This window comes from Triticum urartu, chromosome 6A, assembly GCF_056163025.1.
Source record: "Triticum urartu cultivar PI428250 chromosome 6A, HENAU_Tu73, whole genome shotgun sequence".
Taxonomy (NCBI): domain Eukaryota; kingdom Viridiplantae; phylum Streptophyta; class Magnoliopsida; order Poales; family Poaceae; genus Triticum; species Triticum urartu.
This window is the reverse complement of record NC_141878.1, coordinates 571,808,326-571,879,305: the sequence shown is the minus strand read 5'-3', so window position 1 is coordinate 571,879,305 and position 70,980 is coordinate 571,808,326. Positions and strand designations below refer to the sequence as shown.

General features: G+C 47.0%; 4 protein-coding genes across 7 annotated transcripts; 3 read left to right on the top strand and 1 right to left on the bottom strand.

The window, feature by feature from the left end:
- The first annotated feature begins 33,932 nt into the window (after positions 1-33,932).
- On the top strand, positions 33,933-36,801 carry LOC125512836 (histidine-containing phosphotransfer protein 2-like). The gene is made up of 6 exons (XM_048677911.2): positions 33,933-34,136; positions 34,215-34,330; positions 34,416-34,484; positions 35,581-35,652; positions 36,053-36,125; positions 36,489-36,801. The coding sequence occupies exons 1-6, from the start codon at positions 34,077-34,079 to the stop codon at positions 36,525-36,527; spliced, it is 429 nt and encodes a 142-aa protein (XP_048533868.1). The 5' UTR covers positions 33,933-34,076; the 3' UTR covers positions 36,528-36,801.
- Positions 36,802-36,949: 148 nt separating this feature from the next.
- LOC147966453 (histidine-containing phosphotransfer protein 2-like) lies at positions 36,950-37,825 on the top strand. The gene is made up of 3 exons (XM_087528910.1): positions 36,950-37,204; positions 37,299-37,414; positions 37,501-37,825. The coding sequence occupies exons 1-3, from the start codon at positions 37,139-37,141 to the stop codon at positions 37,571-37,573; spliced, it is 255 nt and encodes an 84-aa protein (XP_087385036.1). The 5' UTR covers positions 36,950-37,138; the 3' UTR covers positions 37,574-37,825.
- A 12,186-nt stretch (positions 37,826-50,011) lies between these two features.
- LOC125515184 (shugoshin-1) lies at positions 50,012-54,181 on the bottom strand. Of its 4 annotated transcripts, none has more exons than XM_087528909.1 (17): positions 53,945-54,181; positions 53,694-53,848; positions 53,537-53,574; positions 53,314-53,422; positions 52,961-52,984; positions 52,792-52,860; positions 52,658-52,708; positions 52,477-52,576; positions 52,241-52,277; positions 52,011-52,142; positions 51,778-51,931; positions 51,620-51,685; positions 51,476-51,520; positions 51,266-51,377; positions 50,884-50,941; positions 50,669-50,785; positions 50,012-50,574 (listed from the first exon to the last, which is right to left on the bottom strand). In XM_087528909.1, exons 1-17 carry the CDS (start codon positions 53,958-53,960, stop codon positions 50,268-50,270), a joined length of 1,590 nt encoding a protein of 529 aa, XP_087385035.1. In that variant the 5' UTR covers positions 53,961-54,181; the 3' UTR covers positions 50,012-50,267. The 4 variants fall into 4 exon arrangements, with proteins under 4 accessions (XP_087385035.1, XP_087385034.1, XP_087385033.1 ...); XM_087528908.1 differs by having other exon boundaries at positions 51,476-51,517; positions 52,241-52,298; positions 53,945-54,180; XM_087528907.1 differs by having other exon boundaries at positions 52,241-52,298; positions 53,945-54,179.
- A 3,532-nt stretch (positions 54,182-57,713) lies between these two features.
- Positions 57,714-58,331, top strand: LOC147966452 (uncharacterized). The gene has a single exon (XM_087530836.1). The coding sequence runs from the start codon at positions 57,714-57,716 to the stop codon at positions 58,329-58,331; it is 618 nt and encodes a 205-aa protein (XP_087386962.1).
- Positions 58,332-70,980: the final 12,649 nt, after the last annotated feature.

The window sequence follows — 70,980 nt, the reverse complement described above, 5'->3', positions numbered from 1 at the left end:
CTCCAAACCCTGCCGGACAAAGAAAACAATTACTTGATATATCAGGAAATGAACAAAGTTGCTGATATGGTGGATAATGATCGATTTAACTTACTTCTCGAGTATTTGAGTCATGTCTGCATAGTCCTGGGGATCTTTTCGTCTTGAGTCTAAGACGGTTATTAGTCCCTGCTCAAGCTTAATCTCTAGGAGAATATAGTGGAAACTGCACACGCATGCATAACTCATCAATTACATTACTATAACTGTTGGAAATATGCCCTAGAGGCAATAATAAAAGCATTATTATTATATTTCCTTGTTCATGATAATTGTCTTTATTCATGCTATAATTGTGTTATCCGGAAATCGTAATACATGTGTGAATAATAGACACCAACATGTCCCTAGTAAGCCTCTAGTTGACTAGCTCGTTGATCAACAGATAGTCATGGTTTCCTGACTATGGACATAGGATGTCATTGATAACGAGATCACATCATTAGGAGAATGATGTGATGGACAAGACCCAATCCTAAACATAGCATAAGATCGTATAGTTTGTTTGCTAGAGTTTTCCAATGTCAAGTATCTTTTCCTTAGACCATGAGATCGTGTAACTCCCGGATACCGTAGGAGTGCTTTGGGTGTGCCAAACGTCACAACGTAACTGGGTGACTATAAAGGTATACTACGGGTATCTCCAAAAGTGTCTGTTGGGTTGACACGGATCAAGACTGGAATTTGTCACTCCGTATGACGGAGAGGTATCACTGGGCCCACTCGGTAATGCATCATCATAATGAGCTCAAAGTGACCAAGTGTCTGGTCACGGGATCATGCATTACGGTACGAGTAAAGTGACTTGCCGGTAACGAGATTGAACGAGGTATTGGGATACCGACGATCGAATCTCGGGCAAGTAGCATACCGATTGACAAAGGGAATTGTGTACGGGATTGATTGAATCCTCGACATCGTGGTTCATCCGATGAGATCATCGAGGAGCATGTGGGAGCCAACATGGGTATCCAGATCCCGCTGTTGGTTATTGACCGGAGAGCGATCTCGGTCATGTCTACATGTCTCCCGAACCCGTAGGGTCTACACACTTAAGGTTCGGTGACGCTAGGGTTGTAGGGATATGTACATGCAGTAACCCGAATGTTGTTCGGAGTCCCGGATGAGATCCCGGACGTCACGAGGAGTTCCGGAATGGTCCGGAGGTAAAGAATTATATATAGGAAGTACTATTTTGGGCATCGGGACAAGTTTCAGGGTCACCCGTATTGTACCAGGACCACCGGAAGGGTCCCGGGGGTCCACCGGGTGGGGCCACCTGCCCCGGGGGACCACATGGGCTGTAGGGGGTGTGCCTTGGACTATATGGGCCAAGGGCACCAGCCCCAAGAGGCCCATGCGCCTAGGGTTCAAGAAGGGAAGAGTCCCAAAGGGGGAAGGCACCTCCTAGGTGCCTTGGGGAGGAGGGATTCCTCCCCTTGGCCGCACCCCCCTAGGAGATTGGATCTCCTAGGTCCGGGGCCCCCCCTTGGCCCTCCTATATATAGTGGGGAGATGGAGGACTTCTTATCCCACGCCTTTGGTGCCTCCCTCTCCCTCTCCAACACCTCCTCCTCCTCCATAGTTCTTGGCGAAGCCCTGCCGGAGTACTGCAGCTCCATCACCACCACGCCATCGTGCTGCTGCTGGAGCCATCTTCCTCAACCTCTCCTTCCCCCTTGCTGGATCAAGAAGGAGGAGACGTCACGCTGACCGTACGTGTGTTGAACGTGGAGGTGCCGTCCGTTCGGCGCTAGGATCTCCAGTGATTCGGATCATGTCGAGTACGACTCCCTCATCCCCGTTCTTTGAACGCTTCCGCTCGCGATATACAAGGTATGTAGATGCATCCAATCACTCATTGCTAGATGAACTCATAGATGGATCTTGGTGAAACCGTAGGAAAATTTTTTGTTTTCTGCAACGTTCCCCAACAGTGGCATCATGAGCTAGGTCTATGCGTAGTTCTCTTGCACGAGTAGAACACAATTTCTTGTGGGCGTTCATGTTGTCAACTTTCTTGCCGCTACTAGTCTTATCTTGCTTCAACGGTATTGTGGGATGAAGGGGCCCGGACCAACCTTACATGTACGCTTACGTGAGACCGGTTCCACCGACTAACATGCACAAGTTGCATAAGGTGGCTGGCGGGTGTCTGTCTCTCCCACTTTAGTTGGAGCGGATTCGATGAAAAGGGTCCTTATGAAGGGTAAATAGAAGTTGACAAATCACGTTGTGGCTTTCACGTAGGTAAGAAAACGTTCTTGCTAGAACCCTACTTCAGCCACGTAAAACTTGCAACAACAATTAGAGGACGTCTAACTTGTTTTTGCAGCAAGTGCTTTGTGATATGATATGGCCAAAGTTGTGATGAATGATGAATGATATATATGTGATGTATGAGATGTTCATGCTATTGTAATAGGAATCACGACTTGCATGTCGATGAGTATGACAACCGGCAGGAGCCATAGGAGTTGTCTTTATTTTTTTGTATGACCTGCGTGTCATTGAGAAACGCCATGTAAATTACTTTACTTTATTGCTAAACGCGTTAGCCATAGTAGTAGAAGTAATAGTTGGCGAGCAACTTCATGGAGACACGATGATGGAGATCATGATGATGGAGATCATGGTGTCATGCCGGTGACAAGATGATCATGGAGCCCCAAGATGGAGATCAAAGGAGCTATGTGATATTGGCCATATCATGTCACTTTTATTATTTGATTGCATGTGATGTTTATCATATTTATGCATCTTGTTTACTTAGAACGACGGTAGTAAATAAGATGATCCCTCATAATAATTTCAAGAAAGTGTTCCCCCTAACTGTGCACCGTTGCGACAGTTCGTTGTTTCGAAGCACCACGTGATGATCGGGTGTTAGATTCCAACGTTCACATACAACGGGTGTAAGACAGATTTACACATGCAAACACTTAGGTTGACTTGACGAGCCTAGCATGTACAGACATGGCCTCGGAACACAAAAGACCGAAAGGTCGAGCATGAGTCGTATAGAAGATACGATCAACATGAAGATGTTCACCGATGTTGACTAGTCCGTCTCACGTGATGATCGGACACGGCCTAGTTAACTTGGATCATGTTATACTTAGATTACAGGAGGGATGTCTATCTAAGTGGGAGTTCATTGAATAATTTGATTAGATGAACTTAATTATCATGTACTTAGTCTAAAATATTTACAATATGTCTTGTAGATCAAATGGCCAACGTAGTCCTCAACTTCAACACGTTCCTAGAGAAAACCAAGCTGAAAGACGATGGCAGCAACTACACGGACTAGGTCCGGAACCTGAGGATCATCCTCATAGCTGCCAAGAAAGATTATGTCCTACAAGCACCGCTAGGTGACGCACCTATTCTCCCTGCAGAACAAGACGTTATGAACGCTTGGCAGGCACGTACCGATGACTACTCCCTCGTTCAGTGCGGCATGCTTTACAGCTTAGAGCCGGGGCTCCAAAAGCGTTTTGAGAGACACGGAGCATATGAGATGTTCGAAGAGCTGAAAATGGTTTTCCAAGCTCATGCCTGGGTCGAGAGATATCAAGTCTCCGACAAGTTCTTCAGCTGTAAGATGGAGGAAAACAGTTCTGTCAGTGAGCACATACTCACTATGTCTGGGTTGCATAACCGCTTGACTCAACTGGGAGTTAATCTCCCGGATGACGCAGTCATTGACAGAATCCTTCAGTCGCTTCCACCAAGCTACAAGAGCTTTGTGATGAACTTCAATATGCAGGGGGATGGAAAAGACCATTCCTGAAGTATTTGCAATGCTGAAATCAGCAGAGGTAGAAGTCAAAAAGGAACATCAAGTGTTGATGGTGAATAAAACCACTAAGTTCAAGAAAGGCAAGGGTAAGAAAACCTTCAAGAAGGACGGCAAGGGAGTTGCCGCGCCCGGCAAGCAAGCTGCCGGGAAGAAGCCAAAGAATGGACCCAAGCCCGAGACTGAGTGCTTTTATTGCAAGGAGAGTGGTCACTGGAAGCGGAACTGCCCCAAATACTTAGCGGACAAGAAGGCCGGCAAAACGAAAGGTATATGTGATATACATGTAATTGATGTGTACCTTACCAGTACTCGTAGTAGCTCCTGGGTATTTGATACCGGTGCGGTTGCTCACATTTGTAACTCAAAACAGGAGCTGCGGAATAAGCGGAGACTGGCAAAGGACGAGGTGACGATGTGCGTCGGAAATGGTTCCAATGTCAATGTGATCGCCGTCGGCACGCTACCTCTACATTTACCTTCGGGATTAGTTTTAAACCTTAATAATTGTTATTTAGTGCCAGCTTTGAGCATGAACATTGTATCAAGATCTCGTTTAATTCAAGATGGCTACTCATTTAAATCTGAGAATAATGGTTGTTCTATTTATATGAGAGATATGTTTTACAGTCATGCTCCGATGGTGAATGGTTTATTCTTAATGAATCTCGAGCGTAATGCTACACATGTTCATAATGTGAGTACCAAAAGATGTAAGATTGATAATGATAGTCCCACATACTTGTGGCACTGCCGCCTTGGTCACATAGGTGTCAAACGCATGAAGAAGCTCCATGCCGATGGACTTTTAGAGTCTCTTGATTACGAATCATTTGACACGTGCGAACCATGCCTCATGGGTAAAATGACCAAGACTCCATTCTCAGGAACAATGGAGCGAGCAACCAACTTATTGGAAATCATACATACTGATGTGTGCGGTCCAATGAGTGTTGAGGCTCGCGGTGGCCATCGTTATGTTCTCACCCTCACTGATGACTTGAGTAGATATGGGTATATCTATTTAATGAAACACAAGTCTGAGACCTTTGAAAAGTTCAAGGAATTTCAGAGTGAGGTTGAGAATCAACGTGACAGGAAAATCAAGTTCCTGCGATCAGATCGTGGAGGAGAATACTTGAGTCACGAGTTTGGCACACACTTAAGAAAATGTGGAATAGTTTCACAACTCACGCCGCCTGGAACACCTCAGCGTAATGGTGTGTCTGAACGTCGTAATCGCACTCTATTAGATATGGTGCGATCTATGATGTCTCTTACCGATTTACCGCTTTCTCTTTGGGGCTATGCTTTAGAGACTACCGCATTCACTTTAAATAGGGCTCCGTCGAAATCCGTTGAGACGACACCGTATGAACTATGGTTTGGGAAGAAACCTAAGCTATCGTTTCTAAAAGTTTGGGGATGCGATGCTTATGTCAAGAAACTTCAACCTGAAAAGCTCGAACCCAAATCGGAAAAATGCGTCTTCATAGGATACCCTAAAGAAACTATTGGGTATACCTTCTACCTCAGATCCGAAGGCAAGATCTTTGTTGCCAAGAATGGGTCCTTTCTAGAGAAAGAGTTTCTCTCGAAAGAAGTAAGTGGGAGGAAAGTAGAACTTGATGAAGTATTACCTCTTGAACCGGAAAATGGCGCAACTCAAGGAAATGTTCCTGAGGTGCCAGCACCGACTAGAGAGGAAGTTAATGATGATGATTAAGATACTTCTGATCAAGCTCCTACTGAAATTCGAAGGTCCACAAGGACACGTTCCGCACCAGAGTGGTACGGCAACCCTGTCTTGGAAATCATGTTGTTAGACAACGGTGAACCTTCGAACTATGAAGAAGCAATGGCGGGCCCGGATTCTGACAAATGGCTAGAAGCCATGAAATCCGAGATAGGATCCATGTATGAAAACGAAGTATGGACTTCGACTGACTTGCCCGTTGAGCGGCGAGCCATAGAAAATAAATGGATCTTTAAGAAGAAGACAGACGCAGATGGTAATGTGACCATCTCTAAAGCTCGGCTTGTCGCTAAGGGTTATCGACAAGTTCAAGGGGTTGACTACGATGAGACTTTCTCACCGGTAGCGAAGCTGAAGTCCGTCCGAATCATGTTAGCAATTGCCGCATTTTATGATTATGAAATATGGCAAATGGACGTCAAAACGGCATTCCTTAATGGTTTCCTTACAGAAGAATTGTATATGATGCAGCCGGAAGGTTTTGTCGATCCTAAGAATGCTGACAAGGTGTGCAAGCTCCAATGCTCGATTTATGGGCTGGTGCAAGCGTCTCGGAGTTGGAACATTCGCTTTGATGAGATGATCAAAGCGTTTAGGTTTACGCAGACTTATGGAGAAGCCTGCGTTTACAAGAAAGTGAGTGGGAGCTCTGTAGCACTTCTCATATTATATGTAGATGACATACTTTTGATGGGAAATGATATAGAACTCTTGGACAGCATAAAGGCCTACTTGAATAAGAGTTTTTCAATGAAGGACCTTGGAGAAGCTGCTTATATATTAGGCATCAAGATCTATAGAGATAGATCAAAACGCCTCATAGGTCTTTCACAAAGCACATACCTTGATAAGATATTGAAGAAATTCAATATGGATCAGTCTAAGAAGGGGGTTCTTGCCTGTGTTGCAAGGTGTGAAATTGAGCTCAGCTCAATGTCCGACCACGGCAGAAGATATAGAAGAGATGAGTGTCATCCCCTATGCCTCAGCCATAGGTTCTATTATGTATGCCATGCTGTGTACCAGACCTGATGTAAACCTTGCCGTAAGTTTGGTAGGTAGGTACCAAAGTAATCCTGGCAAGGAACACTGGACAGCGGTCAAGAATATCCTGAAGTACCTGAAAAGGACTAAGGAAATGTTTCTCGTCTATGGAGGTGACGAAGAGCTCGTCGTCAAAGGTTACGTCGATGCTAGCTTCGACACAGATCTGGATGACTCTAAGTCACAAACCGGATACGTGTATATTTTGAATGGTGGGGCAGTAAGCTGGTGCAGTTGCAAGCAGAGCGTCGTGGCGGGATCTACATGTGAAGCGGAGTACATGGCAGCCTCGGAGGCATCACATGAAGCAATTTGGGTGAAGGAGTTCATCACCGACCTAGGAGTCATACCCAATGCGTCGGGGCCAATCAAACTCTTCTGTGACAACACTGGAGCTATTGCACTTGCCAAGGAGCCCAGGTTTCACAAGAAGACGAGGCACATCAAGCGTCGCTTCAACTCCATTCGTGAAAATGTTCAAGATGGAGACATAGATATTTGTAAAGTACATACGGACCTGAATATAGCAGATCCGTTGACTAAACCTCTCCCTAGAGCAAAACATGATCAACACCAGAATTCCATGGGTGTTCGATTCATCACATGTAACTAGATTATTGACTCTAGTGCAAGTGGGAGACTGTTGGAAATATGCCCTAGAGGCAATAATAAAAGCATTATTATTATATTTCCTTGTTCATGATAATTGTCTTTATTCATGCTATAATTGTGTTATCCAGAAATCGTAATACATGTGTGAATAATAGACACCAACATGTCCCTAGTAAGCCTCTAGTTGACTAGCTCGTTGATCAACAGATAGTCATGGTTTCCTGACTATGGACATAGGATGTCATTGATAACGAGATCACATCATTAGGAGAATGATGTGATGGACAAGACCCAATCCTAAACATAGCATAAGATCGTATAGTTCGTTTGCTAGAGTTTTCCAATGTCAAGTATCTTTTCCTTAGACCATGAGATCGTGTAACTCCCGGATACCGTAGGAGTGCTTTGGGTGTCCCAAATGTCACAACGTAACTGGGTGACTATAAAGGTATACTACGGGTATCTCTGAAAGTGTCTGTTGGGTTGACACGGATCAAGACTGGAATTTGTCACTCCGTATGACGGAGAAGTATCACTGGGCCCACTCGGTAATGCATCATCATAATGAGCTCAAAGTGACCAAGTGTCTGGTCACGGGATCATGCATTACGGTACGATTAAAGTGACTTGCCGGTAACGAGATTGAACGAGGTATTGGGATACCGACGATCGAATCTCGGGCAAGTAGCATACCGATTGACAAAGGGAATTGTATACGGGATTGATTGAATCCTCGACATCGTGGTTCATCCGATGAGATCATCGAGGAGCATGTGGGAGCCAACATGGGTATCCAGATCCCTCTGTTGGTTATTGACCGGAGAGCGATCTCGGTCATGTCTACATGTCTCCCGAACCCGTAGGGTCTACACACTTAAGGTTCGGTGACGCTAGGGTTGTAGGGATATGTACATGCAGTAACCCGAATGTTGTTCGGAGTCCCGGATGAGATCCCGGACGTCACGAGGAGTTCCGGAATGGTCCGGAGGTAAAGAATTATATATAGGAAGTACTATTTCGGGCATCGGGACAAGTTTCGGGGTCACCCGTATTGTACCGGGACCACCGGAAGGGTCCCGGGGGTCCACCGGGTGGGGCCACCTGCCCCGGGGGACCACATGGGCTGTAGGGGGTGTGCCTTGGCCTATATGGGCCAAGGGCACCAGCCCCAAGAGGCCCATGCGCCTAGGGTTCAAGAAGGTAAGAGTCCCAAAGGGGGAAGGCATCTCCTAGGTGCCTTGGGGAGGAGGGATTCCTCCCCTTGGCCGCACCCCCCTAGGAGATTGGATCTCCTAGGGCCGGCGCCCCCCCTTGGCCCTCCTATATATAGTGGGGAGATGGAGGACTTCTTACCCCACGCCTTTGGTGCCTCCCTCTCCCTCTCCAACACCTCCTCCTCCTCCATAGTGCTTGGCGAAGCCCTGCCGGAGTACTGCAGCTCCATCACCACCACGCCGTCGTGCTGATGCTGGAGCCATCTTCCTCAACCTCTCCTTCCCCCTTGCTGGATCAAGAAGGAGGAGACGTCACGCTGACCGTACGTGTGTTGAACGCAGAGGTGCCGTCCGTTCGGCGCTAGGATCTCCGGTGATTCGGATCACGTCGAGTACGACTCCCTCATCCCCGTTCTTTGAACGCTTCCGCTCGCAATCTACAAGGAACCTAGATGCATCCAATCACTCGTTGCTAGATGAATTCATAGATGGATCTTGGTGAAACCGTAGGAAAATTTTTTGTTTTCTGCAACGTTCCCCAACAATAACCTTGACTAATATATAAAGGAAACCGAATACGCACAAGACAGTAACACTCACTTGAAGTTGTAAGGAAAGAGTATTATATCTTTGTTTTCATTTATTACCAACGATCGTAGCAAGTTGGCCTCGGTAGCTGCGGCATGAAATTTAACCTGAGTTGCATCTATGAGATATGTGTTAATGAACCCAATATCACCGACTTGTCTTTTCTTCAATTCGGCGATCTTCAATCTGCATAATATAGTGAGGATGATTATAAATACATGCAATGAAAGAGCTGAGCTATATAGAGAGACTTAATAACAGAAGTAGTACTACTTACAGACAGTAGCAGGCGACCGTTGTTTTATCGAGGGCCAATTGATTGAAAAACTGAAAGAACTCCTCAAATGGAACAGGCAACAGTTCAATTCCAACTAAGTCATGCTCCTTTTTAACTTTCACATACAAAGTACTCCTCCCCCCAGAGTCTCTGCAGATTTTCAAGTACCAATCATGCAATCTTCGCATCATCGTTGATAGAGATCTTTCATCTTTGACGAGAGGCTTCCCGTACTCGTATCTTTGTATCTGCACCTCCATGAAATCATAATGTACATCATCGGACAGGTAATCGCCAAGATTGCTATAACCGGGCACCATCCTCGGATCATTAGCGACGTTGTCGCTAGGCACCTTGAGCGGGGGGCACGATTGATTCGCTTGTTCGCCGAGCTGGGCAATTTGTTTCCCAGCTCGTCGTTCTTTCAGCCTTTGATCACTGACAGTACTTCCCGACCGCTCCGCTTTGGCAAATTCCTTTCCAATAATGCGCTCATAGTTTCCTTTCGATGGATACTTGGGTGGTTTTGTCAGGGCAGCCAGAGTGTGCTTCGCTTTCACCGGATCTACCTTCTCCTCTGGAGGTGGATGTTTCTTTGCTTTCACCCCTTCAAAGTAGTTCCTCACTTCTTCTCGTGCGATCTCGGCGTTCTCCTCCGGGGTCCTCTCGTATGGTAACTTCTTTGGAGTCTTCAGAGAAGGACCAAATCTGTATTTCCTCCCGCCTCTAGCTGTACTGCTAGACGCCAGCCGAGCACGGAGCGGTTGTCTTCTTTACTTGCTTACGAGGCGGAGGAGAAGGACTACGACGCGCCGGAGCAGCCGGAGCGGTGGCAGGTCTCTTCCGCCCTTGCTGACGAGGCGGAGAAGGAGGAGGCTGGCTGCTCGGGCGCGTCGGCGCAGGCGGAGAAGGAGGCGGAGTGCCACCACGTGCTGGAGAAGGAGCCGGTCGAGTGCCCTGATCGTCACTCACCGGAGGAGGAGGCGGAGTGCCCTGACTCGCCGGAGGAGGAGGCGGTGGAGGAGGCGGAGTTCCCTGACTTGCCGGAGGAGGAGGAGGAGGCGGAGGCGTCCAGTTCGGAAGGTTGATGAGCTCCTTCCGCCATAGGCATGGAGTCTTCAAAGCAGACCCCAGCCTAGTCTCCCCTTCACCGGTAGGGTGGTCAAGCTGGAGGGGTCCTCAAATCCCTCCGTTATTTCATCCACCATCACCCTAGCATATCCTTCTGGAATCGGCCGGCAGTGAAAAGTTGCGCCGGGTTAAGTAGGATAAACAGAGCCAACAGCCGCCTTGACCTTCAAATTCATCCATTGCGTCATAAGGTGGCAATTTTGAGACTCCGTGATAGCATCCACGGGATAGCTGGCAGGAGCCGTCAAGGCATGCTTCGGCTGAAGCAGCTCGGTGGAAGCCACGTTGCTTCTCCGCTGAGATGGCGGGGTAGCTTTGGGGGAAGCTTCGGCACTACATTTGCTGCGATTTGCTTCTCGTTCCTCTATCGTTTGTACCCTTGCTTGCAGCGCCTGCATTTGGGTCTGCTGCACTTTTTTCCTCCTCTCATGGGATTTGTAACCGCCTGCGTCCGGAAAGCCAACCTTCCACGGAATGGAGCCTGGCATGCCTCGTGTCCGTCCAGGGTGCTCAGGATTCCCCAGGGCCATTGTGAGCTCATCGTTCTCTCTGTATGGAAAGAACGTCCCTTGCTGCGCTGCTTCGATATAGTGCTGAAGCTTCCTGACTGGTATGTCCATTTGATCGTTCGTCCAAATGCACTTCCCTGTTACAGGGTCCAAGGTTCCGCCAGCCCCGAAGAACCAAGTCCGGCAACGGTCTGGCCAGTTAATTGTCTCTGGTTCGATCCCTTTATCAACCAGATCATTCTCAGTCTTGGCCCACTTAGGCCGGGCTACGAGGTGGCCACCTGACCCCGTGCGATGGTGATGCTTCTTCTTCGCAGCATTTTTCTTGTTTGTCGCCGACATCTTCTTACTCTTTTCCGATGTCTTGTGGGCCAAAAATGCGGGCCAGTGATCTCTGATCTTCTCATATCTGCCCTTGAATTCTGGTGTCTCATTATTTTCGACAAACTTATTCAGCTCTTTCTTCTACCTCCTGAATAGTTCTGCCATCCTCTTAAGAGCAAAAGACTTGATTAATTGCTCTTTAACTGGCTTCTCTGGATTATCCTCTGGCGGTAGGGTGAAATTTGACTTCAGCTCAGTCCAAAGATCATTTTTGTGCATATCATTGACATAAGACACCTCAGGGTCTTCTGTAGCCGGCTTAAACCATTGCTGGATGCTGATCGGGATCTTGTCCCTAACCAAAACCCCGCACTGAGCAACAAATGTGCTCTTTGTCCGGAGGGGTTCAATCGGTTGGCCGTCGGGCGCGATTGCTATGATCTCAAACTTTTCATCCGAGCTCAACTTTTTCTTCGGGCCTCGTCTCTTTACCGAAGTTGTGCTCAATCCGGAGGGCTAGAAAAAAGAACAAAGACTTAATTAATATGTGTACATACCAAAACAATGAATGCATCAATTAGCTAGTCAGCAGAAGCTTAACTAATATATATACTTGGCCGGACTCGGTTCGGTCACCGGAGACGTCATCACGGTCTCCTTCTTGCACCGGCATTGGGTCACCGGAGCCGTCCTCACGGTCTCCTTCTTGCACCGGCATTAGGTCACCGGAGCCATCATAATCATAGCCAGCTGCTTCCAGACCATCGGTGTCGTTGAGAAACAACGAGCAGACGGCATCACTTCCTCATGCGATTATGTCCCCCAACAACTCTTCTTGTACTTCGTCTCGGGCGGTGTCCATAGTTTCTACAAATATTGACAACATGGCAATTATTATTCAAACATGACAGATGGATATATTAGTGGCAAACGTAGAACTAATATTAATTAGTGGCCTCGACGCTGCTTCTCTAGGGTTTGGGGTGGCCTCGATGCTGCTTCTCTAGGGTTTGGGGTGGCCTCGATGCTGCTTCTCTAGGGTTTAGGGTGGCCTCGACGCTGCTTCTCTAGGGTTTGGGGTGGCCTCGACGCTGCTTCTCTAGGGTTTGGGGTGGCCTCGACAACGCTTCAAGGATAAAAAAAAGAGGAAGAAGAAGAAAAAAAGAGGAGAAGAAAGAATAGAGGAGTAGAAGAAAGAATAGAGGAGTTCTCCTCTATTCTTTCTTCTCCTCTTTTTTTCTTCTTCTTCCTCTTTTTTTATCGGGAACGAGGGTCGTCGAGGGTCACCGAGCGGTAGAGGAAACCCTAAATAGCAAGTATCGTGGGTGTGAGATACATGTGGCCGTCGGTGTCGGACACTACATCCACGTCCCACAAGTGACGTGGGCGTCGAAGCCCGCGCCACTTGTGGGACGTGGATGTAGTGTCCGACACTGACGGCACATGTATCTCACACCGACGATACTTTCTATTTAGGGTTTCTCCTCTACCGCTCGGCGACCCTCGACGACCCTCGTTCCTGATAAAATAAAGAGGAAGAAGAAAAAAAGAGAAGAAGAAGAAGAAGAAGAAAAAAAAAGAGGAGAAGAAATCTTTCTTCTCCTCTTTTTTTTCTTCTTCTTCTCTTCTTCTCTTTTTTTTATTCTTCTTCCTCTTTATTTTATCGGAAACGAGGGTCGTCAAGGGTCAGGGTCGCCGAACGGTAGAGGAAACCCTAAATAGCAAGTATCGTGGGTGTGAGATACATGTGGCCGTCGGTGTCGGACACTACATCCACGTCCCACAAGTGACGTGGGCGTCGAAGCCCGTGCCACTTGTGGGACGTGGATGTAGTGTCCGACACCGACGGTACATGTATCTCACACCGACGATACTTTCTATTTAGGGTTTCTCCTCTACCGCTCGGCAACCCTCGACGACCCTCGTTCCCGATAAAATAAAGAGGAAGAAGAAAAAAAAAAGAGGAGAAGAAAGAATAGAGGAGATCTTCTCCTGTATTCTTTCTTCTCCTCTTTTTTTTTCTTCTTCCTCTTCTTTTTTTATCCTCTTCTTCCTCTCCGGCTAATGATGAAGCCATGGATTTCTTCAATACTTTGACACTAGGAAACCTCTCTCGGCCCCTCGGCGATCCTCGACCCCTCGAACCCTCGACGACCCTGGAACCCTCGACCCCTAGACGACCCTGGAACCCTCGACCCTCGATCCCTCGACCCTATAGAACCCTCGAACCCTCGACCCTGAAACCCTCGACCCTTGACCCCTTAAGAAGAGGAAGAAGAAGAAAAAAAGAGGAGAAGAAGAAAGAATAGAGGAGAAGAAGTTTTATTCTCCTCTATTCCTTCTTCTTCTCCTCTTTTTTTCTCCTCTTCTTCCCGACCCTCGCCCCCTCGAACACTTGGCGACCCTCGACCCTCTACCCTAGCTAGTTCCCGACCCTCGCCCCCTCGATCCCTCGAACACTCGGCAACCCTCGACCCTCTACCCTAGTTAGTTCCCGACCCCCTCCCCCCATCATGTCAAAGTTATCGGGGAGGGGGTATATCGACCCCCCTCATGTCGAAGTTATCTGGTAGGGAGTATATCGACAACGACATACCCGATACATACATACATACATAGCCACATGCATCCATACATATATGAACAAAATTAATATCTACTAATTAACAACCTAATAAAAAACTAATACATATCTGCATGCACACACATATACACTGCACACACATACACATACATACACATATACACTACACACATGCATACATATCTCAAAAAAACTAACAAAGGCGGGCGGCGGAGGCGGGGTGCGGCGGCAAACCGGCGGCGGTGCGGCAAGCGGAGCGTGGCCAGGCGGCTGCGTCGAGGCAGAGCACGGCGGGCGGCAGCGGCGAACCGGCGGCAGTGCGGCAAGCGGAGCACGGTCAGGCGGCGTCGTCGGGGCAGAGCACAGCGGGCGGCGGCGTCGGGGCGCGACAAGAGAGCATGGCTGGCGGCGGCGGCAGGGCGCGGCGGGGGGGAGAGGAGGAGAGGAGGGGAACGGCACGGCGGCTCACAGTGGGAGCGGGCCGGGAAGGCGTCGGGGTAGGGCTCGGCGACGGCAGCGAGGACGGCGAAGTGGAGCAGCCTGACGGCGTCGGGGCAGGGCTCGGTGGTGGCGGAGGCGACGACGAGGGGCAGGGCTCGGCGGTGGCGACGACGCAAAAGGGGCAGCCGGGCGGCGTCGACGATGAGGAATGGGAGCAGTTGGCGGAAATTTCCCAAGTGTTGTATATATAGCCAGAGCATTGGTCCCGGTTCGTGGCACAAACCGGGACGAATGCCTACCTATGGTCCCGGTTCGTGCCACCAACCGGGACCAAAGGCCAATTTTCAGTAGCCCAAAGGGCGGGAAGCGGCGGCCTTTGGTCCCGGTTGGTGACACGAAGGGCTGCTGAAAATTGGCCTTTGGTCCCGGTTGGTGGCACCAACCGGGACGACAGAGGGGCATTGGTCATGGTTCGTGGCACCAACCGTGACCAATGCCCCCTTTAGTCCCGGTAGGTGCCACCAACCGGGACCAAAGGCCTTGTGCTGCCCCGCGCCCAAATGTTTAGTCCCACCTTGCTAGTTGAGAGGGAGCCGCACATGTTTATAAGGTGCGGTGCGCCTTCCCTCTCGAGCTCCTCTCTAAAGTAGGCTTTCGGGCCTAACCGTGCAATGTGTGTCTGTGGGCCTACTAGGCCTCCCGCGGGCCTGAATCCTGGCCCATGGTAGGGTTTCTAGTCGTATTCAGGCCGTGGGTGCCCAGTAGGTGGCACTTTTTTTGTTTTTTTGTTTTTTTTCTACTTACAACAAAATACTTATTGTTGCTATATTTAATTTTTTTCGAGTTTTTTTGTTTTGTTTTCTGCATTATTTATTTTCTTTTGTTTTTTGCTTTATTTTTTAATTCTTTTTGCTTTTAGTTTTAGAAAAATTATAAACTTTCTGTTAGTGCCATTAGTTTTCTAATTTGAAAACACTTTTTTTTGTTTTTTTGTTTTCTTTGTTGCTTTATTTATTTTATTTTGTTTCTACTTACAACAAAATACTTATTGTTGCTATTTTTAATTTTTTTTCCAGTTTTTTTGTTTTGTTTTCTGTATTATTTATTTTCTTTTGTTTTTTGCTTTATTTTTTAATTCTTTTTGCTTTTAGGTCAGCAAAATTATAAACTTTCTGTTGCTTTATTTATTTTATTTTGTTTCTACTTACAACAAAATACTTATTGTTGCTATTTTTTCCAGTTTTTTTGCTTTATTTTTTTATTCTTTTTGCTTTTAGTTTTAGAAAAATTATAAACTTTCTGTTAGTGCCATTAGTTTTCAAATTTGAAAACACTTTTTTAGTTTTTTGCTTTAATTTTTAATTCTTTTTGCTTTTAGGTTAGCAAAATTATAAACTTTCTGTTAGTGCCATTAGTTTTAGAAAAATTATAAACTTTCTGTTAGTGCCATTAGTTTTCAAATTTGAATAGTTAAAATTTGAATTCTTTGAAAATTGTTTGAATCACAAGTTTGTGATTAACTTACTAAAAAATGAGAATAGATGCGCTTATAGAGAAAATTCAACCTAAATTTCTAGTAAATTTCTATGAATTTCAGAGAAATTCACTATGAATTTAGGTTAAACTTTTCTCTATTAGGGCATCTATTTTCACTTTGAGAGGAGCTCAACAAGGCAGAGAGGGAAGGGCTTATAAACCGGTGTGAGCCCCCTTCGGTTGGCGAGGTGGGACTAAACTCTGCCCGCAACGAGGACCAACCCTTTAGTCCCGGTTTGTGGCACAAACCGGGACTAATGGTCATGGGCCAGGGGCGAGGAGCAAAATTATAAACTTTTTGTTAGTGCCATTAGTTTTAGAAAGTTGAAAGTTGAAAGTTGGCATGGGCCAGGGACTAATGGTCATGGTATTACGAGGGCCGAACCATAAGACATGAAAGCATTTCAAATGAACTCTGAAAAAGTTGAAAGTTGGCATGGTATCATAATTTCACCCACATAGCATGTGCATGTACAAAACGGACAATGGTAGCATGTTCGTGTGTTACAAAGTTGGCATGGTATCATCATAATAGTTGCGGGAGAAAGTCTTCACTTTTTCTTCGCTTGTGTCATTTGCTTATTGCGTCGTAACCATGGATAATCTTCATTGTTTATCAGGATGCTTGGGTCAGCCTTGACATTGAAGGGAGGAATTTCATGAAACTTTTCATAATCTTCAGACATGTCTGTCTTGCCGTCCACTCCCAGGATGTCCCTTTTTTCCTGAAAGAACTATGTGGCGCTTTGGCGCTTTGGTGCTTTGGCTCATCATATGATGTATTCGCTTCCTTATATTTTCTTTTTCTCGGTTTGGTAGACATGTCCTTCACATAGATAACCTGTGCCACATCATTGGCTAGGACGAACGGTTCGTCAGTGTACCCAAGATTTTTCAGATCCACTGTTGTCATTCCGTACTGTGGATCTACCTGTACCCTGCCGCCTAACAGATTGACCCATTTGCACTTAAACAAAGGGACCTTAAAATCAGGTCTGTAGTCAAGTTCCCATATGTCCACTATGTAACCATAATATGTGTCATTTCCGCTCTCGATTGCTGCATCAAAGCGGACACCACTGTTTTGGTTGGTGCTCTTTTGATCTTGGACGATCGTGTAAAATGTATTCCCATTTATCTCGTATCCTTTGTAAGTCAATACAGTCAAAGATGGTCCCCTGGACAACAAGTACAACTCATCACAAACAGTGTTGTCACCTCTGAGACGTGTTTCCAACCAACTGCTGAAAGTCCTGATGTGTTCACATGTAATCCAGTCGTCGCACTGCTCCGGGTGTTTGGAGCGCAGACTGTTCTTGTGTTCATCGACATACGAGGTCACCAAGGTAGAGTTCTGTAGAACTGTGTAGTGTGCTTGAGACCAAGAATATCCGTCCCTGCATATTATTGAGTCTCTTCCAAGAGTGCCTTTTCCAGTCAGTCTCCCCTCATACCGCGATTTAGGGAGACCTATCTTCTTAAGGCCAGGAATGAAGTCAACACAAAACCCGATAACATCCTCTGTTTGATGGCCCATGCAGATGCTTCCTTCTGTCCTAGCGCGGTTACGGACATATTTCTTTAGGACTCCCATGAACCTCTCAAAGGGGAACATATTGTGTAGAAATACGGGCCCCAGGATGACAATCTCGTCGACTAGATGAACTAGGACGTGCGTCGTGATATTGAAGAAGGATGGTGGGAACACCAGCTCAAAACTGACAAGACATTGCGCCACATCACTCCTAAGCCTTGGTACGATTTCAGGATCGATCACCTTCTGAGAGATTGCATTGAGGAATGCACATAGCTTCACAATGGCTAGTCGGACGTTTTCCGGTAGAAGCCCCCTCAATGCAACCGGAAGCAGTTGCGTCATAATCACGTGGCAGTCATGAGACTTTAGGTTCTGAAACTTTTTCTCTGGAATATTTATTATTCCCTTTATATTCGATGAGAAGCCAGTCGTGACCTTCATACTGAGCAGGCATTCAAAGAAGATTTCTTTCTCTTCTTTCGTAAGAGCGTAGCTGGCAGGACCTTTATACTGCTTCGGAGGCTTGCCGTCTTTTTTGTGCAAATGTTGCAGGTCCTCCCGTGCCTCAGGTGTATGTTTTTTCTTCCCATACACGCCCAAGAAGCCTAGCAGGTTCACGCAAAGGTTCTTCGTCACGTGCATCACGTCGATTGAGGAGCGGACCTCTAGGTCTTTCAAGTAGGGTAGGTCCCAAAATATAGATTTCTTCTTCCACATGGGTGCGTGTCCCTCAGCGTCATTCGGAACAGCTAGTCCACCGGGACCCTTTCCAAAGATTACGTAGTGTAAATCATTGACCATAGCAAGTACGTGATCACCGGTACGCATGGCGGGCTTCTTCCGGTGATCTGCCTCGCCTTTGAAATGCTTGCCTTTCTTTCGACATTGATGGTTGGTCGGAAGAAATCGACGATGGCCCAGGTACACATTCTTCCTGCATTTGTCCAGGTATATACTTTCAATGCCATCTAAATAGTGCGTGCATGCGTGGTATCCTTTGTTTGTCTGTCCTCAAAGGTTACTGAGAGCGGGTCAATCGTTGATGGTCATGAACAACAACGCCTTAAGGTTAAATTCCTCCTGTATGTGCTCATCCCACGTACGTACACCGTTTCCATTCCATAGTTGTAAAAGTTCTTCCACTAATGGCCTTAGGTACACATCAATTTCGTTGCCGGGTTGCTTAGGGCCTTGGATGAGAACTGGCATCATAATGAACTTCCGCTTCATGCACATCCAAGGAGGAAGGTTATACATACATAGAGTCACGGGCCAGGTGCTGTGATTGCTGCTCTGCTCCCCGAAAGGATTAATGCCATCCGCGCTTAAAGCAAACCATATATTCCTTGGGTTCTTTTGCAAACTCATCCCAGTACTTTCTCTCGATTTTTCTCCACTGCGACCCGTCAGCGGGTGCTCTCAACTTCCCATCTTTCTTTCGGTTCTCACTGTGCCATCGCATCAACTTGGCATGCTCTTCATTTCTAAACAGACGTTTCAACCGTGGTATTATAGGAGCATACCACATCACCTTCGCAGGAACCCTCTTCCTGGGGGGCTCGCCGTCAACATCACCAGGGTCATCTCGTCTGATCTTATACCGCAATGCACTGCATACCGGGCATGCGTTCAGATCCTTGTATGCACCACGGTAGAGGATGCAGTCATTAGGGCATGCATGTATCTTCTCCACCTCCAATCCTAGAGGGCATACGACCTTCCTTGCTGCGTCTGTACTGTCAGGCAATTCGTTATCCTTTGGAAGCTTCTTCTTCAATATTTTCAGTAGCTTCTCAAATCCTTTGTCAGCCACAGAATTCTCTGCCTTCCACTGTAGCAATTCCAGTACGGTACCGAGCTTTGTGTTGCCATCTTCGCAATTGGGGTATAACCCTTTTTTGTGATCCTCTAACATGCGATCGAACTTCAGCTTCTCCTTTTGACTTTCGCATTGCGTCCTTGCATCGACAATGACCTGGCGGAGATCATCATCATCGGGCACATCGTCTGGTTCCTCTTGATCTTCAGCAGCTTCACCCGTTGCAGCATCATTGGGCACATCGTCTGGTTCCTCTTGATCTTCACCAGCTCCCCCCGTTGTAGCATCACCGTATTCAGGGGGCACATAGTTGTCATCGTACTCTTCTTCTTCTCCGTCTTCCATCATAACCCCTATTTCTCCGTGCCTCGTCCAAACATTATAGTGTGGCATGAAACCCTTGTAAAGCAGGTGGGAGTGAAGGATTTTCCTGTTATAGTAAGACCTCGTATTCCCACATTTAGTGCATGGACAACACATAAAACCATTCTGCTTGTTTGCCTCAGCCGCATCGAGAAACTCATGCACGCCCTTAATGTACTCGCGGGTGTGTCTGTCACCGTACATCCATTGCCGGTTCATCTGTGTGCATTATATATAATTAAGTGTCCAAATTAATAGAAGTTCATCATCACATTAAAGCTAAAGTGCATACATAGTTCTCATCTAACAACATATAGCTCTCCAGAGCATCTAATTAATTAAACCATACATTGAAACTATGTAAAACATTTCAATGCGAAAACAAATGTGATCATAATTGCAACCAAGGTAACAATTGATCCAACGGCATAATGATACCAAGCCTCGGTATGAATGGCATATTTTCTAATCTTTCTAATCTTCAAGCGCATTGCATCCATCTTGATCTTGTGATCATCGACGACATCCGCAACATGCAACTCCAATATCATCTTCTCCTCCTCAATTTTTTTTATTTTTTCCTTCAACAAATTGTTTTCTTCTTCAACTAAATTTAACCTCTCGACAATAGGGTCGGTTGGCATTTCCGATTCACATACATCCTACATAAATAAAATCTATGTCACATTGGTCGGCATAATTTTCATAAACAATAAATGAACCAATAGTTATAAAGATAATATATATACCACATCTGAATCATAGACAGGACAAGGGTCGACAGGGGCGGATACCAAAACCATCGCACTATATAAGATGCAATAATAAAAGTAAGAAAATAATACAAGTATCTATGTAAACATACAAGTAAGAATATTTTTCCTTTCAGAAAGAAGATAAGAACAAGAGGCTCACCACGGTGGTGCCGGCGATGAGCTCGGCGCGGGTGATCGACGGCGGTGAAGACGGGGATGGGGCGTGACGGACCGCTAAACCTAGACAAATATTATGGAAAATGGAGCTTGGAGGTCGAGCTTGGAGAGGAGAAAGCTTAAGTAGTGTGTCTCGGGCATTCCATCGAACACCTTGTGTGCATAGGAGGTGAGCTAGAGCACCACCAAGCCCTCTCCCCCTCGGCCAGAGAAAAACAGAGCACTGGGGTGCTCTGCTCGCGAGCGAGGGGTATATGTAGGCACCTCATTGGTCCCGGTTGGTGACATGAGCCGGGACTAAAGGGGAGCCTTTGGTCCCGGTTCAAGCCACGAACCGGGACCAATGGTGGTGGGCCAGGAGCGAGGCCCATTGGTCCCGGTTCATCCCACCAACCGGGACCAAAAGGTCCAAATGAACCGGGACCAACGGCCCACGTGGCCCGGCCGGCCCCCTGGGCTCACGAACCGGGACCAATGCCCACATTGGTCCCGGATCTGGACTGAACCGGGACTAATGGGCTGACCCGGCCTGGACCAAAGCCCTGTTTTCTACTCGTGATCCGAATGATTTGCATTGATGAATCAACATAAACCGACTAACTACATAATACTCCCTCCGGTCCTTTTTACTCCGCATATTAGATTTGTCTGAAGTCAAACTTTACCATGTTTGACCAAATTTATATTTAAAAATATTTACATTTATAATACCTAATGAATATAATATGAAAATATATTCCAAGATGGTTCAAATGATATTGGTGGTGTTATGTGAATGATAATTATTTTTTGTATAAACTTGATCAAACTTTGAAGAGTTTGACTTCAAACAAACCTAATATACAAAGTAAAAAGAACCGGAGGGAGTAGTATAGTAACTTTGCACGTGCAATACACCTATAGATCAAAGGCAAACATATTAGAAGCACAACAAAATTAGAAACTATACTTTGAAATTCAGAACACGCTGCCAAAATTTTGAACATTTCTATGAAATTGCAAAAGATTGTACAATGCACGATTATTTGCTTGCACACATAAAAGATAGGGAAGTTCGCACATAATTTTCTTACCCAAATATCATGCCCATATATGACAGATAACACAAAATTTCTTCAGACAGAACACACAGAAGAGCAAAATACTAGTAACAATGGTCAGCTGTTGGAATTGGCACTGTCATTCAGACATGTCCACGACAAATGGCTATGGTCAGTTCTAGAACAAAAGGGGGCTGCTGTACAGTCCATCACCAGTATGGCAAAATAACATGATACTACATTTCATGCGGGGAAGCAACAGACCTCTACAATCATACAACAAACATGATATTCTACTCAACAAAAAGCAAGCGCAACTGACACGATCACATAATGTTACTGGATGTTCGCTAAGGTCGTCGCATCTTCACGTTCACGGGTATCTCCTTGTAGCATACAGCCTTTGCTGCTGCCCGCATCGAAGACCTTCCACCTGTCACCTGCACCAAGGACCTCCCCGCCGCCTGCCCTTCAGAAGGTTCCATCAAGGAATGGCTGTCGCTTTGCTTCTCATCTTTGCTCTGCTCCATCACGACATCTGAGCTGGAAGGGACTACAGGAGCAATAATTTCCTCTTGCTTGGTCTCAAGATTTTCCTTTGTGGCCTCAGCAAATTCTCCTGGGTTCTTTCTTGAGGATTTTCTTTTCGGAGATTGTCGGTGTACTAGAGTAGGGGTACCCTAGTATCCCGAACTTGTGCACGGGCGGTCGCAGCACCCCGCGGCAAGGCTTGCCGGGTGACCGCCAAGACCCTCCGCGGCTACTTTGAAGACCATTCAAGAACAAAGTATTAAAACCAAGGCCCCGGCAAGAGGAAGGCCCCGGCAGGAGGAGCTTGCCGGGAAGGCCAACCGAGGCCCCGGCAAGAGAAGCTGGCCGGGAAGAAGACAAGACCCCGGCAAGAGGAGCTTGCCGGGAAGGCCACTCAAGGCATACCAAGAAAGCTTGCCGCGACGCGCCGCGCGTCCCGGCAAGGCCCGATGAGCGACAAGCTCCCGAATACGACAAGGCAACGACCGCGGCAAGGACCTTGCCGCGGGAAACCCCCACTTCATGCCCGCGCTCCAGCACACCTGCCAACGTGTCGCTTTGGGACCCCCCAAGCACACGTGGCAGAGAGGCCGTGCAGCTAGGGGTGCGCGGTGGCAAGCAGATGCTGACAAGATAACCTTCGTGGCAAACGGTGGCGTCCCTAGCGGTCCATTTCGGTACTGTCTCGGCGACACAGACAGGCAATTAATGCCCTTGTCCCCTGCCGCCAGGGTTAGGTATGATAACACTGTACAGGTAGCTGTACCAACCACCACTTTTACATTTTTGCCCCCCCCCCCCCGTTGCTATGTCGGTAACCCCTTGAGCATATAAAAGGAGGCCCGAGTGCAACGAGGGGAGAGGGGCCAGCTCGTTCACTCACGCTCGGTCTTGCTAGCCGCCGGTGTGTACTGTAGCACTCCGCGCTCCCGAGCTAGGAATCAATACAAACCACAAAGCAGGAGTAGGGTTTTACGCATCCGTGCGGCCCGAACCTGGGTAAACCGCTCGCGTGCTTCGCCTCGATCTGCTCTTTGCGCAACCTCCGCCCCCCGCCGAACCGAAAGGGACCCGGTCCGCCGGTCCCATAGGTGCCCGTGGATCAGCAACCCCGGCATCAGTGGCGCGCCAGGTAGGGGGCATCGAAGTTGTGTGAATCAGATCCGGCGTTCTTGCGAGCTAGATCTTCATCACCTTCATCAACATGCCACCGAAGAAGAAAGTTTTGGAGGCAGCTGCTCCGTCTGCGCCGAGCCAGCCACCGCCGGAGCAAACGGTTGGTGGAGCAGGCGCCGGCGGAAGAACACGCGTCGACGAGGGGACTCACGGTGCTGCCAGGTCCCAGGACAAGGCTGCGCTGCCCACCGGCGGCGTAGCCGGCTCCCATAATGACCGGGCGCACTCCAAGACCTCGGCGTCCGTGCATGCACCGCGCCCATCTCAGGAGGTGCGGGACCGGCAGCGTCATGGTACTCACGGTACCATGCGTTCGCTAGATCAAGATCGTGCTGGTGGATCTCGGAGCGCTCAGGACCACCATGCACGTCAACCTGCTGGCGCGAGCGAGACACGGTCGCCTGGGCGAGATACTGCTCCTTCTAACGTAGTAAGAAGTCCGAGCATATCCCGCTCCTCGCACCGTTCGCCACCGCCACCCGCCACCGCAGCAGAAGCGTTGGCACGAGCTCAGCTGCTCCTAGACTACCCTCCAGCGCCGGACAAGGTCGACGACTGGAGGGCCGCTATCCAGAGTCTCATCGGCTTTGCCAACAGCGACACTCCACGGCAGCCGAGCGCGTCTCGGCCGCGGCATGCCAGCCAGGCACAAGCCAGAGACAACAAGACTGGTGGGGGTGCAACTACTGTGCACTCTCCACCCCGAAGGCCAAGATCGTCGACTCACCGGGTCCACCTCGACAGCGACTCCACCGCGTCGTCGGATCCGCGGGCTCGTCGCGATCAGCGCCAAGTCCTTCAGGAACGACAACAAGAAGACGCTCGTACTCGCATCGAGCGCCGGAGAGAAGCGCGGCGTCAATCAAACCAGCGCGCTAGGCCCTCTGTTGACATGCATGCGCCGGAGGAGCCAGGCGACTTGCCGTACGCGGTAGGTTGCCCTGCGTTCACTCATGAGCTGCGGCAAGTCCAGTGGCCCAGTACGAAGAATTTCAAACCAGATGTACCCGAGAAGTACGACGGCAAGTCGCATCCGTCGGAGTTCCTCAGTATCTACACCATCGCGGTGCAAGCTGCTGGGGGGCGGGACGATAAGATCCTTGCCAACTACTTCCCGTTGGTGCTCAAGCCCAACGTCAGGTCCTGGCTTATGCACTTGCCGGACAACTCCATATCCTCCTGGGCTGATCTATGCCATCAGTTTGTCGGCGCCTTCACAGGCGGCCACAAACCGCATGGCCAAGAGAGCGATCTTCACTTGCTCGTCCAGAAGGAAGGAGAGCCCCTGCGCAAGTACATCCAGATATTAAGCCGTGTACAGGACAACATCCCAAATATCCACCCTGCCGCGGTAATCAGCGCGTTCCATCAGAACGTGCGTAACCGCAGGATGCGGGAGGAGTTGGCGATGTGCAAGATTCAGGACGTCAGCGAGCTATATGCCCTGGCCGACAAGTGTGCACCCGCTGAGGAAGGGAGGAAATTCCCCGGAAAGCACTGGAGCAGGGGGATCTAACAGCGAGGATGCCGCCCCGGCAAAGAAAAACCGGCGGCGCAACAACAGGAAAAAGCAGAACAAGGAGGTGCTGGTCGTTGAGCAGTCCGGCAGCGACGGCGGCGCCAAGCAAGCCCGGGTCAGTGGCTCCGGCAAGGAGGTTGCCGCGTGCGCCAACTGCCAGGCTGTGGCAGCCGCCGACAAGCAGGACGGCTCTGACAAGCAATACTGCAAGATTCACCGCACCAAGGGCCATGACCTCCAGAGCTGCAAGAAAGTCGAGCAGCTTGTCCAGCAGCAAAGAGCTGAGTACGAGCGGCGCGACAAGGAGAGGGCCCAAGGAGGTGCTGGAGGATCCGGCAAGAAGCGCGCCGGACAGGGAGGACGCCGCGACAAGGCCAAACAGCGGCAAGGAGACAGGCCTCCCCGCGGCCGCGACAACGACAAAGATGACGACGACGAAGACATGGATGATGTTGAGACCAGTGAACAAGAGTTTCAGAAAGCCACAGAGGTCTTGTGCGTTGACGGTGGTGCTTCTCTGCATGCTTCACCCCGCCAACTCAAGCAGTGGGCGCGGGAAGTCAATGCAGCGGAACCACCTGTCGAATCGCGCAAGCTTCTGAAATGGTCCAGCACGCCTATCATCTTTGACATTGAGGACCACCCTGATCGAACAACTGCGGTCGGGTGCTTGCCGATGTTGGTCTCACCAACTATCCGCAACCTCAAGGTCACAAAGATGCTAGTTGACGGCGGGGCCGGCTTGAACCTGATCTCCTCCGCTGTTCTCCAGAAACTCCAAATCCCTGACAGCGAGCTCGAAGAGACCGGCACATTCCAAGGAATTAACCCGGGAAGGAGCAAGCCGAAGGGAAAGGTCACGCTGCCGGTAACATTCGGCAGCGAGCTAAACTTCAGGACTGAGAAAGTCACATTCGACGTTGCCGATATCCCATTGCCCTACAACGGGATACTTGGCCGTCCAGCACTCGCCAAGTTCATGGCAGCCTCTCACTACGCATATAACATGCTGAAGATGCCCGGCCCAATAAGCGTCATTTCTGTCCCCGGCGACAAGAAGGATGCTCTTATCTGTGCCGACAAGATCTACCGGGAAGCAGCAGCCACGGCAGATCGCAATCAACTTGCCGCTGAAGCTCCCGGGGGGAACAAGACCAAGTCCGACAAGAGTTCTGGTGCCCACTCCGGCAAGCGCACCTCTTCGGAGTGCTGCACCGCCGTCGAGGACGCGCCATCGAGCTCCGCCGGCAAGACCAAATCTGGCAAGAGTTCTGGTGCCCACTCCGGCAAGCGCACCTCTTCGGAGTGCTGCACTGCCGTTGAGGACGCACCATCGAACTCCACCGGCAAGTGCAAGAAGACGATGGCAGCTCCGCCAGAGACAAAGAAGGTGTCCGCCAAGGAGGACGGCACTGGTGGTACCTTCACCATCAGTGCCACGCTCGGCCCTAAATAGGAAAGCGCGCTCGTTACTTTCCTGCGGGCGAATGTCGATGTGTTTGCATGGCAGCCGTCAGACATCCCCGGTGTTCCCAGGAAAGTGATTGAGCACCACCTTGCCGTTTGTCCTCACGCGTGGCCCGTCAAGCAGAAAGTCAGGAAGCAGGCAGTGGAGCGCCAAGAATTCATTGCAGAAGAGATCAAGAAACTGGAAGCAGCAGGCCTCGTCAGAGGAGTGCTCCATCCCACGTGGTTGGCCAATCCTGTGGTCGTGCGCAAGGCAAACGGGAAATGGAGACTTTGCATCGATTTCACCGATGTTAACAAAGCTTGTCCCAAAGACCCATTCCCTTTGCCGCGCATTGACCAGATTGTTGACTCCACAGCCGGATGTGATTTGCTTTCATTTCTTGACGCATACTCAGGATATCATCAGATCTTCATGGCAGAAGAGGATGAGGAGAAGACCGCATTTATTACTCCATGTGGCACGTACTGTTTCGTACGGATGCCTTTCGGATTAAAAAATGCTGGTTCGACATTTGCAAGAGTAGTTCATGTTGCTCTTGAGCCATAGATACACAGAAATGTGGAAGCCTACATGGATGATATAGTGGTCAAGAGCAAGGATAGAGCAACCCTGACCCAAGATTTGGACGAGACCTTTGCAAATCTGCGCAAGATCAGCCTCAGGCTCAACCCAGAGAAGTGTGTGTTTGGATTTCCCTCCGTCAAGCTTCTCGGGTTCTTCATGTCCCAGCGGGGAATTGAAGCCAACCCCGACAAGATCAGGGCCATTGAGCAGATTGAAGCACCAAAGCGCGTCAAGGATGTACAAAAACTTGCCGGTTGCGTGGCTGCTCTCAGCAGGTTTATTTCTCGGTCTGCTGAGCGCGCCCTGCCGTTTTTCAAATTATTGAAAAAGGCAGGTCCGATGAAATGGACTCCGGAAGCGGAGGCTGCGCTGCAGGACCTGAAGAGATACCTGTCCTCCCCTCCAATACTTGTCGCACCTAAGCCACAAGAGAAGTTGCTGCTGTACATAGAGGCAACCAATCAAGTGGTTAGTGCTGCGTTAGTGGCAGAGAGGGAGGCAGATGATGAGCCAGCAACCGCGGCAAGCACATCCAGAGACAAGCAGGGGGCCTCCCCGACAAGCTCTGGTCCCGACAAAGATGGATCTGCGCAGATGCACGAGGAGACACGGAAGAGAATGGTGCAGCGCCCAGTTTACTTTGTCAGTTCCCTCCTGCAGGGGGCTAGGTCAAGGTATTCTGGTGTGCAGAAATTGCTTTTCGGCCTTCTCATGGCCTCGAGAAAGCTACGCCATTACTTCCAAGCACATGAGATCACGGTCGTCACTCGCTTTCCGCTGAAAAGGATACTGCAGAATCCAGAAGCGACAGGCAGGATTGTTGAGTGGGCACTGGAACTGTCAAGCTTTGGCCTCAAGTTTGAAAGTACTTCAACTATCCAGAGCAGAGCATTGGCAGAATTTATAGCAGAATGGACGCCAACACCCGATGAAGAAATTCTAGAAACGAGCATCCCCGACAAGGAAGCAAACAAAGAGTGGCTGATGTACTTTGATGGTGCCTTCTCGCTGCAAGGCGCCGGCGCTGGTGTGCTGCTTATCGCACCCACCGGAGAGCACCTCAAGTACATAGTCCAGATGCACTTTCCCAAGGAGCAAGCAACGAACAATACTGCAGAGTATGAGGGATTGCTTGCCGGTCTCAGGATCGCGGCAGACCTTGGGATCAAGAAGCTCATTGTCAGGGGTGACTCACAGCTTGTCGTCCGCCAAGTAAACAAGAATTATCAGAGTCCGTTGATGGAAGCTTACGTTGACGAAGTGAGGAAGCTAGAAGAACACTTTGACGGCCTACAAATGGAGCATGTTCCAAGAACTCAGAACGCCATTGCAGATGGCCTGTCGAAGTGTGCTGCACTTAAGTTACCTATGGAACCAGGGATCTTTGTGCTCAAGCTGACTCAACCGTCCGTAACACCATCAACTGGACAGAGCAGGAAAAGGAAGTTGATTTCTGGTGACTATTTGCCGGCAAAGCTTCCCGAAGCCGCCGCCAAGAGGGTCCCCAAGATCGACGCCAAGAGCGCTGAGGAGCAGTCTGCTCCGGCAAGCCCTAGGGTTTGTTCCATTGAAGCAGAAGCTCCCGGCAAGTTTTGCTCCGGCAAGCTTGTCGGGGAACGTCAAGCTCCGGCAGAGCCGCAGATTCTTGCCGTAGAAGCGGATGTTCCCGCAGCAACAGAGTTGCCTTCAGTCCTTGTTGTCGAGCCACAAGCTCCAACATGGGCGCAGCAGATTGTCCGTTTCCTTCAGATAGGAGAACTTCCCGAAGAACAAGGAGAAGCGGAAAGAGTAGCCCGGCAGTCAAGTATGTACCAGTTTGTCGACAAGACACTGTACAGAAGAAGACTCCACGGCGTGAAATTGAAGTGTATTCCCCGGGAAGACGGACAAAAGCTGTTGGCAGAGATACACGGAGGCATATGTGGTCACCACATTGGCGCAAGAGCACTTGTCAGCAAAGCGTTCCGGCAAGGTTTCTTCTGGCCAACAGCCCTCCAGGATGCAACTACACAAGTAACCAAGTGTGAAGTGTGCCAGTTCCATTCCAAGCAGATACACCAGCCAGCTCAAGCTCTCCAGATGATCCCTTTATCCTGGCCATTTTCGGTCTGGGGGCTCGACATCCTCGGCCCCTTTCCCCGAGCTGTCGGGGGCTTTGAGTACTTGTACGTTGCAATCGACAAGTTCACAAAGTGGCCGGAAGTGGAACCAGTGAGGAAGGTGACCGCACAGTCAGCCGTCAAGTTCTTCAGGTCGATTATCTGCCGCTTCGGGATCCCTAACAGGATAATCACCGACAACGGAACACAATTCACGAGCCACACCTTCATGCAGTACGTCCAAGATCTTGGCGCCAAGGTCTGTTTCGCTTCCGTTGCTCACCCGAGAAGCAACGGTCAAGCGGAGAGGGCAAATGCTGAAGTGCTGCGCGGGCTCAAGACCAGAACTTTCGACAAGCTGCACAAGTGCGGAAGAAACTGGATCGAGGAGCTGCCGGTGGCTCTTTGGTCGATCAGAACGACGCCAAATCGAGCCACTGGACAGACACCCTTTGCTCTAGTCTATGGAGCAGAGGCAGTTACCCCCACGGAACTCGTATACGGGTCGCCTCGAGTGCTCGCTTATGATGAGCTCGAGCAAGAGCGGCTGCGGCAAGATGACGCGCTGCTCCTTGAGGAAGACCGTCTCCAGGCTGCTGTGCGAGCTGCTCGCTACCAGCAAGCTCTGCGCCGCTACCATAGCCGCAGAGTCAATGCCAGGAGTCTCGAGGAAGGCGACCTTGTTCTTCGGCGCGTTCAGTCGGCCAAGAATTCCAACAAGTTGACGCCGAAGTGGGAAGGCCCTTACCGGGTGAAGCGAGTCACAAGGCCTGGCGTTGTCCGCCTTGAGACCGAAGATGGCGTGCCAGTGAGCAACTCCTGGAACATCGAGCATCTTCATAAGTTTTACCCGTAAGGCGCGGTTGTCGGACCCTGTCCGGCAACCACCTTTCTGTACAAGTCTTGCCGCTGTTGCATGTAATCCTTTGTACAGAGCCAGGCGCAGACCCTGAGCACCAGTAAATGAAGCGCTGATCACCCCGGGGTTAGAGCATGCATGCTAGGTCGAGTCTCGTCCTTGGTTAGGGTTGATAGTGCCTAACAGCGGCTAACCCCTAGCTTAGAGGTCGAGAGTCCGTCCCTTCGCTTTTCCTTCGTTCGTAGGGCTCGCATATCCTGGCCGGACCACTCGAGGGCGAGAAGGAGAAGAAGGGCGCACCGGCACCTGAGCCCCAGCAAACCGGTGTTGCCGGGGGCTGCGGGTGCCAAGATTCATCCACGGCAAGCCAGAGTTGCTGGGGGCTGCGATATCAGATAAGTCTTTCGCCCCTCTTCATGCATCCTCTTATGGACTGGGGAATGCGAAACCACGTTTCTTCCCGAAAACTGCCGTACTCCCTCAACTCTAGGCCCTGGGGCTCATTCCCGGGGCCGAGTTTGGTCGTAGTCGCAGCAGCAAAGGGATGAAACGAGGAGGCCGCACCCGCCTCGTTCCCACCTCGGTCAAAGGCGCGAGAAAGGTCGAGCGACGTGGGAAGGCGGCAGGGCCTGTTGCTGGGAGATGAAATGTCTGTCCGAGGGACACCAAGGATTTACTCCTTGGCGTGGGTTCCACCCGCGAGACAAATAACCCGGCAAACATTCCCTTTTCATTAAAAAACATCCCACTCAGGTACAGTCCATAGAGGATGAAAAACATGAAAGAGAGGATTACAAGTTTTAAATGCAGCTAAGGCCCGAAGGCTTACAAATTAAAAAGATAAGGTGCCCGTAATCCCTTTCCTGTCCCCCTCTTCAGGAGGTATATCAAGGAGGCGAAAAGGGCAAAAGGAGCGCCTAGGCGAGCTACGGGTGCCAGAAGACGCCAAGAGAACATCCCGGGGGCCGCCCAAAGGCTGGACGGTGATGGCGGCGCCGGAAGCGGGGCTCGAAGACGGGGCGACAGGACGTCAGCACGCTGTCGAGGGCACCACGCCCTCGTACTCCGACCTGACGGCCTTGTCGCCAGCCCCCTTCCCCTTCCGCAGCCTCCCTACGCCAGCCGCCCAAGGAGACGACCCCGGGGAGTTCAAGGAGCCGGCGACGCGGATGATGGGGTCGCCGGTGCCCCGCGAGGCGGCGCCCGACACCTAGTCGGACCCGCCATCCCGCCGCCCGTTACCCTCATCGTCGCTGTCGCTCTCCTCCTCGTCGCTATCGCTCGAGGAGGAGCCTTCACTATCGGAGGAGCTGTCCACGCAGCACTTCGCCCGAGTGCCGAAGCACCCGGAGACCTTGACGGAGAGGAGATCGCCCTCCATCAACTTAAAATGGAGGGTGAGCCCCCCCGTCAGGCTGTGGATACGGGCGAACGTCTTCCACCCTCGATCCAGATACATCACATTGGGGGCTGGGAATACAACGCGGACTCGCGTGCCGCTGATCCCACAGCCCCTCATGTGCAGTCTCAGTGTTTCGGGCGGGTCCAACTCCATCGCGCTCGCAAATGGAGCTGGAAGCCGGAGGCGACGACGAGGCGCCCGGCGCAGCCTGACGAAGAACTCGCAAGGGTCGTCCCCTATATGGACCGCCGTGGGGGGAGGAATCGCCGGCGAAGGCGAAGCTGGCGCGCTGCCCCGTCCGCCTCTTCCCCGAGCGCCTCGACCTCGTCCTCGACCTCGTCCACGACCTCGCCCCCTCCCTCTTCCCCTTATGGCTGGCTCTGCCACCACGGGCGCGGGAGAGGGAGAGGTACGCTGTCTGGCGGCGACCCTCGCGGCCACCGATGAAGGGCCAGGGTTCCCTTTCTCCATGGCGAATGGGAGAAAGGGGAGCAGAAGCTGAAGAAAGGAGGAGATGAGAGAGTGCGGGTTTCTGCGCTCCCCTCCCGCTCTTTATAAAGGAGCGAGGTGGGGGCTCGGCCGCCCCGCTCGGCGAATCAAGGCACGGGGAGAGCAGGGAATCGGGGCCAACCCGCTGCCTCTGCTCGCGACGGCCCAGATTCCCACTCCCACCGTCCACGACTCCAAGCGCATGGGAGCCGCGTGGCGGGGATGCAGAGCTGAGGCGACGGATGAGGCGGCCTCACCCCACCCCGTGATCGCGAGGAGTGGGCGCCTCGAAAACCGCGCACCGGCCCCGTCCAGTAAATGCACCACGCCCCCACGCCTACCTCCGTTTAGGTAGGAGGGCGCGAACCGTCCCCTTCATCATGGCTTGACGCATGCCCACGGGGCTGAACCCCGCGCACGCCGCCCACGTCACCCACGACGCCGCGTTTGGCGCGTGCCGTTCTGGGCGTGCGCGGTGGAAGCGGAGAGATATGCGGCATGACCTAGGCCGCGCGTGCCCGTGCACTGTTTTGGGCCTGGCCCAACAGCGCTCGGCACCGTGTCTGGCCCAAGCCCGGGGGCTACTGTCGGTGTACTAGAGTAGGGGTACCCTAGTATCCCGAACTTGTGCACGGGCGGTCGCAGCACCCCGCGGCAAGGCTTGCCGGGTGACCGCCAAGACCCTCCGCGGCTACTTTGAAGACCATTCAAGAACAAAGTATTAAAACCAAGGCCCCGGCAAGAGGAAGGCCCCGGCAGGAGGAGCTTGCCGGGAAGGCCAACCGAGGCCCCGGCAAGAGAAGCTGGCCGGGAAGAAGACAAGACCCCGGCAAGAGGAGCTTGCCGGGAAGGCCACTCAAGGCATACCAAGAAAGCTTGCCGCGACGCGCCGCGCGTCCCGGCAAGGCCCGGTGAGCGACAAGCTCCCGAATACGACAAGGCGACGACCGCGGCAAGGAGCTTGCCGCGGGCAACCCCCACTTCATGCCCGCGCTCCAGCACACCTGCCAACGTGTCGCTCTGGGACCCTCCCAAGCACACGTGGCAGAGAGGCCGTGCAGCTAGGGGTGCGCGGTGGCAAGCAGACGCTGACAAGATAACCATCGTGGCAAACGGTGGCGTCCCTAGCGGTCCATTTCGGTACTGTCTCGGCGACACAGACGGGCAATTAATGCCCTTGTCCCCTGCCGCCAGGGTTAGGTATGATAACACTGTACAGGTAGCTGTACCAACCACCACTTTTACATTTTTGCCCCCCCGTTGCTATGTTGGTAACCCCTTGAGCATATAAAAGGAGGCCCGAGTGCAACGAGGGGAGAGGGGCCAGCTCGTTCACTCACGCTCGGTCTTGCTAGCCGCCGGTGTGTACTGTAGCACTCCGCGCTCCCGAGCTAGGAATCAATACAAACCACAAAGCAGGAGTAGGGTTTTACGCATCCGTGCGGCCCGAACCTGGGTAAACCGCTCGCGAGCTTCGCCTCGATCTGCTCTTTGCGCAACCTCCGCCCCCCGCCGAACCGAAAGGGACCCGGTCCGCCGGTCCCATAGGTTCCCGTGGATCAGCAACCCCGGCAGAGATTTTTTGCACATATTTACGGCAACAATGATTCCATGTTCCATTCAGATATAAGTGCATTAGTGAAAGGCAGAAAGGTGCATGCACGCAAAGACTTTACCTTGTCTCTTCATGATACGGTGGTTCACTACAAGTAGAATCAAGTTTGGAATTAGTGTCCTCTATGTTTGAGTCCTTTTGACCTCCACATGAATCCAATTTCCGTTTGTGTCCACCCCTAGAAAAATAATTTCTGAGCCAACTGAATATTGTTTCATTGGACAGTGTGATGTACTATCGAGAGCATTTCAAAGATCACTAGAATGATGAGCATACCTCTTTTTTGCTCTTTCTTTGGGTGGTTCTGGCTGTTGAGTGTCAAATGGCAGAGATGCTGAAAAGGAATTACAATTACAGTAATTATTATTTTCCCTTTAAAGAAAGTGATCAGAACAATAAAAAGATGCAGTTAGCAAGTAGTTTGGCCACTTTTCTTGTACATTCTCATTGAAAAAACAAGGTGTGCTCACTTCCATGAACACTTTTTGAAAGGAAAAGAGATTAAAGTTGAAACAGACGCTCACTTCCATGAACACGTGGACACACAACCGGTGGCTCCATGCATGCATGCACGCAATACGCACGCGGGCCGTTTCCAAGCTAACTAATGGCGCCCGGCCGACGACGCAGTACAGCTAGTAGAGCACTCGCTGCCAAACGCCTACGTGAGAGACCCTCGTGAGCCCAGCTATACAACCTCCGCTCCTCCTCGATCCTGTCCTCGTTCACTCCACATCCGCAGCCGAATTCCCCCGTCTCCACCGCTCAGTCCCCTGGACCGCCGAACCTCTCCTCGCCTTGCCATGGCAGCCGCAGCACTGAGGGCGCAGCTCAACGCTCATATCGCCGGAATGTACACCGAGGTGAGGCCCCTCCCCTCCCCTCTAGTCGTGTAGTTGTGGAATTTGGCCTATGAGTTTGCCTTGCCGTGGTCGATCCAGGGTGTCGTGGACGAGGACACGTTCGAGGAGCTGCGGGATGAGGGCACCGCCGTCGAGGTCTCCCGCCTCTTCATCTATGATGCCTCCGAGATCATCGACGACATCGACATCCTGATGTCCGCCCCCACGCCCTCTATCATCTCTCCCTCCGCTCTTGTCTCGGTACTGACTCATCTTAATTATCTGCTCTGAAAATCACAGGGAGGAGCCCGAAGTGGACTTTGACGAGGTGGAAGCCTTGACGCAGCAGCTCATGCGGTGCACCTCCAGGTGATGACCATCATAAACCCTTTCTCTTCCACCTGCTTATTTTTAACTCTATATATGTTTGTTTGCCTGCTGCGTCAATTCATGCGATTCAGATCTGTTTATTATACTAGGCGCATGATTCTTATTTGTCGGTTGCACTGCCCCATAGGCATAATTAGAAGAATTGAGTTTAGTTGCGTTTAGTGTAACAGAGTTACCGGTATCCTGATTAATATCAATGATGAGGATAAATTGTTGTCGCTTTCGGAATATTCCTGGTATTAGTGATCTGCTATTCTGTTTATTACTAATGGTGGTTTTTCTGGTATTAATGATCTGCTATTCTATTTATCTCTAATAGTATTTTTTCTAGTTTGTCCACGGCATCGATGTTGTTTTTTATTTGGATGTGTCGGCACGGGGTGCGTACCTCACGACCCGGCCGCACAATTGAGGTTCGTGTCGTTCTACAGGCGCCGTATAGCCATAGATAGAAGAGCTGAGTTTAGTCATATATCGTGTAACCAAATTGTTGGTATTCTTCCCAATGTCAATCAAATCGCATAGCTTGGCAAGGGGATTTTTTGTCGTTTTGCAAACGTTTGTTCTACTATCGTGTCTGTTCTTCGGGCAATGCCATTATTCTAGTCCGAGGATGAAAAAAATTGTCGTTTTATGAGCATGGCTGGTATTAATGATCTGCAATTCTACATAACGCCAATGGCCATTTTTTCTGTTTCTCCATTGGAACGGTGTTGTTTCTATTCAGATTTGTCACGCGCAGGGTGTGTATGTCATGGATGTGATTCGGGTATCGTATATCCAAGATTAGAAGACCTGATTGTAGTTGTGTCTCGTGTAGCGGAATTGTCGGTATTCATGACAATTTCATGGTTCGTCAACAAAAACTTTGTCGTTTTCTGGATATTTCTGGACTACTAATCTGCTATTGCACATAACGGCAATGATGTTTTTTTGGGGTTCATCAAACAATTTATGGAGTTGACAACCATGATAGGAAATGGCTCCTTGAGAATATTATTGAATTGACGTCTCAGTTTATAATAAGTTTGATAAGTTCCTAATTTCCTGATCTGCAATTTTTTGCATGTTTCAGTGTTGGTGCACAGCAAGTGAACCTCGCCTGCATGCACTTCGGCAATTTCTATGCCATACAATACAAACAAGGGTCAGAACTCAACAGCTTATTAAATATTGTTACACAATAATTATTCGCAACATTGTTTTTTAATGTCTCTATGTAAACCTGCCAGCTCATGTTGTCTTTGCTGTCGTTATTTTCAGCTCATACCAATCTAACGTTGTTAAGAAGTAACCTGATTTGCTTTTTCACTTCATCTGCAATCACGTTGTTGATATTACTTGGTTCATTATCTGAATATGCTACACTTTGATGGTTCTCTTGTAATTTATTGGCTCTAGACTTCTGTTTATAGCACAACTAAATTCATATATGGCTAGAGATTTTTCTTTTTTGAAGTATAGGGTTACAATTTTTGAACCGTTTCATCTCAGTTCTGTTAACCTCTTCAGAATCTGACAATGTGGTTTTTTTTGCATTATTTCAGGTGTCTCGTGTCATTGGCTCTTGTTAGGAATGAGTTCTATATTGTGCGACATGAGTTGGAGATCATGATGCAGGTAGCACCTTATGTGTCTAATGTTGGTCATATTAAGATAGAGAAAAGGGAACAATCTTTAATCCTTAATCTAATTCTTTTGACATTTAGATTTGGATCACTTAGTTTGAGGTACCGAAAAGTCTCATTTAGCCGTTAAATGATTATGTGGTAATTTTGTCATCATGCTTGGTAGATGCACAGGGTAGCTAAAAAAGTGGTAGAAATTCTTTGTTTCCCGGCTTAAATTAAGCTTCGCCAAATGCCCAAATAAGAAACTAGCTAACTTGTAACATGGCTGATTAGTGAAACCACGTGACTTGAGCATCATTATGTGCCATAGACTTATCTTAATCATTGACCTATTATTCATCTTTTGATGCAGCTCGAAGAGCAAATCGCGGCATGTGGTCCTAACTCCTAAGTAGCGGCAAGTGAAGGGGGAAGAGTGTGGCCCCATGCAATCCCTTGCATTATGCGTTCGATGTGTCTCCGAAGAAGTAGCGGTTTTCAAAGGGTGCGCGTAAAACTTAGATGAATATTCTCGTGTCGGAACTTTGGGCTCGTAACCCTGTGAACGAAAACTGTTGTCGTGTGTTGATGTCAGTGTGAAGTCCATATTCTAGTGTGTCGTGGATGTGTTGCCGCCCTTCCTATGGGCTGTTTATAATACCTATACCTGGTTGGTTGGTCCTCTAGTGACTTTGTTTTGCTGTATGTTCTATTTGTTTTTCTCTATAAGCAAGTCTTGTTGTTGGTTGTTGTATCCAGAGTGTAGCCAATCACCATATTTGGGCATGTTAAACAGGTCTTTTCGGTCTGAAATTTCAGCATGGCCTTCTTATAAGAGTATGACGGCGCCACGAGCAGTAGCCGGAGGAGGGGCAAAACAGAAGGGATGGTCTGCGAGGTCACATCCAGGGATCACAAAGCTGTCGGTTCGCGAGATAGCGTGAAGAGCATCTCTGGGCTTAGGTGTATTTGCATTGGTACGAAAAGTCTCGGCTAATTAAGTCGCCAATTACATCTCCAACGATGATAGCTGGAACATCATACCATAGGGCCCAGCTCAACGCCCATATCGCCAGCATGTGCACCAAGGTGAGGCCCCTCCCCTCCCCTTTAGTCGTGTGGTTGTGGAATTTGGCCTGACTTGGCCTATGAGTTTGCCTTGCCCTGGTCGACGTCGATCCAGGGTGTCGTGGACGAGGACACATTCGAGGAGCTGCGGGACGAGGGCACCGCCGTCGAGGTCTCCCGCCTCTTCATCTACAACGCCTCCGAGATCATCGGTGACATCGACATCCTGATGCCTGCCCCCACGCCCTCTATCATCTCTCCCTCTGCTCTCTATCTCGATGCTGACTCATCTTAATTTTCTGCTCTGGAAATCGCAGGGGGGAGCCCGAAGTGGACTTTGACGAGGTGGAAGCCCTGACGCAGCAGCTCATGCGGTGCACCTCCAGGTGATGACCATCATAAACCCTTTCTCTCTCTCTTCCACCTGCTTATTTTTAACTCTATGTTTGTTTGCCCGTTGCGTCAATGTCGTGCGATTCAGATCTGTTTATTATATTGGGCAAATGATTCTTATTTGTCGGTTGCACTGCCCCATAGGCGTAATTAGAAGAATCGAGTTTAGTTGCGTTTAGTGTAACGGAGTTACCGGTATCCCGATTAATATCAATGATGAGGATAAATTGTTGTCGTTTTCAGAATATTCCTGGTATTAATGATCTACTATTCGTTTTTCGATTTCTACTTTCATTTACTCCTCCAAATACTCTAAAGATATATATGACAAAAACATACTCTACATAATGTTTTTTCTAAAAATAGTTATGCATTTGAAAATGTTAAATGTGTATAGGAAAATGTTGACCATGTATGAAAAAAATGATGATTTTTTTATAATATGTATACAAATTTAATCAAGTATTTGAAAAAATGTTGAACATGTATTTAATAAATGTTAAACAAGCATATGGAAAATGTTAACTGTGTAGTCCCTCCGTCCGGTGAAGGGTGTACGTTTGGCTTTAAATTTTGTCCACAAAAGAGTGTACTTCTATCCTCCCAATGCACATGAAAGTAGAAAAAATGCTTCTCTGTCATCACACGGTGATCAAGACCAATAACATTCTACACTTAGCTCATTGGGGTTTTGTTAATTAAAAAAAGAGATGGTGGCTTGCCTCTTCCCAATGCATTTTTACTCCACTCAATTATTTGTCCTAAAATTTCTATATGTAGACCTTTCACCGGACGGCGGGAGTATGGAAGAAATGTTGACCATATGTTCAAAAGATGATGAACAAGTATCTGAAAAAAATGTTGAACATGTATTTGAAAAAATGTAACTCAAGCATTTGAAAAATGTTAAATGTGTATGAACATATGGCCTTCACAGTCGCATATGAGTGGCTACCAGATTCATTCGTGCTTTGTGGTTATTTGCGCCACATGTACAAGGAATGTCGGGATGGAATGCATCCACCGTTAGCCCTAGTTTTCAAAAATCAGCGAGCTAGCTGGTTCAAGGGAGCGGGGAGAGGGCCTGGAGGAGGGAGAGGGCGAGGCCGTAGCCATTGTGGCTGGACCGGTCATGGACCAGGGCGCACCCAGGAGGAAGCTAGCGGGGAATCAGAGTATGAGGACCCTGATGCCTACATGCACAAGGCCGAACTAAACAAAAAACGAGCTTCGGAGCTCGCAGCGATAGTTGATCCAGTGGCAGCTGAGTTAGCCATAACAGCTATGTCGGCCCAAGGCAAAACACCGACGCTGCCTTCCCCTCAAATCCCATCGAGCCCCTCGTCTCGGCAGGAACAAAATAGGTCAAGGACAAGTAACTGCAGCACATAAGAACACATTGCATAAGAACGGTGGCAACACAAAAAACCCAATGGCAAAATTGTTAGGCTCCCTAGAGGAGTGCCGCCATGTCCAATGTGTGTCTTCTATTGGAATTGTTGCGGTGCGGGCAGAGCCACGACAGTCAGTGAGCTTTGTGATTTCACAAGGAAAATTTTCCCCTACCATCCTCTACATAGTAGAAACCCAACAAGAGGCTCGAGGGTAGAATCTTTAGCAGGAACATTAGGGTATGATAATGGATATGCGATTGATAGCCAGGGAAGCAGTGGCGGTGTTGGCATTTTCTGGAATAATGAAATAAAAATAGATATTCTTGGTTACTCTGTGTATCATGTTGAGTGCTCCATTCTTGAACCAAGCCTTGATCCTTGGAGAGTTACAATAGTGTACGGTGAAGCCCAAACCCACTTGAGGCACCAAACATGGGATACTATTAAAAACATCAGTACTTCCAGCAATCTCCCATGGCTTTGCCTGGGCGATTTCAATGAAGTTCTACATCCGGATGAGCACGAAGGAGTTGGACAACGTAGCAGTGTGCAGACCCAAGCTTTTCAAGATAAGGTTGGTGTCTACATGCTGCTAGATTTGGGTTACTCAGGCCCGACCTTTGAGATGAAGGTTACAGGTGGTACTTTCACAATGGTGTGCCTAGACCGAGTGCTGGTTTCTGTGGACTGGCAGCGAAGGTTTCACTTGCTGACTAAACTCACCTGACAGTCGTGACTTCAGATCATGACACGATATTGGTGGACTTTGCATCGGCATCAACAACATAACACTATTGGGAATATGCCCTAGAGGCAATAATATTGTATTTTTATGATTTCATTTTCATAATTAAGAGTTTATATTTCACGCTATAACTGCTATGATCCTGGAATAGGTGGCTCAGTGGAAAACTCATATGCATGCGTGGAATGATAAATGGTAAAGAATAGGTTCCTAATCTTGCCTCTAAGACTGGCTCAAGTGTTGTTGGTGATCATGTTTTCCAGATCTTAGGATATCTCTAAGTGTAACGATAGTCCTAAAACAACATTCAGAGTATGACGTTAGAAGAACGATCATATTGAATCGACCAAAATTTGTGTGTAACGAATTGAGTTTATATCGTATGTAATCAATTGTAACAACACAGAGTGTTAACGTGTGATTTTTCTCCTTAGACCATGAGAGTATCGTAATCACTTCTTACCGTACGGTGGACTTTGGGGTTGCTCAAACGTCACATGTAACATGGTAATCATAATGACAACTTATAGGCTCATCAGAAAGTTTGACAAGGGACTAGATAGCCCTAGAGTGGAATCGGCTCCTATGAAGATGGAGAGATATTCTTAGGGCCCTCTTGGTGTGATGGTATCAATCATCGTCTGGCACGACACGTGTGACTACGTCACGGGGATGCCAGAACATGACAACGAGAAAGAAGAACAAAACCAGTAACGAGGATAATGGTATCGTGAGCATGTGATGACTCGGGAGGAAACCGATGTATCCTGGGTTTTGTGAAATATTGTGAAGCAAAGGGAACATCACATGATAACCAAATATTCACTTGAATATCATTCGTGTGCTCATAGGGATCGATAGGACGTCCACGTTTCCGCTACCGGTCATTGAGCGAAGGGGTTTCGTTCATGTCTATGAGTTACCGAACCTACGGGGTCACAAGCTTAAGGCAATTACGATCTACTGAGTGTTATTAGGACGGGAATGATGAGAATATATTTGTGGAATTGTTTCATAAATATCCGTAAGCGTTTCAGGGTCACCGAAAGGGTTTCAGATAGTATCAACTAATATCAGGTATTACCGTTAAATAATATATATGTGTAAAATGTTTCTAGGGCTGTTAAATGATATATAAAAGGGTCTAATATTTATTAGAAGGCTTTTATAATAAATTTAATACAAACGGTCCTTAAAAGGCCAAACCGGGGAAGGAGCATCGGGCCAAACTTGGCCCAATAGGAAGTGGAGGCCTTCCTTGTGTGGGGGGGGGCGAATTGGAGTGTGGGAGGAGTCCAACTCCTCCTCCTAAGGCTAGCGCCCCAAGGAGAGACTTTCCCTCCTTGGTTGCCCTCTCCCTCCCCTCCAACCTATATATACAGGGGGTTTTGCTGTATGGACATATACAAGTTTGGAGTTTGGAGCCTCCACTAGTTTCCTTTAGTTCTAGTTCTAGTTGATCTAATTGGAGCAAGACCTAGATCCTCTAATCCTCATAAGTAGAATCCCAGTGTAGTTCTAATCTCCTTCCTCTAATTCTCTGGCGACGATTAGGTTTGGACGGCGAAGCGCTGTTAGGTCATGAAGGTTGCACGCTTGCAACCAAGTAGAGAGATTGTGCTTTCAGTCTTCAATTCGAGGGAATGTTCGTCGGCGGTTTGCGGGATCGTTCTTCGACGGTTCAAGGGACTCCAAGTATGATATAAACTGACACGTTCTTCTTCTGCTCCAACTCGGTGACGGCAACGATCATGACCTCAACCCGTAATGCATCTTCATATTGATCTTGGGTGTGCGTAGGGGCATTTTTTTGTTTTCTACTATGTTTCCCAACAAACACAAGGGCGAAGACCTTTTTTTACGAGGTTACGAGGGAAGGACATGAGCAATGGGGTGATATGATTAACACGACATGGCTGCATCGGGTACCACTTTCAGAACAAACGAGTTGAGTATGAAATTGGTAGCCCTCTCTTGCGCTCGAACAATGATACATTGCCAGTGTATGCAAGGATATCAAAACAAAGCGAGAATCAGAAAAGCTTTGGTCTGATCCAAACAGGACGGTTCCCACTCACGCCGAGCTAAAAATCAATGAAAAATTAGTAGAGATGTACCATCATGAGGAGGTGATGTGGCGACAACGAGCAAGAGCTGAGTGGTTGGCCTCGGGAGACAAAAACTTGAAGTTTTTCCATCTTCAGGCTAGCATCTCGAGGAAGAAAAATATGACCAAAGCTTTGCAGAATTCTCTTGGTGTAATGGCAGAGGATCCGAGGAGTTGAAAAACATGGTCCATGAATTCTACAAATTCTGTATACATCTGAGGGTGTAAGTTATATGGATACAATACTAAAAAATGTCCCAAGCAAGGTCACAAGTGAGATGAATGATATGCAAGTTTCCCCTTACACACTCGAGGAAGTCAAAAATGCACTCTTTCTCTGTGACACCCTGGTTTTTGGCCTGTTGGCCTAATGTCCTGCGTATGCCACTGCATGCAGTGACCATGCGGGATGCAGTTGTTCGACATGCAATGTGCATGCTCTGGATGCCGGGACCCTCGGCCGTCACCCAAACGCCGCCCTTGCGACACTACAGCTTGCCCGCGCCACCTCACTTGCTCTCCTTCTTCCACCTGGCCAGCTCCAAGTCCTTCCCGACGTCAGCAAACGGCTCGCCGAATGCGGACACGGCGTGCCCGTGCGGGAACAGTGTGTGTTAGTGCGTCGCCTGGCCCACATTGTGCACCCCAGCTTTGCCCGCGTGCATCTACAGCTCCCCCGTTCCCCTCTAGTCACTTCACCACTCGTGCCCAAGCCACACGCCTCGCCAGAGCTCCAGTAGCTTCCTCACGGCGGTGCCCGGTGCTCGTCATCTCCCTCTCTTACAAATAGACCCCTCCCGAGCTGCTCAAACCATCCACCACTCCTCCACTGGCCACAAATTGACCACCGACAAGCGGGGCAAGGCCAGGAGGGCCTCCTACCTCCGATCATCACCGGAGTTGCCTACGGATCCCCCTTGACTCCTACCCTCCTCTGCTTCCACGACTTCTTCACGCGAGCTCGTGTTGATCTCCAGAGCACGACGATGCAGTTGATTAGTCGGAACAACATCGGGAACACCGACTTCGACGAGCTCCACTGTCCATCTTCTCTAGAGAGGAAGCCAGCCTCGCCGTTCGTCCACCTCCGACCAAGCCACGGGGACGTGTGTGCTCCCCACCTTGCTCTGAACCCATTACGGCCATCGCCGCCAGCCGCCATAGTCTCCTCACTGGAGGATCATCGGGGATAGCGCCGCCCACCTCTGTTCTCTCTCTCTATCTCTCTCTCTCTCATACCTAACACGGGGACCCTACTCGTAAGCTTCTCTCTTCCCCTCCGAATCATTTTCTAGTGGAGGCACCCTAGCAAAATACGCCTTCGACGTGGCCCTCCCTGGAATTTCTGTTAATTCAATTTAAAATTAGATTCTGAACCAAACTTTGACTAGCTATGATTTCTAAACCAGAAGTCCAAATGAGTTGAACTTTTTTCTATAGTTTTGTCATGAGTTGAACTTTCTGTTGGTGCAATTTGAGATTATCCCTTGCCATCTAGAATTTATGGTATTAGAAAAGGCTTTATGTGACATTTTCTTTTTGTTATTAAATTTATTTTTAGAAGAAACTAATTGTGTGGGAGAAGACCAGGAGTATCGTGACACTCCTCTGAACTAAGGCAATCCACAACATTCATTTGCAAGATGGCATTGCAATGGAAATGGTTCCAATTGAATATTGATTACTTATATGCCTTATGAATTTAAGTTATCACTTGCATGCTACTTGTTACCTTATGCTCATTTCCATGTCATATGTATGTTGTAGACAGTAGAGTAAATGTTATATGGTTAAGTTAGGATTCATCCACCATTTAGCTCGCTATCATGCACCCTATTGCATTCTATGGCTCGAATCATTTTCATCCAAGTTAAACTTGACCATAATCAAACTTGATCAAAGCTGTTAATCGAGTCATAGTGCCATTGAATCGAGCTCACTAGTGCAACCACACTTTCCTGGATGAGGGTGCTCTAATTCGCTCTATTGTCATGCCTCTCGCCAGTGCCTCCAACGAGGGAATGTTATGTGCACATGCTACCCTAGTCCGGTAGGCGTCAATAACCTTGTGAGCCCAAGTTTTATGGTACCAGTCCCTGTTTGGGACGATAAAGTTTAGTTTGGCCACGGCGGTGGCGGCCACAAAGGTGGCGGATTCACAAGTTGACATAGGGGTGACCCATGGCATAGCCCAGACGGGAGTTTTTAGGAGTGGCCGGGAGAGTGTATACAATAGATTGGTTTTGTTGGAACGTCGTTAGTCCAGCCGAATGGGAGCATGAGGCCATGAGTTCCATAGTGTGGGTACAATGTACTAACCTCTGCAGGATGTATAATCTATCGATAGCCATGTCCTCGGTTATGGACATAGTTTGTAGTAGGTCACACTATGGGTCAACATAAATAATTAACTTGCACACTTGTGAACCTCGAGCTTGCACGTGAAGAAGTCGGTTGATCTTAAGGTGATCGTTTGTTGATCACGATGGTATGGTTGATACCAATGGTGGTTACGAGGTAACCCTCGAGATGGGTAAGTTGGTCCAAGGGACCATGACGGTATTCCACTTGCACACTGCGATTGGTAACATCATGCTCATGATCATGTTTAATTTGTTCATTCCATATTATTGTTTGTCATATTTGTTGTGAGCTTGCGAGTACATTCAAAGTACCCACCTGGCGTGTCATGCCAGATGCAGGGGAAACCGTGCAAGGAGTTGAGATTGATCGGTACTTCACGATCTAGGATGTGTCCTAGCAGTGTCCCTGTGGCATGGAGTTCTGCTACCTCGTTGTTTCGCTACTGAGTAGTTGTATCCTCTAGCATCAAGTCTCTTGAGATGTTTAACAAATAATGTACATAGTGGAGTCGAACTGTGTGTGCCGCTTGGCCTCGCTTTCTTATGTAATCATCAAACCTATGTATCCGCAAGAGATCAATAAAGCGGTTATGTATGTACCAAGTTGTTATGTGTTGCCAGAAGACTTGATCTCTGGGCTGGCAATGCAAGGTAAACCGGTTACTCTGAGCCAGGGTGCCACAATTTCAAATGTTCCCAATGAAGGCCCCATGCTGTGATGGGTTCCTTGCCCATTTTTATCAACGTCATTGGGATATTTGTGGTAAAGAAGTAATAGAGGCAGTTTTGAGAATCGTGAGAGGGGAAGATAGTCCTGAATGCATCAATGATACAATTATGGTTTTGTTTCCAAAGGTAACAAACCCAACCCTCTTACCAAAGTTTAGGCCTATCAGTTGTGCAATGTTTTATACAAGATAGCTTCCAAGGTTATTGCAAATAGATTGAAGCAAATTTTACCTGATATCATATCTGAGGAGCAATCAACTTTTGTCCTTGGAAGAATGATCACAGATAATATTATTAGTGCATATCAGTACTTACATTTCATGAAATGCAGCGAGGGAAAAGGTTAGTAGCTACTATGCTGTGAAGCTCGATATGAGGAAGGAATATGATAGGTTGGAGTGGGGCTATTCTAAAGCCACAATGTTGAAATTGGGATTTTCTCCTACATGGGTACAAATAGTTATGGGCATGGTTCAGACAGTATCTTTCTCGATTCTTTTTGATCGTGAGATACTTGATCAATACAACCCAACAGAGGTATCCGACAGGGAGATCCAATATCCACATATCTTTTCTTAATTGCAGTAGAGGGCCTTTAATGCCTCCTGAAATATAGTTCTTCTTCATCACGCTTAAGTGGCACCAACAGCTTCGGCTGTGAACCATCTACTTTTTGCAGATGACAACATGTTGCTTTTTAAGTCAAGACATGATGGGGCAATTGAAGTATCAAACCTACTGGAGAATTATTGGTTGGCATCCAGACAAAGAATAAATCATGATGAGTCCTTTATATTTTGCAATAGAGAGGATGCCCACAGGCTCTCAAGGAAGATGTCAAGAATACTTTGAACGTCTAAAATGAGTCGCTCAATGACAGGAAATTGTGTATGCCAACTGATATGGGGCAGTCCAAGAACAGGACTTTCAAATACTTACGTGACAGAGTTTCGGAAAAGCTGAGAGGATGGATGGAAAAGCTCTTGTCAACTGCAGGTAAAGAGGTTTTGATAAAGTCTGTGGCATAGGAAATTCCGGTATATCCCATGGCCTGCTTCCGTTTCCCGTGAGGATGTTGCGCGAGTGTCACCTCTTTAATCAGACAATTTTGGTAGGGAAGTAAACATGGGAGAAGGAAGCCATGCTGGGTCTCATGGGATGTTATGATGAGACTGATTATTTGAGATCTTTAATCTAGCCCTACTTGCCAGGCAAGCCTGGCGCTTGCTAGACCATCCCGGTTCTTTGAGTTCGTTAATCTTAGAAGTTGTCTACTATCCAAATAACTCTCTTTCTGATGCAACCTTGGGACCACATCCATCACAAATATGGCGGGCTATTTTGCATGGGAAAGACATAATGACTCATGGTTTGATAAGGAGATTAGGAGACAGAGAATCCCCTGATATTTGGAACGACAACTGGATAACTAGAGAGTATATAAAGAGGCCGAGAACTTCACAAATACCGCAGCCGCCGACAAGGGTCGCTGAACACACTGATCACACTATGTCGTCAAGGGGTGAACATCTTATTTAATCGTTACTTATTCCCATCCATGACTTGGTCACTTAGGATCCATCCACTTGAAATTAATCCATGGTTCTTTCACCCAATGATTTAATAACTCATTATGATGTAAAAACAATCTCTAAAGTGTTACTGTATGAAAACTTGTATAATGGTGTATGAATACAACCTAAAATAAAAAATAAATAGAATACGAAATAATAGTAGTAGCGCAGGAAGAGAGACGCGCTACTAGTAATTACCAGTAGCGCTTTCTACAAGAAGCGCTACTGCTAAGTAGCTATAGCAGTAGCGCGGTTAAACCAACGCTGCTGCTAACCTTTAGCTATAGCGCCGTAGCAGTAGCGCGGGCTAGGCTTTTCCCTAGTAGTGTGCTCTAACAAACTTTGACAGAAAACTACCACTTTAGCTCTAGTTTTTGGTAAAAAAACTATCACTTCTGTTTAAATGACCGATTGAGCTCAAATTCAGGATGATTATGACATATATGGCCCACCCGTCAGGGCCACATGGCATGTTAACTGTTAAAAGCTCACACACACACACATGCATTGCGCGAGCACGCGTTCCTGTTCGTGCGCCCGCTCATCGCGCACACACCGCACGTGGAAAAAAAATCCGCCGCCGCCTCCAGCCGCGCTATGACAAATATTCAGGAGAGGTGGGGCATGAGATGGTGGCGGTACCATTAGTGGTTGTGCCAGGACCCAAACCTTGTGATGTCAAGCTTTATATATAAAGAAAATTGTAGACAAATTAAAGAAGAACATAAATGACCATACTTTATTCCGAACATATTTAGGGTAGTAGCCCTTTGTAAACATGCATATTTTCATATATGCATAATACCATCAATACTAATAGGAAAACTTGTGGATCACCACAGGTGCAAAGAAAGTAGGGTCTATTGTATTACGCGAGTAGTCTTTCATGTGGCATTTAAAGGTTATTAGTAATAAACTCTATTCTCCCTTAGTTAATAAATGAGAAAAATATTTTTCCTCCGTTTCGAAAAAAATTTAATCCCTTTTAAATTAGAGAGTTTTGAATCATCACCGATATTTTGAATTGCGGATTGTCACTTCTTGACAAATTTACATGCTTACCATTACTAGACTTAGGACCTAACGAGTGGGAAAACAAGGTTTTTCTAAGAGAAATAAGATTGGAATTTCTTAACATATAAGAAGATAATTGGAAGTGAAAGAAGAACTTACAAACAATTAAAAGGGAAGGGCGTCATCCTGGACTCGTGATGCGCTCTCCGGTCACCGGAGGTGTAGATTGCAGTGATGCTACGGACGGTTGTCCAAAGTGCATGCAATGACATGCTCAGATAAGGTAGAATTGTGCACGTCAGGGAAAATGAAAACACAAAATGGAAAAAAAAATGGGTAGAAAACACAGAATAGAAAGAAAAAAACGATCGAAAGAATCTTCAGAAAACTTATCGGAAGCTTGTAGAAGCTTCGCAAAATCGGTGGAAGGAGCTTCTACATGGGCCGACCCACTTACGACACATGCGCTAGGAGGTCGCACATTCTCCTCGTGGATATTTGGTATCTCAGATCAAATAACGTCGTGACTTTATCACTCGAGCTCAACTCAATGATGAGAAGACTGTTGACACTCCCTTGGAGCTTTACGTTAAACTCCGTCCGACTGATGGCTCACCATTATCTGATCCGACGCAGTATAGACAGTAGGTCGGCAGTTTGGTTTATCTGATGATCTCTTGCCCTATTTCGGGTAATAGCGGAAGGAGTGCCAAAGCCCATTTTAGTAGAAAGTTGCTGCCCTTTTATAGTAATGCGGGGTGACATAATCAATCGAATTCGACTGGTTGGTTCCCCTTATTAGTCAATTGCTTTTGACGTATCAGGTGGGAATGGGAGAGCCTCTTTTCTTTCTGCAAGAGGTCCTTAGTTTAGTCAAGTAGGCGAGGGCATTTCCATCACGAAGGATTCAATCCAGCCACAGGTTCCCCTACGACTACCTTGTTACGACTTCACCCCGGTCGAAGACCCCACCGTGGTATGCGCTAATAAGACCACCAAAGGCCTTTGTGGCACTAGTGATACACAGAAGTCATGGGTGATCATTGGTTCTCGTGGCTATCGAATTAAGAACGATAACAGGACTTGTAGGATCTAGTGCAATTCTGGATCATGTGAAACTTCGCCCTAAGGCTATGAAAACGTTTCTACTCCCTTTCCCTTCCCAACGTCATATCTTTCTTCGACAAGAAGGAAAGATCACTCTCTATCTAAATGATAGAACCACTGGCACGGTACCTTTCACATTGGTAAGTCAAATCCTGGTGAAGACATCACGAGCAATGACACGACGAGGTGTCCGTTGCAGGCCAGTAGTAAGCAGCGCCAAAAGATGGGCCGGCCCATGTGGGCGTGAGGTGCCCCTTTTTTTAAGATTTCAGAAAAACAGATTTTCAGAAAAAGTTCAGGGATTTAAAAAATGTTGACCGAATTCAAAAACAGTCCTTGATTCAAAAGTGTTCACAATTTCAAAAGAATGAACATTTCTTAAATTTTAGTGAAAATTTTTTTATTTCGATGAACAAATTTCTATGAGCATTTTTTAATAATGATGAATGCTGTTTTGTCTTTCATGAACAAATTTTGAATATGATGAACATTTTTTAACTTGATCAACAAAATTTGTATTCAAGAACATTTTTAAAAAAAATGGATGAACAAATATTGAATTTGATGAACATTTTTAAATCAATGAACAAATTTTGAAAGAAAAAGGAGGAAAACAGAAAACAGAAAAGAAAAAGAGAAAAGGAAAAGGAAAAACGAAAGGAAAAAAGGGGGAAATGGGCCGACCCATATGAACACCCAGTGCGAGGGGGTTGCACGCCAGGTCGCTCGTGGGTGACCTGGCGCGCCAAATAGGATTCCCTCTTGAATCATGTGTCATCAATTAAAATTAACAACACAGTATCCGAGACATATTTATAGTGGGCTTCATCCGAATGATTTGCATTGATGAATCAACATAAACCGACTAACTACATAATACTCCCTCCGGTCCTTTTTACTCCGCATATTAGATTTGTCTGAAGTCAAACTTTACCAAGTTTGACCAAATTTATATTTAAAAATATTTACATTTATAATACCTAATGAATATAATATGAAAATATATTCCAAGATGGTTCTAATGATATTGGTGGTGTTATGTGAATGTTAATTATTTTTTGTATAAACTTGATCAAACTTTGAAGAGTTTGACTTCAAACAAACCTAATATACAAAGTAAAAAGAACCGGAGGGAGTAGTATAGTAACTTTGCACGTGCAATACACCTATAGATCAAAGGCAAACATATTAGAAGCACAACAAAATTAGAAACTATACTTTGAAATTCAGAACACACTGCCAAAATTTTGAACATTTCTATGAAATTGCAAAAAATTGTACAATGCAGGATTATTTGCTTGCACACATAAAAGATAGGGAAGTTCGCACATAATTTTCTTACCCAAATATCATGCCCATATATGACAGATAACACAAAATTTCTTCAGACAGAACACACAGAAGAGCAAAATACTAGTACCAATGGTCAGCTGTTGGAATTGGCACTGTTATTCAGACATGTCCACGACAAATGGCTATGGTCAGTTCTAGAACAAAAGGGACCGCTGTACAGTCCATCACCAGTATGGCAAAATAACATGATACTACATTTCATGCGGGGAAGCAACAGACCTCTACAATCATACAACAAACATGATATTCTACTCAACAAAAAGCAAGTGCAACTGACACGATCACATAATGTTACTGGCTGTTCGCTAAGGTCGTCGCATCTTCACGTTCACGGGTATCTCCTTGTAGCATACAGCCTTTGCTGCTGCCCGCATCGAAGACCTTCTACCTGTCACCTGCACCAAGGACCTCCCCGCCGCCTGCCCTTCAGAAGGTTCCATCAAGGAACGGCTGTCGCTTTGCTTCTCTTCTTTGGTCTGCTCCATCACGACATCTGAGCTGGAAGGGACTACAGGAGCAATAATTTCCTCTTGCTTGGTCTCAAGATTTTCCTTTGTGGCCTCAGCAAATTCTCCTGGGTTCTTTCTTGAGGATTTTCTTCTCGGAGATTTTCTGCACATATTTACGGCAACAATGATTCCATGTTCCATTCAGATATAAGTGCATTAGTGAAAGGCAGAAAGATGCATGCACGCAAAGACTTTACCTTGTCTCTTCATGATACGGTGGTTCACTACAAATAGAATCAAGTTTGGAATTAGTGTCCTCTATGTTTGAGTCCTTTTGACCTCCACATGAATCCAATTTCCGTTTGTGTCCACCCCTAGAAAAATAATTTCTGAGCCAACTGAATATTGTTTCATTGGACAGTGTGATGTACTATCGAGAGCATTTCAAAGATCACTAGAATGATGAGCATACCTCTTTTTTGCTCTTTCTTTGGGTGGTTCTGGCTGTTGAGTGTCAAATGGCAGAGATGCTGAAAAGGAATTACAATTACAGTAATTATTATTTTCCCTTTAAAGGAAGTGATCAGAACAATAAAAAGATGCAGTTAGCAAGTAGTTTGGCCACTTTTCTTGTACATTCTCATTGAAAAAACAAGGTGTGCTTTTTGTTCAACCATTCCTGTACGAGCGATTCATTAACGATCATAAAGTTCTTAATGAGCAAATGAGCATGCTACGCTTGACTCATTCATAAAACAATAATTAAGAACCTCAAGTGCAAGTGTGCAGCAACAAAATGTCCAAGATAAATGCAATATAATAGCAAAATACTTGAAGGGAGAGAAGTGCATTACATTGAGTTTCTGCCAGGTGGATTGGGATCGTATTCTTTGTGTGACTGTCAATTTGATGTGCCTCAGGGTCCTCAATTCCATGAACCACAGAATGTGTTTCTTGTATCTCCTCCTAGTTACATTGTCAGAAACAAGCAGCACCGTGATAACGATTAATAAATCTGCATGGGTAAACGGATTGATCAATTACTGAAGAATTGTGCCGCCTACCTGCACATTTGCTTCTTTCTGCAGATGCTTATTTATCTCGTCCTTCTAATACAGTCAGACAATCAAGATGTCAGGCGTTGAAATTCAAACTACAACATCTTTAACTATATATATAAGCTGAGTATAACAATGAAATTACTTTACCTTGAGTACTGAAGCCTTTATATGCACTGCTGTGTTGCATAACAGTTCATCTTGTGCTGCCTTCCGCTGCACAACATATCCACAAGTATAGCATGAAATGAGTACTGCACTGTTAATCATTTGGAACAAAGAACAGATGAGACATGTCGATATCTTACCATGTCTTCTCCATTATTTGGATCATCAAGTTCTGGAACACTAAAACTACAAGATGAAGGAACTGCAGTGTCTGTAGGCAAGATCTCACAAGATGCTTCTGCCATCTCACAAGACCCTGGGTTTAGTCTAGAAGACTTTCTTCGTACTGTGTTTCTGGTCACATAAACAAAAATTGGTCAACCTACAATCTGATAGTGTTGCATCATGAGCACATTTTGTACATAAATATTACCTCTGATCCTCATGATGCAATGATCCAGTGGGTTGCACATCAGGTCTGTGGCTCTGTTGACATGTGTTGGTCTCTTTTATACCTTCACGTGACTCTGACTTTCGCTTACTTGTGCGCGTATTCACTGATGTTCTGAATCAATAGAAAGTCGCTTTGGTAAATCAGGCTATCTAGCGCCCAGTCTGCCAGTGGCATTGCCTCTCAAGTATAGGTAAACAGACAGACAATACCTTTTATTTGTTTTATCTGGCGGTGCTTCTGGTTGGTCTGTATTAAATGGCACAGAGGCTGTCAAGAAATTGACAGAAAACTGACATTAAATTTTCTAGAAGTGGACAGCTGAAGGTAAAGTAGAAACGAAAATTAAGTTGTGTTAAGTAGGGAAAATCAAAACCATAAAATGCCATTGCTGAAATGGTTGCCAAGCATAATATCAACATCTAAGAAGGAGAAGAATGAGTTTTACATTGTGTCTCGACTGAATGGTGCACATTAGCACTGGTGCCCTTATTATCAGCTTGATGAGCTTCGACTGGTGCAGATTTGGAAGGTGCGGCTTTTAACTCCTGAATTAAATGAGAGAGGAAGAATCTTAGAATTATAGATGAACATGAAGAGCCATCTATTTTGAGAATTGTGCCGGCTACCTGTGAAGTTATTTCTGTTTGCAGTTGGTTATCAGCAGTCGTACTCTTTCGCTGCCAATAGTGCAGGATGGAAAGAAAATAATCAAGCTATCTGTAACAACAGGAAACTAAGTTAAGCCATGGGCGTACTTTACCTCAATTCCCGAAGCCTTTACTTTAAGCACTGCTATTGCGCATGAAAGCTCATGCTGCAGTACCTTTACCTGCATGTCACATCCACAAATAATTCCCCAAATCAGTAACCAACATTCTTAGTATTGACAGTTGAAAATCTCGTAAAGAAAAGAAGCGGTGACAGCTTACTCGATCTTTTGCCTGATTTAGTTCCTGCAGAGAAGCACAAAACACATAGATAGATCAGAAAGTGGCTACACTACACAACCCCACAAAACAATGTGACAACATGTGATGCTTTCTTTCAGAAGTACAAAATAGATGCACATTAGTTGCTCGAGTTTTCCCTTCAAACTTAGCTCAATACAATACATATAGAACGACCAAACAACAGTATTTGTCTTTGATTCTCGTTCACAGGTATAACTAAGATGTAAGCATTGACACTGCTTGGGTTGGCAACTCGGCTAGTTCCACTGAAATTTTTCACAGCAACAACTAAAACCATCTAAACAAGAACAGAGATGGAGAAACAGACGAACCGCGGTGATCTGAGAATGAGCCTGCGCAAGGTGCAGGTTCTGCTGATGCGTGCTCTGCAGCGCAGCACGGAGCTTGTTAATCTCAATGCCGCTGAGCTCAATGATCTTGCTGCGGAGAAGACAATCAAAGTCAAAACTAGGTTACTGCCTCAGAATTCAGAAACATCTAACAGCCCCTTTCTCATAGGAATGAAGGACCGAGGGGCGAGCAAGGCAGACATACGTTTTCTGGGCAACCAGCTGAGCCAACTTGGCGTTCTCCTGCGAGCAAGCAAGCGAGGGATTTAGGCATCAGCGCGGAAACCGGAACCAACAAACTGCAGAACTGAGCTACCACTAACCGAGCCTGCTGTTTATGCACGGGTGGGAGAAGGGGTTACCTTGAGGACGTCGGCCATGGTGTGCCTGGGAGGGCCGGGCCTCCCGGTGTTGGTGATGTCGGCCAGCGCGGCGGGCTTCCCCCCCGACCGGGGGCCGGGGCAGTTGGCGCTAGGGTTCGGCTTCGGCCTCGGGTTCAGGCCGCCGAGCGGCGCCCCTGGTTAGGCGGGGAAGCTGAGTCTTAGACGGCGCGCGGAGGGGGGTAGAAATCGCTAGGGAACGTAGGGAGCTGCGGTTGAGGGAGGAGCTTTACCGGTGGCGGCGGCCATGGAGGGGGGCGCGCGGGGGCGGGGCCAGAAGCTGAGCGCGGGGCGGGGAGGAGCCGGGAGCTGCCCACCGGCGAGGGCGCGGGGAGGTCGGGCGGACGGCGACCGCGGCCGCCGGGACCGGGGCGGGAGGGCGGCGCGCCGGAATCCGGCTGGATTTGGGAGGAGAGGAGTGGACGGGGGAGAAGAGGGGCGGAATTCGAATTTCGGGGGATGCGACTGCTGCTCTCTCTGATCTCTCCTTTTTTTTCTCTGCGCGTAGCCGTCGGCTCGGAACCTGACGGAGCCGAGCCTCACATGGGCTGGGATGGGCTAGGCTGATTTTTTTTTTCTCTGCGCGTAGCCGTGGGCTCCTGTTAGGTTCTCGCTGGGTTTCTTTTAGCCTTCCCTAAAAAAAAGTTTTTCTTTTTTAGCCGCGATAGCAAGAACTCTGCTTTTTTCCGGAAAAAAATGAAGATCTACGGAAACCTTTTTTCCTGGAAAAATATTAAGATATACGGAAATGATAAGTACCTGACGTCAGGTACGAGCACAAGGCAAATTGAACGTTTTCGATGGCAATTGTAGTGACACAAGGATGGCAAGTTAGTGGACACACGGCAATTTTCTGTCAAGAAACAAACTGAAGCACAAAATTGTCATACTTGCCAACTAAAATTATCATCCTCGCGTAACTAAATTTGTCATCGAAAATGTTCGGTTTGCCATGTGATCGCACTTGACGTTTGGGTATTATCAGATTCCAAGATCTATTAGTATAAAAGTTCATACCATTTTTAAAGAAAAAGTGCACCATAACTACAAAGCCTCCCAAACATAATGAAGATTACGTCATGGTCCATGAACGACAAAACAACCAATGTCGTGCCAAAATAAGTTGTCGACACGCAGTCGTCACTACTCCCATATCGGAGCCAGTCTGACCTTGTAGATGATAACCGGGAAGGCTTTGTGCATGTGCCCCTATAAGGACTAGTGCCTCGGAGCCACAGTTGACGTGGTTCAGCCCTTGAATCAATTTTAAGAACCTAAAAAATCTTGCAGCCGCATATGCCCGGTGAGAGACCATAACCTCGTCATCGAAGCTCCATCTAATTTGTTCTGAAGAACGAACTTGAGGAGGATCGGAACCCGAAAGACTGACTCAAAGAAGAAACATCGCCATCCATCCGAACGTCGCCCATGTGAGGACTAAAAGCCTAACCTATCTACTAGATGGAGCCAAGGCACCAGGATTCCCCTCCTAGCCATCAGACGTTGCAGAACCAGGTAGAGGGGGGTGAATCTACGGGCTCGCTAGCAAAGATCGAGGGGATGAATGTTTTGCCCTAGTCGCTTTGCTAGAGAGGAAAGAAAGCCATGCTTTGCCATTTTTGTTTTCGAGCATCCGGAAAGAGTGATGCCTTTAGGAATAGAATTTTTTACAAAGTTATTGAAAGGGCCTTCGGGGTTTTTGCATTTACATTTGCCATTGTTCCTGGTCTTGCTCATTTTTGGGACCAGGAAATCCTAGGCAACATCATGACATGTTGTGTGATTCTTCACAATATGATCATCGAAGATGAGAGGGACATGAACTTGGAGTTCTTCTACGACAATGTCGGTGGCCGTGTAAAGCCAGCTAGAGACCCTAACCGTATACAAGCATTTCTTCAGACATACCGGCAGATCGAAGATGCAAACACCCACCATCAGCTTCAGAAGGATCTCATTGAACACCATTGGCAGAGGCATGGCCAAAGGCATTGAGCACCATTGGCAAAAGCACCGGCCAATTTTACTCATTTAATTATTAGTTTTATTCGGTGAGTTGAATAATATAGTAATTTGAATTCATAATATTTACATTTTATGTTATTTGAATTCATATTACTGTACATTTTATGTTATTTGAATTCATATTAATGTGTCAAATTCAGAAGAAAACAAACCACACGTTTTGGTGGGCTCGTGCGGGCTGCGGCCAAACAGACGCTCTAACTAATAGCTGCTGCCAAAAAAGAAGCCTGAAGTATTTAAACACATGGCAGAGCCGAGATTTGAATATTTTTCTTGCATTTTTTAAAACATTTTCTTGAAATTTTTTATAATTTTGAAATCAAATATTCCTAAAAGCAAATAACACACCCTCCATCCCGTAATATAAAAGCGTTTTTTACACTAGTGTAGCGGCAAAAATGCTCCTAGTGTCAAACCTGCTCTTATATTATGGGTCAGAGGGGGTAATTTTTAAATCTCCAAACTATTTTGCAAAAATGTAAAGAATTTTTTAGAATTATGAACAGTTTTTTTAAAAACACAAAAAAATTTCGTAAACATGAATCATTTATGAAATGCCCCCAAAAAATTGAAGTGCGGACACTTTTTGGAAAAAAGGAATGAATTTTAAAGAAACTATTTTTTTGAAACCTGAACACAAATTTAAAGTCCGAAAAAACTTTCAAAATTTATTTGCGTTTACAAAAATAGAAAGTGTTCGCATTTTGAAATTTTGCTCAGGTGTCAAAATGTGTTCCCAATTTTCATACAATGGTTATGTTCGAAAAATGTTCTTGTTTTGAAAAATTGTTCTCACTTCAATTTTTGATAAGGTTTAAAATATGTGTTCATGTTTAAAAAAATCACATTTTAAAAAAGGTTCATGTTTGAGAAATGTACAAGGGTTTTAAAAATAGTTAACGTTTCCCAAATCTGTTTGTGTTTTTTTAATGTTCGTAATTCCAAAATTTGTTCACATCTTTGCAAAAATGTTTGTAAATTGAAAAATTATTTTTATGTTTTAATGATATTTGAATTTCAAAATAGTTCACAATTTTGAAGAAAATGTTTTCGAATCTCTACGCTGCTGCTTAAAATATTTTCGCGCTTCAACTTTTATCATCAACAACCATCAGTTTGAGTGGTTAGCCAGAATAGTTCGGTAGCGCTAGATCACATGTTCAATTCCCTGTGACCTTCGAAAACCCACCCCAAGGTTTAAAATAGACCGGGATCATAGAGTTTGATGTGTTGATTTCAAGGATTAGAAGTTTAGAGCTCGATTTAGCTTTCGTCTACAAGTTGAAGGTTTATTTTGGACTTTTTCTCTCGTGGAGACAAGACCGGACCGCATACAGATTGGCCGGAGAAACGACCTAGAAGTCCCAACAATTATCGGAACGGCATGACACGGACACCTGGCAAGCAGACTCCGTTCAGCCCAGTTGTGCTTGTGCACCCGTGCGTGTGTGGAGTGGTAAAAGCAGAGGCTAGCAGAGGTTGGCTTTATGCGATTGCCAACTAAAACTATCGGTAAACACACTCACATTCTCTGCTTTCGACTAGCTCCACCCATCTAGTCTAGGGTAGAAAGTTAGAACTTCGAAATTAAGGATTGATCACCGGGGGTAGCACCCAGGCCGAGGCGGCTTCCATATAATAAAACAAATATAGGAAGTTAGTTGACGAGCAGGAAAGCGCCTCAAAAAACCTCAGCCGAGATCTATCCACGAGCTAGCTTTCAACCCTTTCTGACCCGTTTATGTGCTGAGACCTGAGCGCCCCTTTGCCGATTGCACCACTATCTGCACCGCTTTTCTGCCATCAGACGGCTTTTCGCGACGCCGCGTCAGGACAGCATCATCGGTTTCTGCAGCGTATATAAGCCCTATGCGAGGGCGCCATTCTTTGACAATCCGGACACTTGCGACGTGCTCAGTACGTACGGATTGTGAAAGCGGAAGCAGGCTAATCCGCCAACAAGTAGAAGAAAGGACGATGGGGACGGTGGCGGCGCTGTGGGACGTGCTGGCGAAGGCGGCCAACCTGGCGCAGATGTCCGGCCTGCACGCCGTGATGCTCGTCGCCGCCGGCGTGAGCATCATGCGCATCCCGCATAGCCGGCGGGAGTGCGCCAAGCTCGAGCGCTGCAGCCGCAGGCTCCACGCGCTGCTCAAGTGGCCGACGGGTTGCGCCGCCGCGCTGCTCTGCTCGGAGCTGGGAGGCCCCGTGGAGCAGGCGCTCGCCGACGCGGCCGGCCTCGTCGACTCCTACAACCGGAGCACGCTCTGGTGCCGCGTCCGGAGCGGCAGGAGCATGGCGATCAAGCTCCGCGACATGCGGGACGTCGTGGACTCGTACTGCGTGCTTCTGCTCTTCATCAACGCCGCACATCTCCACCTCTTGCAGGACCCAACACCTCCTCCCCGGTCTACCGATAGCCCAACAGCAGTGACCAATTGCCCCACAGGAACTAGTGACGCTCGAAGGACCAACGACATAGGCAGTCAGACATGCAACGCCACCGACCTGCTGGTTGGATCCCAAAGAAACGTGCCTGCTGGTGGTAGTGATTTCGCATGCATAACTGTGCAGGGAGGAGACTGGTCCCAGTAGATACGTAGGAGATCCTCAGTGTGACATCGAACCTTAAACCACAATCCCTTATCTTTTAGTTCGCTGCAAAAATGTAGAATGCAACATCTGTGTATATAAGCTTGGAACTTGGAAGTTGATTCTCCTTGATGATGGCACCCTACATTATCATGTGTCCTTGGTTTTTGGCGTTGCTGCTGTTGGAATGCCCATGCGATGACCTCTGAGTTGGTCTCACAGGGCCGGAACCCCCCCGCCTCTCTCTCTCCTCGTGTTTTTCATATATGATTCCCCAGTTAAACTTCAGGAGCAATCCAACACAAGAGGAAGCTGACACCACCCTCAGCCTCGTGCTGGATTTTTATCTTAGATTAGAGATGATCTGTGTCCTAACCATCTCCACAATCATCGTCGCCGCTTTTCCATCTGCATGCTGACCTACCTTCCTCAAGTGTCAACCGGTCCCCGGCTGGCCACAATGGATTCCTGGGCATATATAAATCCTGTGGTGACGCTTTTACACAAGGTCTGATTTGTGCGCCATGAGGTTCCTGTGATGCCAGTCTTGGGGCTGCACGCCATGAGTGCGAGGTTGGCATCCCGCGGAGCAAGCGGGAGTGCGCCAAGTTCGAGTGGTGCAGCCGTAGGGCTCCGCGCTCTGCTGCAGTGGCCGTGCTCTGGGAGGCTCTGAGCCGGAGATGTGGACGAAGGTTGAACTGTTCCAGCCAAAGATCATGCTAATTACCCTTTTTCTTGTAAAACAGCCCAGCATGCCAACGATTTATGTTAGACTATTCTACCCTTTACGATGAAAGGCGTAGGTTTTAATCCTCACCCTTGATTTGCCTCGTAAATCGTAAACTCTGCGAGGGGGTGCATGGCTGAAGATTTCTATGACTATGAGCAGGTTGAACATGACTGGTGGCTTGGGATTACAAGCCCACCGGCGTTTTCTCGGTAGGATAAGGTGCCGGCTAGCGGCTGCTCGTGGAGAGTGGAGACCATTACCCAGCGTGTGGATTGGCTGGAGAAACGACCCAGAAATTCCGATATGGCCCCTGTCAAAGAGCAAATTTTAGCAGCGAGCCCAAAATCGTGATGGATGCTAAGTCTCCACCTCATCTCCGTAACAACTTTCCGTTAAAACTTCCCGTAGTTGCGGTGGACTTTGCTCAGTGCCCGGTCGTAACCCTGCGTGCGTGGAGTTTTAAAAGAAGAGGTTGGCTTTATGGCAGCTGTACACCATGCACCCTGAGCCTTTTTAGGTGCTGAGAGGTGACATGTCCCCTTTTTGCCAATTGTGCCAATTCTCATGCAAGTTGTAGTACATCATGCACCCTGAGCCTTTTTATGTGCTGATGAAGAGTGTTCCCTTTGCCGGTTGCTCCAATTATCATTATTATCTCTACCACCAGCCATCACAATCTCTGCTTTTCCGGCGATTTCCCGTCACAAGACAGCTTTTCACGGAGTAAGGGCGCGAAAATTGGCTTCTGAAACGCATATAAATCTCCCGACAAGAAGTGGACGGACGACGGGGATGGTGGCGGCAATATGGGACGTCCTGGCGAAGGCCGCCAACCTGGGGCAGATGTCCGGCCTTAAACCACAAACCCTCGTCTGTTCGTTTGCGCAAAAGTGAAGAATGCAGCATCTGCATATGTTAGCTTTTGAAATCATATCTCCCTCCGCCCCATATAACATAAGAGCGTTAAAACGCTCGTAAATTATGAGAACGGAGGGAGTATATAGCAAGATTTGTAGATTGTTTTTTGTTCTTTGAGAAAAAGATCTGTAGACCTATAGATTGCTGATCCCGCTTGCTGCAAGCGGGATATGTATACATAAGCTTGGAAGTTGATTCTCCATATGATAAGAAATACAGCAAAAAGACTGATGACTCTTTATTGGGCTGGTTCTGACGTGTCGGAGGCCGGGAGCCAAACAATAATACAGGTCCTCTTAATATGAGCATCCAAATAATAGTCATTATACAAGTCTATGAAAAGATCTCTAACAAAACACTCAAAGCGCATCCAAAAGCAATACTCATACAAATTTATTTATTTATTGTCATAAAAAATCTTCTATCCCTAGATGCATGGTCACCAATTATAATATTACTATGAATGTCATCAAATAATTTGATTTCAATGACATTCCGGTCCTATTAAAAGAATAATTAATAATTGAAAACTAGCGCAAAATATAAACACCAGAACTAGGTAAAGTCAATAACATATTTATCAATTATTGTGGAAAAATCGCTGGGGGCATATGCTACCTTCTCTAAAATCAACCTCTGCCCCCTCGTTGTGTGGATCGACGGTGAGTTATGGTATGGGTGGTAGCGCTACTGGTCTGATGTATGGTTTAGTCTATGTCTCGCCTTTAGTCAGACTGAAGTCCAGCTCTTATATAGGGATCCAGTAGTGGGCCAGCCCAGTAGCCACGTGGTTTCATAACGCTGATGTCACACATGTTTTTTAACTTTTGTTTATACTATGAAAAATACAAAATACATATGTTATGAAAAACTAGTTGAGTTAAAAAATAAAAGTGTTCACCACACATAAAAATGTTCATGCAGTGTAAAAAAAATTGTTCGCACAACTTTAAGGAAATGTTGGTACCATTCAAAAAAATGTATGTGGCATTTTTAAAATGTTCACTCACAAAACAAATGTACTTGAAATTTTTGAAAAATGTTATACAATGTAAAAAAAATCATGTAATTTAAAAAAGCGTTTCATACCATTCAAACGATATACGTTACATTTTAAAAATAGTTCACACGTTTCAAATATAACTTTTTCACATTACTTAAACATTGTTTATACAAGATAAAAAAAGTTTGCATAGTTTTTAAAATCTCTTGTATCCTTCAAAAAATGTTTCAGTGTGTATTTTAAGAATGTTTAACATGTAATCAAGAAAATGCTCAAAACACTTATTTGAAAAAAATATTGCATATTTAAAAAATATTAAACACATATATAGTAATATTGTGTGTGTGTGTGTGTTAGATGTATACGAAAAATGCATAATGTGTACGAAAAAAAGTAGACATCAAAACATATATGTTTTAGAAATGGTAATCATGTATTTAAAAAAGTTAAACGTATATAAAAAATATTTCTGATGTACACCAAAACTGTATAATATTTATGCATAAGACATTTGTTGGGGGCAAACAAAAAGGAAAAAAAGACAAAAGGTAAAAAATAAGGAAACCCGAAGAGAACGGATACAAATTCAAAATCCTTTAACCTGGCCCCAAATCGAGGGGATGAGTAGGGATGTGCCGCCTGACAATTCACCCCCCACGGCAGTGGCGATTCTACCGTCCGGGCACCCTGGACACTGGGCACGTGACCGGGCTCGATCGCTGCTAAATTAACGAGAAGCCGGGGTCACAACCCCGTATAACGTATTGTGGACGATAAAAAATACAGCAGCCTCATGATGAACTGGCTAGTTTTGGGCTTAGTGACACCAAACTAGGGTAGTCATCCCGTGGCCTCTAAGACTAGCCACAATGAAGAGTAACATACACCGGTAACAACATATATCCCTAGACTATATTACTACCTTCATAGTGGATAGTAACATAAGTGATGTAAAGCTTTATTTATTAGGTTATAGACTCATATTGCATTGGGACATGTGATGTTATAGTAACTAGCTAAGTTACTCAAACTACCTCTTTTCTCATTAACTCATTGCCACATAAGCAAATTTGTTGAGTTGGACTCGATGTTACTACTGAAGTTACTCGCATTGTGGTTAGTCTGAAAAGAATGTGAATCCATCGATCGACCATGAGGCTACATCCAGCGCATCGCTCGCCTAGCTGTGCGCCGTGCCGCGGGACGTGCAACCCTAGCTACTTCAACATCGGCGGCGGCGGCAAGCGAGGTGGACTGGTGGAGGCGCGCAACATCGACAGAAGGCAAGACCGCAGGAGATGGTGCACGACCTGGTCTCCAATTATTTCGGCTACTACTCCCGCTAGCGGTGATCGAGATCGGAAGCAGAACCACGGGAGTCAAAGCGGCAACTCCTATGGTGGGATTTCACTCCGTCTCCGTCGGATGGTAGCCACCCATGCATCATCGGCGAGTGCCCAATCTGTGCAAGGCCACAGTCAGGAGGCAGCAAGTGGCAGCAAACTGCCAACAACTAGGGCTACCGGCGGCAAGCTATGAAGGGGTTGTTTGGTTTCCAGCCCCACCTTGCCATACTTTGCCACACCTCATTTTAGGCGTTTGATCAAATTAAGTAGGTGTTTGGTTCTAGCCAAACCTAAGGCAAAAATATTTTTATGAGCAGTGAACCCCACATGTCATAAGCATAAAAAGCGTGGCAAGATTCTTTTAGACGAGCCAAAGTGTGGCTAACAATTTGAGCAACTCGAGTAAGACAAGTATGGCAAGTGCGGCAAGTGTGGCAAAAATCATGTGGCAATATATGGAAAATATAGTCACAATCCAAAGTTTCGGAAAGGGCATTTGTCTAGTGAAAGATCGTGGATGTCGCCTAGAGGGGGGTGAAAAGGCGTTTGAAAATAATTACGGTTTAGGCTTGAACAAATGCGGAATAAACCTAGCGGTTAATTTGACAAGCACAAAACCTACAACAACTAGGCTCACCTATGTGCACCAACAACTTATGCTAAGCAAGATAAACAACTAGTGATAACAAGATATATGACAAAGAACAATATGGCTATCACAAAGTAAAGTGCATAAGTAAAGGGCTCGGGTAAGAGATAACCGAGGTATGCGGAGACGACGATGTATCCCGAAGTTCACACCCTTGCGGATGCTAATCTCCGTTTGAAGCGGTGTGGAGGCACAATGCTCCCCAAGAAGCCACTAGGGTCAACGTAATCTCCTCACGCCCTCGCACAATGCAAGATGCCGTGATTCCACTAAGGGACCCTTGAGGGCGGTCACCGAACCCGTACAAATGGCAACTCTTGGGGGCGGTCACCGAACCCGTACAATTTGGCAACCCTTGGGGGCGGTCACTGGTACCCGTCAAATTTCTCGGGGCGATCTCCACAACCTAATTGGAGAGCCCGATGCTTGCCCGGAGTTTTGCACCACAATGATTGAGCTCCGAACACCACCAACCGTCTAGGGCGCCCAAGCACCCAAGAGGAATAAGCTCAAGGGTACCAAGCACCCAAGAGTAATAAGCTTCTCAACTTGTAACTTCCACGTATCACCATGAAGAACTCAAACCGATGCACCAAATGCAATGGCAAGGGCACACGGAGTGCCGAAGTCCTTCTCTCTCAAATCCCACCGAAGCAACTAATGTTAGGAAGGAAAATGAGAGGAAGAACAAGAAGGAGAACACCAAGAACTCCAAGATCAAGATCCAAGGGGTTCCCCTCACATAGAGGAGAAAGTGATTGGTGGAAATGTGGATCTAGATCTTCTCTCTCTTTTCCCTCAAAAACTAGTAAGAATCCATGGAGGGATTGAGAGTTAGCAAGCTCGAAGAAGGTCAATAATGGGGAAAGAACACGAGCTCAAAGGATAGGGTTGAATGGGGAAGAAGACCCCCTTTTATAGGAGCTCCCGAATCCAACCGTTATGTCCTCAGTCCGCGCACGAGCGGTACTACCGCTCAGGGGAGCGGTACTACCGCCCGGGCGGTAGAACACGAAGAGCGGAGCGAAACAGAGTGCGAGGTAGAGCCGTATGAGTGGCACTACCACTGGAGCCAGCGGTACTGCCGCTTGGCCCAGTGGTACTACCGCTGGGACCGTGCACAACGCCTATCATGAGCACAGGGAGAAGGAACAGAGAGGAGGGCCATTGAGCGGCACTAGGGGCGGTGGTAGCCGCGGTACTACCGCACATGAGCGGTACTGCCGCTGAACCCGACACGAGAAAATCACGTCTTGAGTCGAGGCGGTACTAGCGCGGAACCAGAGACGTACTACCGCTTATGGCCGTGGGCGGTACTATCGCTGTGGGACATCGGTACTACCGCTTGTGGCGATACGCGGTACTACCGCTCCGACCCAGCGGTACTACCGCTGGCGCCATCCTAAAGCCACTTCCACGAAAACAAGTATACTCCATGGAAAACCAGAACTGCCATAACTTCTGCATATGAGCTCCGAATTGAGCAAACTCAAGCTTGTTCAAAACAAGATGACGAGTAGCATCAAAACAGCCAGAGGCAGGGGAGGTATGCCTAACAAATAGAGGAGTGAAACCTCCAACCGAGAAGAACCGACAAAACCTACAACATCGAAAACATCATAGAAGATGCATGTGAACTCCGTTTTCGATGAACTCGAGCTTGTCATCAAGATGACCATAAGCTCTAAGACTCACAAAGCGAACCAAACAAGAACCAATAAAGAAGATGCAAGGATGCAAAGGTTTGAGATCTCTACGAACGATACGATCAAGCTACTCATCGAGAGCCCCCCTTGATAGTATGGCAATCGATCCTATAACCTGGTCTCCCAACTACCACCATGAGACCGGAAAAATATAAAACCTATCAAGGGCAAACCTTTGGCTTGCACATGGTCCACTTGAGCTAGATGATGACGATCTTGACTCCCTCAAGTTGGACCACCTTTCTTGATTGCGTTGGCTCGATGAAGACTAGTTGATTGCTCCCCATACTCCATTATGGGTGAGCCACTCTTCCGCACATCTTCATGAATCCATTGTTACCACAATGGACAGCAAGCTTCAAGCATTTGATCTCTTCATGATGCTCCACTTGAACTTGCACATCGCAACCTAACTGTTGGAAATATGCCCTAAAGGCAATAATAAATTGGTTATTATTATATTTCCTTGTTCATGATAATCGTTTATTATCCATGCTAGAATTGTATTGATAGGAAACTCAGATACATGTGTGGATACATAGACAACACCATGTCCCTAGTAAGCCTCTAGTTGACTAGCTCGTTGATCAATAGATGGTTACGGTTTCCTTACCATGGACATTGGATGTCATTGATAACGGGATCACATCATTAGGAGAATGATGTGATGGACAAGACCCAATCCTAAGCATAGCACAAGATCGTGTAGTTCGTATGCTAAAGCTTTTCTAATGTCAAGTATCATTTCCTTAGACCATGAGATTGTGCAACTCCCGGATACCGTAGGAGTGCTTTGGGTGTGCCAAACGTCACAACGTAACTGGGTGGCTATAAAGGTACACTACAGGTATCTCCGAAAGTGTCTGTTGGGTTGGCACGAATCGAGACTGGGATTTGTCACTCCGTGTAAATGGAGAGGTATCTCTGGGCCCACTCGGTAGGACATCATCATAATGTGCACAGTGTGATCAAGGAGTTGATCACGGGATGATGTGTTACGAAACGAGTAAAGAGACTTGCCGGTAACGAGATTGAACAAGGTATCGGGATACCGACGATCGAATCTCGGGCAAGTATCGTACCAATAGACAAAGGGAATTGTATACGGGATTGATTAAGTCCTTGACATCGTGGTTCATCCGATGAGATCATTGTGGAACATGTGGGAGCCAACATGGGTATCCAGATCCCGCTGTTGGTTATTGATCGGAGAGTCATCTCGGTCATGTCTGCATGTCTCCCGAACCCGTAGGGTCTACACACTTAAGGTTCGGTGACGCTAGGGTTATAGAGATATTAGTATGCGGTAACCCGAAAGTTGTTCGGAGTCCCGGATGAGATCCCGGACGTCATGAGGAGTTCCGGAATGGTTCGGAGGTAAAGAATTATATATAGGAAGTGCTATTTCGGCCATCGGGACAAGTTTCGGGGTCACCGGCATTGTACCGGGACCACCGGAAGGGTCCCGGGGGTCCACCGGGTGGGGCCACCTGCCCCGGGGGGCCACATGGGATGTAGGGGGTGCGCCTTGGCCTATATGGGCCAAGGGCACCAGCCCCAAGAGGCCCATGCGCCAAGAGAAGAGGAAAAGGAAGAGTCCTAAAGGGGGAAGGCACCTCCGAGGTGCCTTGGGGAGGAGGGACTCCTCCCTGGCCGCACCCTTCCTTGGAGGAAGGGCCAAGGCTGCGCCTCCCCCTCTCCCTTGGCCCTATATATAGTGGGGGGAAGGGAGGGTAGCCCAACCTAAGCCCTGGCGCCTCCCTCTCCCTCCCATGACACATCTCCCTCCTCCCGCAGCGCTTGGCGAAGCCCTGTTGGAATCCCGCTACTTCCACCACCACGCTGTCGTGCTGCTGGATCTCCATCAACCTATCCTCCCCCTTGCTGTATCAAGAAGGAGGAGACGTAGCTGCTCCGTACGTGTGTTGAACGCGGAGGTGCCGTCCGTTCGGCGCTAGGATCATCGGTGATTTGGATCACGACGAGTACGACTCCATCAACCCCGTTCTCTTGAATGCTTCCGCGCGCGATCTACAAGGGTATGTAGATCCACTCCTCCCTCGTTGCTAGATGACTCCATAGATTGATCTTGGTGACACGTAGGAAAATTTTGAATTTATGCTACGTTCCCCAACAGTGGCATCATGAGCTAGGTCTATTGCGTAGATTCTATGCACGAGTAGAACACAAAGTAGTTGTGGGCGTTGATTTTGTTCAATATGCTTGCCGTTACTAGTCTTATCTTGATTCGGCAGCATCGTGGGATGAAGCGGCCCGGACCAACCTTACACGTACGCTTACGTGAGACCGGTTCCACCGACTGACATGCACTAGTTGCATAAGGTGGCTGGCGGGTGTCTGTCTCTCCCACTTTAGTCGGATCGAATTCGATGAAAAGGGTCCTTATGAAGGGTAAATAGCAATTGACATATCACGTTGTGGTTTTGCGTAGGTAAGAAACGTTCTTGCTAGAAACCCATAGCAGCCACGTAAAACATGCAAACAACAATTAGAGGACGTCTAACTTGTTTTTGCAGGGTATGCTATGTGATGTGATATGGCCAAAGGATGTGATGAATGATATATGTGATGTATGAGATTGATCATGTTCTTGTAATAGGAATCACGACTTGCATGTCGATGAGTATGACAACCGGCAGGAGCCATAGGAGTTGTCTTAATTTATTTATGACCTGCGTGTCAACATAAACGTCATGTAATTACTTTACTTTATTGCTAACCGTTAGCTATAGTAGTAGAAGTAATAGTTGACGAGACAACTTCATGAAGACACGATGATAGAGATCATGATGATGGAGATCATGGTGTCATGCCGGTGACAAGATGATCATGGAGCCCCAAGATGGAGATCAAAGGAGCTATATGATATTGGCCATATCATGCCACTATTATTTGATTGCATGTGATGTTTATCATGTTTATACATCTTGTTTACTTAGAACTACGGTAGTAAATAAGATGATCCCTCACTAAAATTTCAAGAAAGTGTCCCCCCTAACTGTGCACCATTGCGACAGTTCGTTCGTTTCTAAGCACCACGTGATGATCGGGTGTGATAGATTCCAACGTTCACATACAACGGGTGTAAGACAGATTTACACATGCAAACACTTAGGTTGACTTGACGAGCCTAGCATGTACAGACATGGCCTCGGAACACAGAAGACCGAAAGGTCGAGCATGAGTCGTATAGAAGATACGATCAACATGAAGATGTTCACCGATGTTGACTAGTCCGTCTCACGTGATGATCGGACACGGCCTAGTTGACTCGGATCATGTAATCACTTAGATGACTAGAGGGATGTCTATCTGAGTGGGAGTTCATAAGATGAACTTGTTTATCCTGAACATAGTCAAAAGGATTTTGCAAATTATGTCGTAGCTCGCGCTTTAGTTCTACTGTTTAGTTATGTTCCTAGAGAAAATTTAGTTGAAAGTTGATAGTAGCAATTATGCGGACTAGGTCCGTAAACTGAGGATTGTCCTCATTGCTTCATAGAAGGCTTATGTCCTTAATGCACCGCTCAGTGTGCTGAACCTCGAACGTTGTCTGTGGATGTTGCGAACATCTAACATACACGTTTTGATAACTACGTGATAGTTCAGTGTGTGATGCTAACGGTTTAAAATTGTGGCACCAAAGACAGTTTTGAAACGTCACAGAACATATGAGATGTTCCAAAGACTGAAATTGGGATTTCAGACTAATGCCCACGTCAAGAGGTATGAGACCTCTGACAAGTTTCTTAAGCCTGCAAACTAAGGGAGAAAAGCTCAATCGTTGAGCATGTGCTCAGATTGTCTGAGTACTACAATCGCTTGAATCGAGTGGGAGTTAATCTTCCAGATGAGACAGTGATGGTTCTATGAAGTCATTACCACCAAGCTGCTTGAGCTTCGTGATGAACTATAATATATCAGGGACATATATGATGATCCTTGAGATATTCGCGATGTTTGACACCACAAAAGTAGAGATCAAGAAGGAGCATCAATTGTTGATGGTTGGTGAAACCACTAGTTTCAAGAAGGGCAAGGGCAAAAGGGATGCTTCATGAAACGGCAAATCAGCTGCTGCTCTAGTGAAGAAACCCAAGGTTGAACCCAAACCCGAGACTGAGTGCTTCTGTAATAAGGGGAACAGCCACTGAAGCAGAATTACCCTAGATACTTGGTAGATGAGAAGGCTGGCACGGTCGATAGAAGTATATTGGATATACATTGTGTTGATGTGTACTTTACTAGTACTCCTAGTAGCACCAGGGTATTAGATACCGGTTCGGTTGCTAAGTGTTAGTAACTCGAAACAAAAGGCTACGGAATAAAACGGAGACTGGCTAAAGGTGAGATGACGATATGTGTTGGAAGTATTTCCAAGGTTGATCAAATATCGTACGCTCCCTCTACCATCGGGATTGGTGTTTGCGTTGAGCATAGACATGATTGGATTATGTCTATCGCAATACGGTTATTCATTTAAGGAGAATAATGGTTACTCTGTTTATTTGAATAACATCTTCAATGGTCTTGCACCTAAAATGAATGGTTCATTGAATCTTGATCATAGTGATACACATGTTCATGCCAAAAGATATAAGATAGTAATGATAGTACGACCTACTTGTGGCACTGCCACTTAAGTCATATCGGTATAAAACGCATGAAGAGGCTCCATGTTGATGGATCTTTGGACTCGCTCATTTTTGAAAAGTTTTAGACATGCGAACCATGTCTATTGGTGTATATGCATGAAGAAACTCCATGCAAATGGACCGTTTGGACTCACTTGATTTTGAATCACTTGAGACATGCAAATCATACCACATGGGCAAGATGACTGAAAGCCTCGTTTTTAGTTAAATGGAACTAGAAAGCAACTTGCTGGAAGTAATACATTTTGATGTGTGCAGTCCAATGAGTGCTGAGGCATGTAGTGGATATCATTATGTTCTTCACAGATGATTTGAGTAGATGTTGAGTATATTTACTTGATGAATCACGAGTCTGAATTATTGAATGGTTCAAGTAATTTCAGTGTGAAGTTGAAAGATCGTCGTGACAAGAGGATAAAAGATCTATGATATGATCATAGAGATGAATATCTGAATTACGAGTTTGGCACAGAATTAAGACATTGTGGAAATTGTTTCACAACTAATACAGCCTGGAACACCATAGTGTGATGGTGTGTCCGAACATCATAACTGCACCCTATTGGATATGATGCATACCATGATGTTTCTTATCGAATTACCACGATAGTTTATGGGTTAGGCATTAGAGACAACCACATTCACTTTAAATAGGGCACCACGTAATTCTGATGATATGACACCGTATGAACTATGGTTTAGAGAAACCTAAGCTGTCATTTCTTAAAAGTTTGGGGCTGTGACGCTTATGTGAAAAAGTTTCAGGCTGATAAGCTCGAACCCAAAGCGGATAAATACATCTTCATAGGACACCCAAAACAGTTGGGTATACCTCCTGTCTCAGATCCGAAAGCAATAAAGGATTGTTTCTAGAATCGGGTCCTTTCTCGAGGAAAAGTTTCTCTCGAAAGAATTGAGTGGGAGGATGGTGGAGACTTGATGAGGTTATTGAACCGTCTCTTCAACTAGTGTGTGGCAGGGCACAGGGAGTTGTTCCTGTGGCGTCTACACCAATTGAAGTGGAAGCTTATGATAGTGATCATGAAACTTCAGATCAAGTCACTAACAAGCCTCGTGGGATGACAAGGATGCGTACTACTTCAGAGTGGTACGTAATCCTGTCTTGGAAGTCATGTTGCTAGACGACAATGAACCTACGAGCTATGGAGAAGCAATGGTGGGCCCGGATTCCGATAAATGGCTCGAGGCCATAAAATCCGAGAGAGGATCCATATATGAAAACAAAGTATAGACTTTGGCAGAACAACTCGATGGTCGTAAGGCTGTTGAGTGCAGATGGATTTTAAAAGGAAGACGGACAATGATGGTAAATGTCACCATTAAGAAAGCTCGACTTGTCGTTAAGAAGTTTCCGACAAGTTCAAGGAGTTGACTACGGTGAGACTTTCTCACTCGTAGCGATGCTAAGAGTCTGTTGGAATTATATTAGTGATTACTGCATTATTTATGAAATCTTGCAGATAGGATGTCAAAACATTGTTTCCTCGACGATTTTCTTGAGGAAAGGTTGTATGTGATACACCCGGAAGGTTTTGTCAATCGTGAAAGATGCTAATAAGTATGCAAAGCTCCAGCAATCCTTCTAAGGACTGGAGTAAGCATC

Coding starts and splice junctions, on each gene's coding strand:
- LOC125512836 (XM_048677911.2), top strand. CDS start 34,077: ATGGCAGCCGCAGCACTGAGGGCGCAGCTCAACGCTCATATCGCCGGA. Junction 34,137..34,214: donor TCGCCGGAATGTACACCGAG/GTGAGGCCCCTC, acceptor TGGTCGATCCAG/GGTGTCGTGGACGAGGACAC. Junction 34,331..34,415: donor GACGACATCGACATCCTGAT/GTCCGCCCCCAC, acceptor TGAAAATCACAG/GGAGGAGCCCGAAGTGGACT.
- LOC147966453 (XM_087528910.1), top strand. CDS start 37,139: ATGATAGCTGGAACATCATACCATAGGGCCCAGCTCAACGCCCATATC. Junction 37,205..37,298: donor TCGCCAGCATGTGCACCAAG/GTGAGGCCCCTC, acceptor ACGTCGATCCAG/GGTGTCGTGGACGAGGACAC. Junction 37,415..37,500: donor GGTGACATCGACATCCTGAT/GCCTGCCCCCAC, acceptor TGGAAATCGCAG/GGGGGAGCCCGAAGTGGACT.
- LOC125515184 (XM_087528906.1), bottom strand. Junction 53,575..53,693: donor CCATGGCCGACGTCCTCAAG/GTAACCCCTTCT, acceptor GCTTGCTCGCAG/GAGAACGCCAAGTTGGCTCA. Junction 51,521..51,619: donor TAAAGGCTTCAGTACTCAAG/GTAAAGTAATTT, acceptor TGACTGTATTAG/AAGGACGAGATAAATAAGCA.
- LOC147966452 (XM_087530836.1), top strand. CDS start 57,714: ATGGGGACGGTGGCGGCGCTGTGGGACGTGCTGGCGAAGGCGGCCAAC.